This window comes from Panicum virgatum, chromosome 7N, assembly GCF_016808335.1.
Source record: "Panicum virgatum strain AP13 chromosome 7N, P.virgatum_v5, whole genome shotgun sequence".
Lineage (NCBI taxonomy): Eukaryota > Viridiplantae > Streptophyta > Magnoliopsida > Poales > Poaceae > Panicum > Panicum virgatum.
Window position 1 is genome coordinate 46,657,774 of NC_053151.1, and position 68,328 is coordinate 46,726,101.

Sequence of the window (68,328 nt, forward strand, 5' to 3'; positions counted from 1 at the left end):
GCGCGCGGGAGGGTCGGCTGACCGGAGGTGGAAGACGAAGCTCCACGGGTGGGCCGTAGGACCCGGCTGTCGGAGAGGGAAAGAGAAGTGTAGAGTAGAGTAGGGACAGGAAGGACATTTCATCAGCAAATGTGGTAAGTTGTAGGTATTATTTTAAGACTAATAAACTAATGAGTGATATTCGTTATAACGATAAAAATGTAGAAGACCCGTTGGAGGGAAGCAGCGTCACGTAGTGACCTCACTCTGAAGGCGGAAACTATCTTCACCGCCACCACACATCGAAAGCGGATATGATCTGCCCTTCCCTTCCCCAATATATATATATATATATATTTTTTGTTAAGGTTCCACAGGCGCGCACAGACCAACTGCCGCTAGGGTTTTAGCGCACCTCGCCGGCGGCGCAGACCAAACTCCCCTCGCCGATGCCGCGCAAGCACGCGCCGGCGTTCACGCCGGAGGCGGCCTCCGCGTCCGCCGGGGCTGGCCAGCCGCATAACCTCCCGGTGCTCCAGGCGAAGATGAAGCGCGACCCGGAGGGCTACGAGGAGGAGCTCCGGCAGCTCCACCGCCACTTCGAGTCCTCGGTGTTCCTCTTCCGGCAGCAGGCGGCGCTGGCCACCACCTCCTCCTCGGGCGGCGGCGGGGAGGTGGCCAAGGAGCTCGGCGACCTCGCGCTGTTCCTCGCCCACGTCGCGCCGTTCTACCCGGACGACCTCGCCGATTTGCCCGACCAGATTGGGGGTCTGCTCGACACCAACGCGCGCGGGCTGCCGCCGGGGCTCAGGACGCACCTCGTGCAGGCGTTGATATTGCTGGTCAATCGAAAGGTAAAATGTTACAGTGTAGAGTCGTACTAATTTTCCCACACTCGACATCTGGTAGGAGTTCGATGTCCTTGTGGTTAGCTTAGGAAGGATAGCAACAAATTATGCTAATGGGCTTTGCGCTGAGTATAATTCATGTTGATGTTGCGAAATGGCAAGGTCATGTTCCTCTCTGGTCACTCTTATCTTCTGCAAAATAGAAAATTCCATAATTTGATACGATATCTTGTTGCCCTGTTTCTATATCTGAAGGTCTAACATCAATAGATCTCTGGTTCGACTAAAAGGCATGGGCTCGACTACATTTGGATATAGCTTAGGTGACTTTTGCTAGACTTATAACATTATAAGTACCCTCGTTCAACTAAGCAATGGAAAAATATGTATCACAAAAAAGAGTTCTTTTGGATGGGTTATTAAGTATTAACTTGGTGAAATCATTTCACTTTTGCATTGCTTGTTCACAGATTAATTTAACCTTTTTGTCCCATAGAAACCTAACCCCCTTTTATGCCATCCCTCTTTTGTTTGGGAAAAAAAATGTTTAGATTGTTGATCTTGAGGACACAATGGAGTTATTCATGGAGCTTCAGGTGATTGGAGACCGGGCTGTTAAAAAGCTAGCATTTTCGCATATTGTACACAGTATCAGGAGGATGAATCAGAAACATAAGAATGATACCAGGAACCGTAAACTGCAGAACATCCTTTTTAAATTCTTACAGGTTTGCAACATTCTGCGAGTGCATCGATCACTACCATCAGATTTAGCATATTGGAAAACATGTTTGTATTTATCTTTTTAATTATGCCTCCTGTTTCTCAGGCTGAAGAAGAGTCACGGGCAAAGAGGGCATTTACTATCCTGTGTGATCTTCACCGTCGGAGGGTCTGGTTTGATGAACGCACAACAAATGCAATATGCGATGCTTGCTTCCATCCTTCCTCTAGGTACATGCTGGTAGAATATGCTGGTGTTTTGCTATTGGATGCTCCTTGCCTAAATGATCGGCATGACATGCAGGATTATGATAGCTGCTGTTTCGTTCCTTCTTGGATATGAAAATGCTGAACAAGAGGATGACAGTGATGCATCAAGCAGTGAAGATGAAGCAGACCAAAACCCACAAATTCTGCTTAGCAAACAGGATGTTTATAAGGTGTGTTAACTGGCTTTCATTATGCCTAAACTGATAGTATCAGGATATTCTTGATTTCCTTTGCCCTTTTTGATGCATTATTTGTCTTTTGGTGGTATATTAATTCCCAGGCAAATCACAAGGGTACCGCTGCTAGTAAGAAAAAGAAGCAAGCTAAATTACAGCGTGTTATTCGTAGCATGAAAAGGCAACAGAGGAAATCTGTTGAGGAGGCTGGTTCCAGCTACTATTCACCCCTGACGTATTTAAAGGATGCCCAGGTGTGTTAGTGCTTCTGTTCATGCTGTTATCACCTTAGATGGTATCTATGAAATGCACTATTCCATTATGCTGAAAATGTTTTTGGTTTTGTTGGCAGGGTTTTGCTGAGAAGCTTTTCTCTCGGCTGCAGAAATGCAATGAACGCTTTGAGGTCATCCTCATTTTTTTCCCATCGTAACATAGTCAATACTTTATTCCATCTTCTCTTTAATAAAAATAATTAAAGAAAACCCTTTGCCTTGCAGGTAAGGATGATGATGTTAAAAGTTATTGCAAGGACTATTGGGCTGCATCACTTGGTTCTGTTGAACTTCTACCCATACCTGCAAAGATATGTTCAAGTATGTTAATTTAACATGGTATTTTTGTTCGCATCAACCTTTGAAACACCGCCTAGTTTGGTTGTAGTAACACTGGTATTTTTTTAATACCTATGCTGCAGCCTCATCAACGAGATGTGACAACTCTACTTGCTGCAGCAGTTCAGGCTTGCCATGACATGGTTGGATTTATGTCCTGCTTCGAAAGTTCGTTCCTTTTTCATCTATATTGGTCCCACTTATTTCACTTTTTTTTTCTAAATGCAAAACGTACACATGTTTAAATTTTAGGTACCCCCGGATGCTGTTGAACCACTGTTCAAGCAGATAGTAAATCAGTTTGTGCATGACAAATCTCGCCCTGAGGTTTGCATTTCTCTTATTCAGCATATGGATCATATGTGCTCTTCAAGCTAACATGATTTCATGAGAACATACTGACTTTGCTTTGTTTAGGCTATTGCTGTTGGCTTGAATGTTGTGAGAGAGATCTGCATGAGAATGCCTTTGGTGGGTGCCTTAATTTTTTTGGATACTTTAACCTGTACCTTGTCTGCAATGCTACTGGCCATACATCCCTTGAGGCACTGGATTCCCCGAATCCTAGTGTGTTAGTTCTATTTTGTATTTGACGCGTTCCTTGTGCCCAGCATAAACTCAAAACAAGCAGAGGAAACATTGGTATTTTTTTCACTATTTTTTGTTTGGTTTTCTGTATTAATGACTGATAGACTGAAAAGCACGATATTAGTGATTCTAGAAATTCTATTCATGTCAGTAAATGGAAAGGAATAAACATGTGAACACTGTTAGTTTGTGGTTGTCTGCCACTCTTGCCGATTATGTGGTTTAAAGTTTTTTGTTGGTGCTGTTGCTGATATAGAACACACATGCAAGTCTGAGGTTCTTGTGCATTCTAGAATATCTGGTGTGATGTACACTTATTATCTTTCTTGTGCTTATCTTCCTTGGTTCCGTCCTCACATCTGGGAAACCTGCAGATGATGAATGAGGATCTGCTCCAAGACCTTGTTTTGTACAAAAAGTCCCATGAGAAAGCTGTTTCAATTGCTGCTCGTTCGCTGATCACTTTGTTCAGAGAGGTCAGATATTTTCTTGCAAATTTCCAGTGTTTTCCTGTATGTTGCAATTCCTTAGTGCTAAACCTCTGTTCATTGAAGTTCAGATCTGCCCTTCATTGTTAGTCAAGAAAGATCGAGGCCGTCCTGTTGATCCAAAGGCTCGGCCCAAGGCATTTGGTGAAGTCACTGTCGCTAGCGACGTGCCTGGTGCAGAGTTGCTAGATGAAAACATTTCATCGGAAGGGAAAGGCTCAGATGATGAGTCCGATGCTTTTGATTCTGATGATGAGACAGCCTTGCAATCTGCCCCTCCTGGAATAGAAGAAAATATGGAGGGTTCTGATGCAAACAAACCTGATGCCAATGAAGATACAAACAAGGAGGACGAAGCATCTGATGATGGTACAGATGAGGGTCAGGATAACTCAGACAATGATAGTGATGATATTGATGAAGAATTGGATGATGACTCTGATATGGATGCCGATACTGATATGTCTGAGGATAATGATGATGATGAAGAACTTAAGGAGAGCATAAATGGTTCAGAGGATGAAGGTTCAGACCAGGATGAAGACAGTGATGAGGGAGATAAGTCTAACGGCAGCAGCTCTAAGGTGCAGAAGAGGAAGTTGAGTGATTATATTGGTGAGCTGAATGCTGCTGATGCAAGCCTTCGAGCCTTGAAGAGGTTAGCAGGAGCAAAGAAGGCTCACGTTTCATCAGATGAAACTGGTAAAATTTTATCAGATGAAGATTTTAAGCGCATCAAAGAGCTCAAGGTATGTGAATTTCAGATGGCTAACAGTTTTCCAATAGATATGTTTAAACTACAAAGTTGGGAATGCTTATTGAATGAGAAGCTACTTGCATCTAAAAAATAAATCTGCTTGCATTCTGTTCTTACCAGATATAGTTTGATGGATCATGGATGTCTTGTTGAAAATTTTGTTTTCAGGCAAAGAAAGAGGCAAAGCTGGCTTTGGCCCAACATGGACTAATCAAGGGTGGTGGTGACACGAAATCTGCAACCTTTAAGATGCCATCTTCTGATCAGCTCAGTAGGAAGTGTGTTGATCCACTTCAGCTTGAGGTGCTCTCTCCCTTCTCTCACACATGCACATGCGGGGACACGCATTTGCTTGACACATGCACTTTATAATGCAGGCTCACATCAGAAGAAAGATGTCGAAAGAAGAAAGATTAGCGATGGTGAAAGCTGGAAGAGAGGATAGAGGGGCGTATGTAGCCAGGGCAGCTGTGAAACAGAAAAAGGTAAGATTTAGGCTACTGCACGTCTGTTTCTGGTTACAACAAATCTTGCTTACGATCAGATCGCTCATTTGTTCTTCTATGCCCTTGTCTGATTGCATTGCGTGCTGCCTTGCAGACCGGTGGCCTGAGCAATAAGCAGAAGCAACACAAGAAGAGGATGCCTCTGGCAGCAACTAGAGCCAAGGCAGCGCGTTCTCGGCAGGAGAAGCAGCAGCAGCGCAAGCGCTCCGGAAATCAGTTCAGGGGCCGCAAGGCCTGGAAATGAGAGCTGCTTCTTTGCAATTCATGTAGCCTAGTGGCCAAAATTTTGACTCTTGAAATAGCTACTTTACGTCATATAATATTTCCTTGGAATATGTATGTTTATACCAAGGCCCATGACTATGAAAAGGCCGGGAGAAATCTTCAGGGCCACGTGCCGACGTGTCATGTGCTTCTCCACGTGGTCATCCTGGCTTTGCACTGCTGCATCTTACGAAGCATCCAGCTTCTGTTTTATTACTTCTTTGACTAGAAAAACTTGAAGAAATGAAAATTTCATACTATCTTGTTCGGTTATTCAACGGACGTCTTTTTCTTGAACGATTCCGGCTGGGATCGAGGACTGGAAATCAAAAGATTTGTTGTGTTCGCTTGGCTTGTCAGCCAACCAGCTAGCAGTACTGTTCTCTTATATTAAATCAGCACCAGCTATCAGTCAGTCAGTAGTACTGTTCTCTTGTATAACAAATCAACACCAGTCATCAGTCACAGTCAAGCGAACACAGAGATTATCTTCGCACCCCAGGCACGAGAAACGGTTAGCTTGTCAAGCTGGCGCACCCCAGGCACGAGAAACGGTTAGCTTGTCAAGCTGGCGCACCCCAGACACGAGAAACGGTTAGCTTGTCAAGCTGGTCTGACCATTGGAAATCTTTGCCCTGACGGCAGCCGCCAACGCCACCTGTCAGCGTAACTGCCAATCATAGGGTCAATCACGTTTATTAGAAGTTGAGAACAGAGTGGGACTGATTCATCATTGGGTCAGTCACGTTTATCAGACGTTGACAATAGAAGTGGTTGTGCACTTGTACTCGCCTCCAAACTTGTCTGCACTATTTATTAGCAACCAGGCTGCAGACAGTCACGCTGCCCCGAGGAGAGGCGTTTTCACATAGGGATACGGTGTCGACGTCGGCCGGCGAAAAGATGAAGATGAAGACGGCGTGCGTGACAGGAGGGAGCGGGTACATCGCGTCGGCGCTCATCAAGATGCTGCTGGAGAGGGGCTACGCCGTCAAGACCACGGTCAGGAACCCAGGTAGCTCTCTCATCTGATACAGTATTTCTCGGGATAGTCAGTCTACCAGCTGAGCGTAGGCGTCCTCTGCGATTCTGAAATCTGTCCAGATGACATGGCGAAGAACTCCCACCTCAAGCACCTGCAGGCGCTCGGCCCCCTGACGGTCCTCCGCGCCGACCTTGACGTGGAAGGCAGCTTCGACGACGCCGTCGCCGGCTGCGATTACGCCTTCCTCGTCGCCGCTTCGGTGAACCTCGCGTCAGGGGAGGATTTAGAGGTGCGCACAGACAGACTTGAGACCAATCGAATCGCTTCCTTTTTGTCATGTACATTTGGCACGCTGCTGGATCACTGTATTTGTAGGAGTAGCTAGAAAGCTGTTTGTTCTCTTCTGTCACCTGATGAATCGAAGAATTCAGAAAGAGCTGATCGAGCCTTCAGTCCGGGGAACCCTGAACGTGATGAGGTCGTGCGTGAAGGTCGGCACGGTGAGGCGCGTGGTCCTGACCTCGTCGGTGGCCGCGGTCTTCGTCAGGCCAGTGTCGCTGCAGGGCGACGGGCACGTCCTGGACGAGGGCTCCTGGTCCGACGTCGAGTACCTCAGAGCCGAGAAGCCGACGTCGTGGGGGTACCCGGTGTCCAAGGTGCTCCTCGAGAAGGCGGCGTGCAGGTTCGCGGAGGAGCACGGCATCAGCCTCGTCACCGTCTGCCCGGTCACCACCATCGGCGCGGCGCCCTCCTTGAACTTCAACACCAGCGTCCCGAGCAGCCTCTCGCTCCTGTCAGGCGGCGAGGTCTGGCTCGGCGTGCTCAAGTTGACCGAGAGGACCGCCGGCTCGGTGCCGCTGTGCCACGTCGACGACCTCTGCCGCGCGGAGCTGTTCGTCGCCGAGGCTCCGGCGGCGGCGGGAAGGTACATCTGCTGCGGCCTCAACACGACCATCGCCGAGCTCGCGCGTTTCCTGGCGCGCAAGTACCCGCAGTACGACGTGATGCGGAATCTGCAGTAAGGATACTATAATTAATAATCGCTCTGAATCCATGGCGCGCTGTATGTTCTTGCATGATGAATCGTGATGCTACTATATATGCTTGCGTGTTTCAGAACCATCGACGATGAGCTCCTGGAGAAGCCGAGAGCCTGCTTGTCGTCGGCGAAGCTGCTCAGGGGAGGATTCGAGTTCGAGCACAAGACGCTGGACGAGATCTTCGACAACGTCTTCGAGTACGGCAAGGCACTCGGGATTGATCTGCCCTATTAGCGTTAGCTCCGTAAGCTCAGATCATTCGTTCAGTTTGTTACTAGCTGTTTGGGCTCAGCGTTCCGGCTTTACTGGAGCTGAGCGCGTCCTGTAATCAGTGGCGAAGCCAGCCCAGAAAATGACCTAGGGCGGACTTTTACGATAAAATTTTTGCACGACCAGAGCGAGACGCCGAGACTTGCTGCCCAGCTGCAGGCGCCCGCGCCGGCGGCGCACGGGATCTGCTGTCGCCACCGACGGGCGCCGAGATGGGGCTGCTGAATGGACGGGCGTGGAGTGGCGTCGCGCAACGGCATCGACACGCCAGCGTGAGCGCCTGAGCGGGACTGCAGGGGGGGTAGATGGTGAACTGCCGAAATTGGCAGCGGCATCTGGTGGCAAGATGCAGTGCTGGGCTGGGGCGCTAGGTTGAGCCACTTGAGAGGCTGCAGCCCACTCGACCTCGCGTTCGGGGGGCGCCGCCGCACCGCCATGAGCCCCTGCCGGAGTTGAGAACGGGGATATTGTCAGCACGCACGAACCAAAGAAAGCATCTCTTACTATGGGCCGCCGCACCAGGAAGCCTAGTGTCTGTCTTGGCGCGAATGGGTTCGCTAGATGTGCCTGCGCGCACGTATCAGGCCAAGCCCATGTAAACGCAAGAGAGTCGCTAGTTAAATACTGAGTGCGTGCGAGGATGAATGGTATCGAACAACTTGTTTGAACTCTTACTCCTTTCTCAAGTAATCTATTCTGCGGAAGCCAATTTTCTGTTCTCTTATGTTCTTCCTATGTTTTTCAGATTCATCATTCTTTTCTTTTTCTACTACCTCTACTGTTAACAAATATACTCTGGACTTTACTTAGAAGGACCTAGGGCGGCCGCCCTGGCTCGCCCTAGTGGTGGCTCCGCCACTGCCTGTAATCATGCACGCCAGAGACGTGCGCGTTCACGTCGTGGCGAGTGTCCGCGTCGCGCGGCATGACCCGGCGTGGGGGATGGCCCACGCAGAGCACGGTTCATGGCGCGCGCATGCAGGGGGTAGCAGTAGACCACTCCCCGCCTCTCGTTTGTTTTAGAGTCTTTACTACAAATAAAGATAAGAATAAATTACACCCACCATACAACAACTTGTTAGGTGGGTGTAAATTGGTCCAATAATTTATTAAATGTTCAATTTAGTGCAATAACTTGACAGGTGGGTGCAAATCTATCCAACAACTTGTAAAATGCCCAACTTAATGCAATAACTTGGCAATTAGGTGCATTCACAGTCCAAACATTACACGCCAATATAACTAACGAAAGTCTCAATAAAAAGTATATTCATATTAGGACAAATTATTAAGTATTATTTGACCATTGATTTTTGTGAGGCACCTGCGGGGCAATGTATTTGGTTAGGATAAAAATCCTCACTGTTTAGAAATTAATGTTATGTCTTTACTTTAATTACTTTTGTATAGTGATTTAGTTTTAATTAAAACTATTTAATTTGATACTCAATATTAAAAAATTCACTCTCACTGTTTCCGATATGTTTGATTATATGGACTGTTAAACTAAAAAAGCCAATACGTTGATACAAACTATTGATATCTTTTAGGAGATTGGTATATTTTTAAAGCCTCATATATTCGTTAGAAAGGAAAAATGAGTTAAATAAGCAGAAACAAACATGAGCATTGTTGAATATATGAGCAGAAGCGCAGAAGAAACCTAAGGTTTCAGAGTCTCTCTTATCGACTTCAGTATTTGAGTGATGCTAATGGTGTAATTCTAAAATTTGTTTGCATTTGAACTTATAAAAAATTGTACATAGTTGAAAAGCAACAACCGGATCACCATCAATAATTTCCATTTATAAAATTTAAGAATTATTCAAATTCATCTACTTTGCTTAATATGTTGTTGTTGTAATAGTGGTTAAATAATATATTATTTTTAATAAAGTTATAATTAATTTATTCTGAGAATAAAATTATTGGTGTCCATTGTGACACAAAAATCTACGATCAAATAATACGTTCCGACGTGAATATACTCTTTATTGTGACTTGACATTAGCAAATATATTGTCGTATAATGTTTGTACTGTGAATGCACCAATTTACCATGTTATCGCACTAAATTAAGTATTTTCTAAGTTGTTGGATCAATCTGCACCCAACTATCAAGTTAGTGTACTAAATTGAGCACTTTATAAGTTGTTGGACCAATTTACACCCACCTATCAAGTTGTTGTATGATAGGTGCAATTTACTCTAAAGATAAACCAGAAAACATTTGTTACGCGGCACAAAAGTCCACCAGAGTTCACGGCCTTCTTGCATTCAATTTGTGTGTATGTTCTTGAGAGCCGTCTGCTACTTGCTGCATTAGAGCAAATATTATAGTGGACTTTAAAATAAGTATTATGATGAGCGAATAGTCGGCTCATATATATACGTGTGGAGGAGAGAGAAATGAAGATAGAGAAGGGAACGGACGTCTGGCGACGCGCCGGCTGCGGTGGGCGAGATGGTGCAGCGTGTAATCCGATTGGCTGAGCAGGAATCCACGCATTGAATAGCAGTGGGACCCACATCTCTGGCGCGCGCACTGCTGCCCGCAGCTAGCGAGGAGCGGACGAATCTATTAAACCTGTCACGTTCATCAATTTCCGGTCACGTTCATCAATTTCCTGTCAAAAGCTTCAACTTTTCCGGATGGGGCCGGGGTTGGATGCATGATTGGGTGGTCGGGTGACTCGAGCCTACCTGTATGGCTGCGACCGAACGCATGTTTGATCGGACAGAGGGGTGTTGGTCTGGGTGTAACTTATGATGAAAAACATTTTTAATAAATTATTGCCACACCCATTTATAGAATGCATGCTAGCTAATTTCCATATTTTTTGTAACTATTTTAGTACCACAAAAAATTAGATGAGCTTCTAAAGTAGCATAATCAGACAAGTGTAGCGCATCAAGTCTTCACAAGCGAAGCAGATGTTCATTTCAAATTTGATTCAGCATGAAACAGGTAGTTCTCGGCACCTTCCACCGAAATGTCCACTATCCTGGTGCATTGCTTGGTAGGCGCCACCAGCAGTTATTTACGACTACTGGGCTCATCTGTCAGCTGACGAGTTGAGATCGCTGTCAGTTTTTCGCGTTTTTCCATTATAAGAGCAGAAAGATCGCTGTCAGTTTTGCCGCCACTCAAAAAACAGCCAGCGGGTCAGGCTAACCTAACCTAAAGATGAGTAATCCTCAGATGTCAACTAAAACGCACTTGGGTCCTAATTAATTTTTTCCACCTAGGTCCATAAATATTTATTTTCGTATTTGATGGACACGAGGGCAAGTGCGCACGATCTTGTTGAGCGACGCGTGGATCTTATTATAGGACACACTAATTAGCAAAGACGCAGGTTACTTCGTCGCGCTTCCTTTTGGGGATAATACAGCTAGGCAGCCTGCGTCCGCTATGGTGTGCATGGCAGCAGCTTTTTCAGGATATAGTGGGTGTAGTGGACAAACTATGCGAGCACTAGAAAAATCGTGGACAAACTATACGAGCACTCATCGGCCATCGCTGGAAGTGGCCACTGACTGCCGGCATATATACTGTCCTTAGAGCATCTCCAGCTCACTGACTAAATATGGGTCTTTATTTTGTATTTTTGGGCTGGCCTATAAAATTTAAGGATTTGAAATTCTTTTCGGACTCAAGTCAGCCCGACCAAATGATAGCCCCTAAATCAATCTAATTAGTGGGACCTACCTGTTAGCGAAGCTCTCCCCGTCCTACCTCTGCTCGTGCCGCCGCCGTCCTCCCTTTGCGCCGGCGACCTCGCGCCTCGCCGCCGTCCTCCCTCTCGCACCCGACGGAGACCTCCCTCCCGCACCCTCGGCGAGTTCGTGCCGCGCCGGCCGCCTCTCCCCCGCGCCGCCGCGCCCGCATCGCCCCGTGCCGCGCCGGCCGGCCGTCATTTTACTCTTCATCACTAAAGCTGGACGCATTGAGGTAGACTTGTGCACATCCATTCTTGCCTTTCTTTCTTTCTTCGGTGCCTTATTACGGTTTAATTTAACCTTGAGTCAGGGCCTTAAGGCGGTTTAATTTAACTCCACATCACAGTGGCGGTCTCTGTCTCTCTGACCGCAAAGATCTTCTCTCTCGGGCATCAAGATCCTTGAGCAATGAGTAAAAATAGAAAAGAAAACAATTTACTGCAAGGGAAAGGAGCGACGGAGATCAGAAGATGCTGCTAGTAGTTTCATGGGTTTGAACAGCACGATAATTTGAAGCTTCAGATACCTACTCATTGCTCTTGACTAAAATTTAGCTGCGTCGTTGGCCTCTAAACATCGTTTATCCGAAAACCATGTATGCAGCTTTTCTTGTTAAGATCAGAGTTAACAAAACCTCAAATAGTTAATGAAAACCATGTATGCAGCTTTTCTTGTTGTGATAAATTAGAAAATGTTTCCACATGAAGGAAATGTGATAGTTTGAAGTTGTTAGATATGGTGTTTCAACCAATCAGAATAAGACATAAACCAAGCAACTTTTCTTGTTCTTGTCACTCTGCCAAGCTATATCTTTTTTATTCACTTCAATCGCTTTCTTGTTGACTGAAATTTTATATGTATCATTGAACAAACTCCAAGCAACTAGGCCACATGGAACGATTGTTGAAGATAATATAATCAAGTGTACCCAATCTTGTCATTTCTTGTATGCTAACTCAAAGTGTTGCATTTTGTTGGTGCGGCAGATAGTAGCTGCAGTCGAGGCTCACGACGAGTATTTCCGCCAGAAGGCTGATGCAGTGGGTCGTTTGGGTGCATCTGCTATTCAAAAGGTTGTTGCACCCTTTCGGATGCTTGCACACGGTGTGTCAGCTGATTTCTTGGATGATTCAGTCAGAATGGGTGAAAGCACCATAATTAAGTCTTTCAAGCATTTTGTGAAAGCTATTGTTAACATCTTCAGTGAAGAATACCTGAGGGCCCCTAATGCCCAAGACACAGCCAGATTGCTAGCCATTAACAAGGAGTGAGGATTCCCAGGGATGCTTGAATCCATAGACTGCATGCATTGGAGGTGGAAAAAGTGCCCGGTTGCTTGGCAAGGTGTTTACACAGGCCATAAGAATGGGCCAACTTTGATCTTGGAAGCTGTTGCATCACAAGATCTGTGGATTCGGCACGCCTTCTTTGGACTTCCTGGTTCATTCAATGATATCAACGTGCTACGTCGGTCGCCACTATTCGACAGAGTGGTTTCTGGGACAGCTCCACAAGTGGAATATATGGTAAACAGAAACAAGTACACCACGGGGTATTACCTTGCTGACGGGATATACCCCGCATGGGCACCACTTGTGAAAGCTTTTCGCAACCCGCAAGGTAACAAGAAGGTGCATTTCACAACCATGCAAGAATCTTACAGGAAGGACGTAGAACGAGCCTTCGGGGTAGTACAATCACGATTCGCCATGATTCGAGGCCCTGCTAGATGGTGGAGCAAAGATGATCTTTGGTACATAATGATGTGTTGTGTTATCTTACACAACATGATAATAGAGGATGAGCGAGAAGAGGATGAGGACTTTAACTACTACCAGGAGCCGGGCGGCCTCCCAGAGTTGGCACCCGAGGACTACCAAACACATGATCCAGTTCTGGTACAAGAGTTCCTCAAGAACCATAAAGCAATCGAGGATAAATCAGCGCACGAGCAACTACGAAACGATCTTGTGGAGCATCTTTGGGCAATTCATAGCTCCAAATAGTAGAGAATTAAGGATAGCTCTTCTCAAAATAGTATAAGTACTAGAGGTAAAACAGCTAATTGTTCTCACAAATTATTTAAAAGATTACTGTCACTTGCTTTTATGCATTCTATAGTTATTCTCAACTAATTCATGCTGTAACTGAATTCTGTTATCAAACTGACAACATCCAAAAAAATATTTCTGGTTCATTTACAAACAAAAAATATCTGGTTCAGTATCTGGTTCCCTTATCAAAACAGTAACAATGGTTCTTGACAATTTGCAGGAACTTGATTTCACAGAGCTCCAGCAATTTTGTCCAAGATGTCACAGAGAATATGTATAGATGATTTTAGTTGTACTGTTTTGCTTGTACAAAGAAAATATAATTATCAGACCTCCATGGTTGTCTGGCTGAAGTACTGTTTTGCTTGCCTTGTATTTTTACATAATGAAGAAAGGACTCCTCCATTCCAGGTCCATAATGAAGGACATTTTATCTCCAGAATTGGTGTCCATAATCACTTGATGTATTTTTCTTCAGGACCATGTAATTATCAGATTCTTTGTAATAGCATTTTCTTCAAGACCATGTAAGTGCAACAGCTAGGAAACTGTAGGTCTGTTTCAACAAACTAGTGCAACAGCTAGATACTCACAGTCTGAATCCTTTTGCTATTCCAACAAACTAGTGCATGTGGGTATGTGTACTTAGTTTCTTCTCAAGAACAGTGAGCTGGGAGGAGCTTGCCAGTTTCAAAATGCATCTGAATTATAAAATTAGCTATCATGCTATCAAAATGCCTATATGTTACAAATGAATCTGAAATATTACAGTATGTGCCTCTGTGCATAGCTTTGGCAAGTCTCATGAACTGAAATATTACAGTCTGTATGGTGAACATTGAAATCTGATATTTGTGAATGACTATATGTTCCAGAAGTAAGCGCAGCTTACTGCTACAATCTTGGTGCAATTCTAGAATAAAAGTAGAACATTCCACAGTGGCACATATGCACAGTGTACATAAGCACAGTTTACAGCTTATTACAGTCTCAAGAACATTGAACATTAGAAACTTGGTGCTACAATCTTGCTGCTAACAAGCTTACTGCTGCATGGAAAAGGAAATCTAGAGCCAAATGGGTAAGCACAGATGGGTAAGCACAGCATCACAGGTCAACACAACCACAAAATACAGAACATTCCAGAATAGAAGTAGAACAAGATCCAGCATAGATACTACTGTCAAACTGAAAAAAATGGTCTTCACATGAGAGACTCAGCTTCCTCAGTGTCCCCTCCGCTGCCCTGCTCATTTGTGGAACCTCCACCCGATGCCTTGAGTAATGCTTCATTGGCTGTTGCTATTTGTTGCCTCATTGCCTTGACATATGCTCTTTGGCTTTCATCCATGTTGGAGGTGTTGCAGAACATGATCTTTTGTTCTTGATCCCATAGCAACTTCCGCTCTTCGAGGTTCTTCTCAGCTTTCCATCTTTCTTCACGTTTCTGATGTTCTTCTGACTTCATTTGTATAAATATTGCAAGCTGCACGACATATTCATCTTCTCCATCATTCATCTTTTGTTTCTGTTTTGATTGTTTGCGACCTGGAGGTCGCTTGGAAGGTTCACGGTCATCTTCTTGTGCTTCTTGCGATGGGGTCGTAGACTTGCTTTGCCTCTTTCCTTGGGCTTGTTTCATTGCTTCATATACTGATTGAAATTTCTCGGTATGGCAGACCTCCATCCATCGGTGAAAGTAAGGAAAACCTTTGGTCTCATCATAGGATTTTTGCGCTAAATTGATCTACAACAAAGATGAAATCAACAATTAGAGAATGAGAAGCATTTGATGAAGTCATGAATTTACGAACTTACATATTCTGTATGGGGAACGCCACTTGGACGGAGACGTTCTATCTTCTCGATGCATTCTTGAAACCGAATGCATTCCCTTTGGATGTCATTCCACCTTTTTTCAAGGGAGGTAACATTTCTATCAGAGACAAAAGTCTTGTTCTCATGATAGTGTTGTGCTATAAGTCTTGTTCTCATGATAGTGTTGTGCTATCCGATTCCAATATGTGCCTTTTGGTTGATCACTTTCTTTTCTTGGGTCAAATGCTATGGCCATCCAAGACCAACACAACTGGATGTCTTCATTGTGATTGTAGTTTCCTCCCCGCCCTCTGCTACTGCCACTATCTGGGATTGGTGCTTGTGTGAGAACCTCTAGATCGGCTTCAGAGTTTTGTGTCAGCATGTCAACCAATGGCTGAGAACTGTCCATTGTGTCCTATAATGGAAACATAATACATGGAATATGTTACTATTTACTACTGTAGTAAATATAATACAACTGATTCTGTGCATATCTTTGGTAAGTCTCATGAACTGAAATATTACAGTATGTATGGTGAACATTGAAATCTGATATTTGTGAATGACTATATATTCCAGAAGTGATAAAAAGGCATCATGACAACAGATGGAGGCCTTCAGTAGTAGAAGCCTAAAACAGGGCATATGTATATATTATACACCTTAACTTAACAGCCAACTGCTTATCAACATAGTCAACAGAACACAGAGAAAAGGGGGAAAAGTCATGATGATGAGCCCATCTGTGTATATGCACAAGGCTTGGGGTGCAGTGAGCATAAGCCAGCAAAGTTCCATGCCAAATCATGTTAGCACTGGCCCCCTTGCAAGTTTCTTTTCAAAACAAAATTCAGTAATTTACTAAAATTGTAATAGAAAAATAAATGCACACTTTGAAAAATAAATGTCTACAGCAAATTTGATAGGAACAAAGCTTGAAATCATCTAGAGTTATCTTTGGCGAGTTCCATAAATGTCTACAGCAAATCTGAAAGGAACAAGACCCTTTGGAAAATGAAGCACTTGAGCTGTCATCTTGCACTCTGATACGATATTCCAGATTTTAGGTAACATCTGAAGCAAACATAATGATATTTCAAGCTGGGGTTGATCTATTTCATTAATTGCATAGAACTAAACATGAATGATCCAGGGCATTCTAAAACATGAGAACTAAATAATATATCGCCAATCAATGCGTGTCTGGTTAAAGCAAACAATATCAAAGAACCAGGTGGAGTTGCTACTACCTGCATGGTGTTGTCGGCAGTCAGGGTAGGGCTCCAGTCATACAATGGCATCGAGGAGGAGCTGAAGTAGTCGCCGTCGTCCTGGAGTGAAGTCGTTGAGGCGGCTCTTCAGGTGTCCGAGGCGGTGGCGGCGGCTTCCCTTGACGTCTTCTGGACTTGGTGCGAAGGAAGCCGTGCCGGCTCGGAGAAGCTCGGCGTTTGGGCCTTCCTGCTGGCGCCGGTGAAGACAGAGCTGCGATATGGTGCTTCATGGCGCAGGGGAGCAGGCAGGAGGGGGCCAGGTGGAGGCGATTGGAAGAGTTGGCGAGGTAGCAAGGCGCCAGGTGCGTCGGGGACCTGGCGTGGCCGGACGCCGCCGGGATCGACCCCGGCGTCGTGGTTCTGGCGAGGTAGGACGCCGCTGGGATGAGGATCTGCCGGCCGTGTGGGTGCCACGAATGTCGACCGGTGTTTCTTGGATGCCGAGGTAGGCGCGTCCGGCCGGGGAGGGCGCCCGTCGCCGGAGATGCCGCGAGGCAGCGGCGCCCCGTCCAGGCGCGGCGGCGGCCTAGTCCGGCTCGGCCCATCGCTGTCGGTGCCCTAAGCCGGCCCTCCGTCCCCCAGAGGGGCGGATCCGTCCATGGCGGGGAGTCTACTGGCAGCGGGTGAGGATCTCCGGCGACGGCGAGGCGGGGACGGTGGCGGCGGCAGGCGGCGCGGGAGCCGCGACCGCGAGATCCCCGTCGCGAGTGAACCAGAGGAGAGGGGAAAGAGGAAAAAAAAAGTGGAGCCCACGTGTCGGGTGGGAATAGAGGGCCTCTAGTTATAGGGGCTCTAGGCCAAAATTTGGTGGCCTCCACAAAATGGTAGCCCGTTTAGAGGCCCGGATGGAGTTGTTTTTTCCACTTGGGAGATTAAAAGAAGGAATAGAGGCCCATTTAGTCAGTGGGCTGGAGATGCTTTTAGCTCCCGCAACTCCAGCAAGCACCCCAAGATACTCTCAATATCTTTCCTCACCAGCAACATCCACGACTCGACGAGGTGCGCTGCTGAACGGCGGCGATATGTCCGCGGCGGGCGACAAGAAGAAGACGGCGTGCGTGACCGGAGGGAACGGGTACATCGCCTCGGCGCTCATCAAGATGCTGCTGGAGAAGGGATACGCCGTCAAGACGACGGTCAGGAACCCCGGTTCGGTTCTCCCCTCTGTTCTCAGTTCAGTGTTTCATGCCTTGATTCAGTTCCAGCCGGGCAGACAGCGACATCGTTCTACCACCAGGATCCCAACGATTTTACTTCTGATACGATGTTTGAACAACCTGATCTCAGACATAATCAGCAAGCTTTACTGGATTGTGAATAATCCCACACATGTTGAGAATTGGCCTTGAATCCTTGATTGCTTTACTGGATTCTGAATCATCCCAGATGACATGGAGAAGAACTCCCACTTCAAGGGCTTGCGGGAGCTTGGGCCTCTGACGGTCCTTCGAGCCGATCTCGACGAGGAAGGCAGCTTTGACGACGCCGTCGCCGGCTGCGATTACGCCTTCCTCGTCGCCGCTCCGGTGAACATGGCAGCGGAGGATCCAGAGGTGCACAACACAAACGTCGTCATCATGAATCTTCGTTGCGGTGTTCTCCCTCACCTCACTCTAGCCTGCTGTGCTTCCATCTGCTGATTGCAGAAAGAGCAGATCGAGCCGTCGGTCCGAGGAACGCTGAACGTGATGCGGTCGTGCGCGAAGGCCGGCACGCTGAGGCGCGTGATCCTGACCTCGTCGGCGGGGGGAGTCTACATCAGGCCGGAGCTGCAGGGCGGCGGGCATGTCCTGGGCGAGGACTCCTGGTCCGACGTCGAGTACCTCACCGCCAACAAGCCACCAACCTGGGTCCGTCCCCCACCTACTACACCGCCCGTGCTCCATCACCAGTTCATCACATGACACGGCGCGTGTCACCTGTCAGTCAGATGGGACTGCCGCGATTTGCTGACGAAGTGCGGTGGTTGGATGCCGATCAATTGCAGGGTTACTGCGTGTCCAAGGTGCTCCTGGAGAAGGAGGCGTGCAGGTTCGCGGAGGAGCACGGCATCAGCCTCGTCACCGTCTGCCCCGTCCTCACCGTCGGCGCGGCGCCGGCCACCAGGGTCCGCACGAGCGTCATCGACAGCCTCTCTTTGCTGTCCGGCGACGAGGCAGGGCTCGGCGTGCTCAAAGGCATCCAGAAGACCTCCGGCTCGGTGCAGCTGGTCCACGTCGACGACCTCTGCCGCGCCGAGTTGTTCGTCGCCGAGAAGGACGCGGCGGCGGGGAGGTACATCTGCTTCGCTCTCAACACGACCGTCGTCGAGCTCGCGCGCTTCCTGGCACGCAAGTACCCGCAGTACAACGTGAAGACGAACTTGTAAGAAACTCGGGGGGTGCTCACGTCCCGGTGAATGTTTGCCGTAGTGATTTGATTCCGATGATGAGCTCTGATTTCCGACGCTATGCAGCGACGACGACGACGATCACCTCCTGGAGAAGCCGAGAATGAGCCTGTCGTCTGCGAAGCTGGTGAGGGAAGGGTTCGTGTTCAAGCACAACACCATGGATGAGATCTATGATGGCGTCGTCGAGTACGGCAAGGCACTGGGAATTCTGCCATACTGATATGACGATATTCTGCACTCAATAGATTGTAATTCTATAATCTGTATGCTGTATGCAGCGTACTGCTGAAGTCTACGCTTACGCTCTTGGCTAGTGAATGTATATTGTGCATGTTTGCAATGACTTCATGAGCTCTAATTTCCTAAGAAAATACTACATATGAGTTTATTTTTAATTACACAGTACAACTCAGACACTCACAACGCACGCATACTCACTCTTATGAACACACATATACAAATCCTACTTCTATGAGTAAGACGGAGCACGAATTTTGTTAGATTCCCATCCCTTTCATATTTTTAAATCAAACTGTTATGGTTAGTTTTGGGCCGAATCCTTTATCCACTGCACCAGTCCAACTATTTTGTTTTGGCCCATATTTCTTAACCCGTCCTATAATTCGCATGCATTCAACCCAAAACTGTGTTTTGTTAGATTATCATCATTATTTTCCTGTTGGATTCCTCCCATGTTATATTTTTATTATTTTTCCCAAACAAATTATTGTCCCTCTAGTATGACTCAATCAGTTTATGATTTTTTTAAAGAAATCTAAGATCTTTTTAGCTTTTTTATTGTTTCATGGTTTTCATCTGTTTTTATTTCCATGTCATATTAGGTTTGTTCTAAGTCAAATTTGGCAAACTTTGACCAAATTATAGAAATAAATAATAATATTTATAATACCAAATTTATTTCATTAAATCTACAATAAAATATATGTTAATATGTTTTGTTCCATGAGTTTGCAAGGTTGGTGTAGTGCATCCTATTTATTTTTTGATGTGAGTGTGACATTCCAGCCCATGGGCCAAGTTAGGCCGGTCTTGTGAACTGGGCTGAATGCGCGTGTTAGCTCCAAGCGTTTAGTCTCATATTGGTAGTTCGGACTCGCTTAAAAGGCCAGTCTGCCTCTGAGGTTCTGTTAACTCCGGTTGTAATCTTTAGTGTATTTCCAAGAGCATTTCTAAAATCTACTTTGTAAATTATCATTTAGATAGTAATTTAAGTAAAAATCATTTTCTATATCTTTGTATTTTCCAACAGCTTTTCTATATCTTGTGCGTATGTAGTCTAGAGAGTCATTCTCGCTCTCTATCTTTGTCTAGTGAGAAATCTGGAATAAATGATGTATATATTTAGATGATATATAATTAAGAGGCGCTGTTGTAAACTAGGAAAAATATAAAAAATCTCTTGGAGATACTCTTACAATTAGTATGCCATTAGTATCGTTGAATGCCTTCCTAAATTAGCATGCCATCCATATCGTGTGATCTGTACGAACCGGTGATTGCTGTCACTAATAAATGGACCAAAAGCAATGCAACACCCGCTTACCGCATCCTCTCCACAATTAGTTCTCCAAATCGTGGCACTGTCTCAGGCCAGTCGCGAGCACCGTCGAGGTGGTGTGTGAGCCACTGAGCGGCGGTGATGGCAGCGGCGGGTGGCGACAAGAAGATGACGGCGTGCGTGACCGGAGGGAACGGGTACATTGCCTCTGCACTCATCAAGATGTTGCTGGAGAAGGGCTACGCCATCAAGACGACCGTCAGGAACCCAGGTCTGATCTTCTCTGCTCCCTTTCTTAATTTCACTTCAGTAGCTACGAGCTGAACCTGCTGGACACTGTAGATTCTGAACCGCACTGAACGAGGACACAGATGCAAAGTTTATTAGAACTAACTTGACATGGCTGTGCGTGCGCGTTGTGTTCGTCGTGTATATGTGTGTGTGAGGCGTGTGTCGCCAAGCGGGCACGAGCGGCAGTAGAGCTGCGGCCATGGACCATGGTGGCCTGGCGTGTCGTGTCGTGTCATGTTCCAGTGGTTTGGGTCGAGTTCGTGCGCGCAGGAACGCTGCGGTAGTGCGGTAGGCTCGGTCGGTGTCAGTTGGGGAGGTGGCGTGCGTGTCGCTGGCTGTTGGGCGCGTCCGCGTCGCTCGGAGCGGCGTCGTGCGCGAACTGGGAGTCATGGCGAGCATGCCGGGCGTGGAGGCTAGCTCCGGGGTGCGCCTGGGCCTATTAGTAGCCCGTTCCTCTCTGCAACTGGGTGTGCGTTTCATTTGAGTTGAGAACAAGCCAAGATACAGGCGAGCAGATCGCCGCGGCGTTCGTCACCCTACATCCACTGTTCATCTTCTTCCTTGTGCTGTCGTCCAGAGAGAGTGAGAGGGCGAGCGGGTTCTTTGCGTTCCTGGGTGTTCCCAACAAAGTTCTTATTTAAAAGTGCTAAGGATTGTTTTGATTCTGAATCCCAGATGACACGGCGAAGAACTCCCACCTCAAGGACTTGCAGGCGCTCGGGCCCCTGACGGTCCTCCGCGCCGACCTTGACGTAGAAAGCAGCTTCGACGACGCCATCGCCGGCTGCGATTACGTCTTCCTCGTCGCTGCTCCGGTGAACCTCGGCGCGCAGGATCCAGAGGTTCGCAGGCATCACGCACCTAACAGTACCCACTGTTCTGCTGCAAAATTCTTTCTTTTTTCCCCGTACGTACGTGCTGTACCAGTTGACATGCTCAATCCAACTCGGTGCACGGCAGAAAGAGCTGATCGAGCCAGCCGTCCGAGCAACGCTGAACGTGATGAGGTCGTGCGTGAAGGCGGGGACGGTGAGGCGCGTCGTCCTGACCTCGTCGGCGTCCGGGGTCTACATCAGGCCGGAGCTGCAGGGCGACGGGCACGTCCTGGACGAGGACTCGTGGTCCGACGTCGAGCACCTCAGGGCCGAGAAGCCGCCGCTCTGGTGGGCGTACTGCGTGTCCAAGGTGCTCCTGGAGAAGGCGGCGTGCCGGTTCGCGGAGGAGCACGGCATCAGCCTCGTCACCGTCTGCCCCGTCGTCACCGTGGGCGCGGCGCCGGCTCCGATCGTCAGCACCAGCGTCCCGGCCTGCCTCTCGTTCCTGTCCGGTGAGCAAGTTCATATACCTGTTCTTGCTTACGCCGCTCAGCGCCTCAGCTTGTTGGCAAGTTCGTTCCGGTGGTGATCTTGATCGATGCGTGACGGTCTTCAGGCGACGAGGCAGGGCTCGACGCGCTCAAAGGCATCGAGAAGACCTCCGGCGCGGTGCAGCTGGTCCACATCGACGACCTCTGCCACGCCGAGCTGTTCCTCGCCGAGGAGGACGCGGCGGCGGGGAGGTACATCTGCTGCGCCCTCAACACGACCGTCGTCGAGCTCGCGCGCTTCCTGGCGCACAAGTACCCGCAGTACGGCGTGAAAACAAACTTGTAAGAATCTGCCCCAGCAGAGATTATCGATGTTTTTGCATATATTGTGGTTTTGTTCCGAGCTCCGAATTCTGACACTTTGCAGCGCCGAAGATCAGCTCCTGGAGAAGCCGAGAGTGAGCCTGTCGTCTGCGAAGCTGGTTAGGGAAGGGTTCGAGTTCAGTTACAAGACCCTGGACGAGATGTACCGCGGCATGGTCGGCTACGGCAAGGCATTGGGAATTCTGCCCAACTGATGTGATGCCCTGCTTCGCGTGGGGTGCAGGGTGGCCATGGTTACATTACATGTTGGTGGCGCGACGATCCCTACATCCATCACGTGATGAAGGCGTTTTTTCTATTTTTCTATTTTTTTAAAAAACATTTTTTACCGAAATATATTTTTGGTTTCACAATTTACAGTTTTATACCTTTACCGCTCGGCAGGAGGGCGGCAGGGGGCGGCCGCCCCTGCCGGGCGGTAGGGACCTATATATAATTAAAATTTGAGTGCTATCGCATGGAGACCCCTACCACCCGGTGGAGGGGCGGCAGGCAGGCCGACCACCCGGCAGGGGGGCGGCGGGCTCCCCCCAATATAAAAGCAGAGGTCCCCCCACCTGCATTTGCAGCAAACACCATCCATAGAGGGAAAAAGAAGAGACGTGGGGTGAGTGAGAGAGTTGCAACAGCGAAGTCCTGCCGGATTTTGGATCCGAACTGCAGGTAACCAATATTTCTCAACTTTGTCATTCTAATTTTTTTTGTATTTTTAATTCTATGATTAGTGTTTTTTATAATTGTAACCGCTTAGGGTTCGGATTAGTGGTTATAATTGAAGCCGTACCATAATTTTAGAAACTGGTTTAATTAAAATTAAGTCTTTGGATGGTTCGCTAGTTCACATACCCTTATGTATATCTTCCGACGTTCTAGCAGGTGTTCCTTTACATCTTGCGTTGTAATACCTCGAAACAATGTGAAATCTTTAAACTCAACTAATTTTGACAACACCATCTCTATCGTACCATCCGCTAATAGATCCAATTTTTACTGATTACAAGATGTGTCATGATTTCAAGTATTATACTATATTTTTCTTCGGTCCATGAAAATCCTCCAAAATTGGAGGCAGCCATTGTCTTATGCTGCAATATTTAGAAACAAGTTTAATACTATATTTCACTATCCAAAACTTAATTCTATTTTAATTTATAATTAATTTAGAAACAAGTCTGTAATAAACTGAAATTTTAATACTATGACATTAATTAAATAAAATTGCTTTACAATATTAATGGATTCATACGTAACTTACATGCAGATCACAAGTACGGAATCCGACAGGGCTTCGCTGTTGCAACTCACTCCCTCACCCCACGTCTCTCCTTTTTCCCTCTGTGGATGTTGTTTTCTGCAAATGCAGGTGTGTGGTGGGGGGGACCTCAGCTTTTATATTGGGGGGAGCCTGCCGCCCCCCTGCCGGGCGGTCGGCCTGCCTGCCGCCCCTCCACCGGGCGGTAGGAGCCTCCATGCGATAACACTCAAATTTTAATTACATATAGGTCCCTACCGCCCGGCTGGGGGCGGCAGGGGGCCGGCCGCCCGGCGGTAGGCCCCCTGCCGCCCCCTGCCGGGCGGTAGGGGTATAAAACTGTAAATTGTGAAACCAAAAATATATTTCTGTAAAAAAACATTTTTAAAAAATATAAAAATAAAAAAAGGCTCACGTGAAGAGACTTCCCAAGTGGGCCGCTGCAATGAATTGGTCCAGCCCAACAACAAATGAGTGCAGAAATTAATAAATCATGTCATGTATACGAGGATGCCTAGGGTAGCTGCGTGGGGAGGCACGTGACAGTGTAAATGGAGATTCTTTCACTATTGCTATCAGTTTCAAATGTGGCAGATTATATTGTCATATATGCATAGATTTAATAGGATAGTACTAGGAGTACTGAGTGTGGAATGCAACAGCAGGTGTCGCGCGTTAACATCATCGATTAATGTGTGACAGTATAAACCGAGATTCTTTTGCTATTGCTGCCAGTTTCAAAATGTTGTAGACTATATCGTTATATATGCATTTTTTTACTTGTTTCGTTTGTTCTTCCTCTTGAGTTAGCTTCTCTTTTTATGTTTTTTGTTTTCTTTTTTATTCCTTCTTTGATTTTTCTCTTGTATTTGGTTTTTTTCCTCGTTTCATGCTAGCTTTATTCTATGACTTTTTTTTTCTAGCAGGTTATTTTGTACTATGACTTTTTCAAAGATTCCATATGTTTATTCTAGATATAAAGTTTTCTCTCTCTTCTATTTTTATTTTTTTTTTGTTCCTTTCTATAGAATTTTTAACATACAATTATATGTTTTGTGGCTATAACATTAACTGTTCTTATTTTCTTATTTAATTTAGTTTTTCGCTCGTTCACTATCTTATAATTCTTTTTTTCTGTTATGTATTATTTTATTCTTTTTTTAATTCTTTTTATGTATCATCTTACTTTATCTTTAATTTAGTTTTTATTCTTCTCTTACTTCCTATGCATAATTTATCTCTTTATGTTTCCATGCATCATAGTATTAGTTTTATGTCTTCTTTTGCCTGTGTGCATGCACCACATCCCTTTTATAGCAACCTTCATCTTTAGTGTTCCATCATGATCTGCACTTTGATTTGTGGATGCTTCCAAACGGATGCGCACAAAAAAAAAAGAAAGAAAAAGAGAAAACACTACTGATCGCGCACTAGCATACGCACCAGTAAGCCAAACGATGCAAATCTGACAGTGACAGACCGACACTTTTTCCTCCTTTCCATTCAGAAAACTTTTCCTTTCTGATTTATCCTATTTTCGGAACTTTTGTTTGAAGAAATCTTTTTAGAACGTTTTTGAAACCTATCATCATGGACAAAAGATGTTGTGACACCATGGCAGCCAGTGGGATGGATGGATAGGAACAAAGAACGAGAGGGACGAAAGAAAAAATGGAGATAGTTATTTCCTTGGCCCTAAAAAATTATGCTTGTTTTTTTTTGGCCCTTTTCTCTTTCCGGCGTAACCTATTTTTCTCTACACTCAATACTGCAGCAAACAGGCCCACCTGAACCAGTCCAATCAGCCCATGGAGTGGCTTAGGCGCTGGGCCGGCCCAGCTCCATCCCTAGTTATTGGTAACCACTTGCCGGTAACAAAATTGACAAGAAATTATCTTTTGTGTTACTTTTTTTCCTTTTTGAAAAAAAAACAAAACCCTTCCAATTGTAGTGTGGTTGCCAACCTTCAAAATCAGGTTGAGAATTTCAGTCATATGCGTTCAATCAGATTAGTCTTGACAGAGATCTTCACTTTAGCTTGATCCTTTTGGGAATTGGGCACGAATATGTCATTTTCATCGTTAGGCCCAACGCACAAACAACTTAAGCATCATCGTCATTGTTCCATCGTTACCTTTAATGGTGGTACTATTTTTATAATGTTTGATCCGTAACGTTTTCTGTTCATGCACACTGTCTACGAGACAGGAGCCTTATTGTCTTTACGGTTTGTCATCTTCGAATTGTCCAACTTTTCAAGGGCTACTCTTTCCGGTTCCCAACAAAAAAAAAAGAAAAAAAACACTGATATTTTATTTTATCTTTTGACAAGATCACTACTCTTTTCTTATAGTGATGATAGTGAGATCAACCTAACCATGGACGCGCGGCCCCAGCGATCAGTGGCCGTGTGGAAGGCTGCCCTGCCAACAGAGGATGAAGGAAGCAGCACATGACCTACGCCATCTCTTCCTACAGCAGACTGCATCTTCTCCTGAAAGTTCAGGTGAGCGGCGAGCCGGCGAGCTAACCCGTCCTCTTTCCGGCGATCCAGCCCTGCTAGTGAGGACTGAGGGGAGGAAGGTGAGCGGCGATGTCGGCGGGCAGCAGCAAGAAGGTGGCCTGCGTCACCGGAGGCAGCGGGTACATCGGCTCCGCGCTCGTCAAGATGCTGTTGGAGAAGGGAACATATCTAGTGCAAACCAAGGACCTCGTGCAAACCCGTGCAAACCTACTAAACAAAGTTTCAAAAAATTTTGAAAAAAATCATGAATGTGCTTCTCAGATTACATCATCTATATATAAAATTTCATGGTCGAATTCGTCTTACTCTAGAAGTTACAAAAAAGACAAATTTGAGATGCATTTGAACCATTATTGTTGTCAGATAATTTGTCTTTTTTGTAACTTCTAGAGTAAGACGAATTTGACCATGAAATTTTACATATAGATGAGGTAAGTTGAGAAGCACATTCATGATTTTTTTCAGAATTTTTTGAAACTTTGTTTAGTAGGTTTGCACGGGTTTGCACGAGATCCTTGGTTTGCACTAGATATGTTGCCGTTGGAGAAAGGGTATGCCGTGAAGACGACGGTTAGGAACCCCGGTTTGACTCACGGATCCCTCTTTTTCAGATCTGTGCTTTTCTTGTTTCTCGTAGCGAGGGTGAAATCTTCTGAGTAGTTGCAAAAACTGAAAGTAATTAGTACTACTACTTGTGTTCTCAGAAGAGCTTTTGTTTTTGTCATTTTGGAGTAAAACGAATTACGGTTACTCGTGACGGGAAAGAATCAGTGTCAGAATAATGATCGTTTATTCCTCTTGTTATTAAGATCTGAATGCAAGTTGGTATGAATTTATGATCCCGAATCATCCAAGTGCTTGGAAATTTTGACTCTGAAACCCCCAGATGACATGGCGAAGAACTCCCACCTCAAGGACCTGCAGGCGCTTGGTCAGCTGGAGGTCCTCCGCGCGGATTTGGACGAGGAAGGGAGCTTCGATGAGGCCGTCGCCGGCTGCGACTACGTCTTCCTCGTCGCTTGTCCCATGAACCTCAAGTCCGAGAATCCTGAGGTGCGGCCCGGGAGGACACTGTTCTGCTGTAAATTTCTTTTTCTTGCTGCTCAACTAGCAGCTGGAGCAATGCCTTGCAATTGGCAAAATCAACTCGTTGCGTGCCTGGCAGGTAGAGCAGATCGAGCCAGCTGTCCGGGGAACCTTGAACGTGATGAGGTCGTGCGCCAAGGCCGGGACGCTGAAGCGCGTGATCCTGACCTCGTCGGCGGCCGCGATCATTAGGAGGCCGGAGCTGCAAGGCGACGGGCATGTGCTGGACGAGGAGTTCTGGTCTAACGTCGAGTACCTCTCTGCCAACAAGCCTGGTTTCTGGGTACGCGCCGCCGTGCCCTTCCTTCTGAGGAGTGAGGAGGGTTGGCTGTTGGGTCCGTTCCTTGACCGTGTCCGCGTCGTTGGGTCCGTGCGCAGGGATACCCGGTGTCCAAGGTCCTCATGGAGAAGGAGGCGACCAGATTCGCTGAGGAGCACGGCATCAGCCTCGTCACCGTCTGCCCCGTGGTCACCGTCGGCGCCGCGCCGGCGCCGAGCTCCAGCACCAGCGTCCCCAACTGCCTCTCCCTCCTATCCGGTGAGGCCGCGAGCGCGAGCCGACGATGATCCGACCGGCCGGGAGACGAGAAGAATCTCTCGTACCTGTTCATTTTCACGCCACGCGATCGACCTTTTCTGAGCTCCACCTCTGACCATGCATCTCAGGCGACGAGGCGGAGTTCGCCGTGCTGAGAGGCATCGAGAGGGGGTCCGGCACGGTGGCGCTGGTCCACGTCGACGACGTCTGCCGCGCCGAGCTGTTCGTCGCCGAGGAGCCGGCGGCCGCGGGGAGGTACCTCTGCTCCAGCCTCGGCACCACCGTCCTCGAGCTCGCACGCTTCCTGGCACACAAGTACCCGCAGTACCCCGTGAAAACTGAACTGCTGTAAGAATCGGCTTCTGAACTCTGAACTCTGAAGCTTGAGTTGCACTGACGAGTGATGTGTGATCCTGGGCTTCAACTTTATTTGCAGCTCCGACGACCTGCTCGAGAAGCCAAGAGTGCGCCTGTCGTCGGCGAAGCTGGTGAGCGAAGGGTTCGAGTACAAGTACAAGACGCTAGATGGGATGTACGACGGCATGATCGAGTACGGCAAGGCTTTGGGAATTCTCCCCAACTAATGATGTCTCTCCTCTGCTTTGGGGCGATCATAGCTTCAAAACATTTGCTTGCAAAATAAGCCAATGGTTTCTGGCGAAAGAAAGAAAAATATGCTTCTGTGTTTGACAAATGCTTGGTAAATTTTTTTGATAGAGGTGTGTATTTTTGCAGGGAAATCTCTATAAATTATTTTTGCAACCCTTCCATCATGGCCACGTCGTCAGCCCGGCCTTCGGATCGGCTGGGCCGTACGAGTGCTGATCTTTTTGCGAAAAAGTTTTTAAACTTTAGATAGATCAACTTGTAGCCCAATCTTCTCTCTCTTTTTTTTTTGAAAAAGCCCTCTCCGTTTGGTGAAATCAACCCACAGTCTGGTCTCCTCTCTTTGGTATTTTTGGTCTCCTCTCTTTGGTATTTTTTTGAAAAAAGCCTCAACTTTTCTCAAAATCAACTCGCGGTCCAACTTCCCGGTTCATGGAAATTTACAAATAAAATCTTAACTTTTTGTTGAATCAACCCGTCATCTGGATCCTCTCTCAACAAATCTTTAAGAAAAACCCTCGCATTTCAATTAAATCAAACCACGTCCTGTTCTATATACCTTAGAAAAAAAATACAATTTTGGGTATGTACCTGAATGTTATGTTGTCCATATACAAAGCTGAAATTGTTTTTATTTGTTAGGATGGAATGACTACTTTAGAATGACAGATGTGTGTATTTGTTAATAAAAAAAATATCTCATTATCATCATTAATGATTAGAGTCTTGCAAATTGATAAATGGTGCTTCTTCTTTTGTTTTTGAGTAATTTAATATTGAAATTTTTATCTAAGCATCTCATGAGGACTAACATGAAGGATTCGAAAGGCCCTGGTTAATAATAGTAAGATAATATACATGTTATTTTTGCTCTAAGGATCTCGCTACTTTTTGAAACAACGATAAGAGATCTGTTCTAGTATTATTAAAAATGAATTTGGTCTAGTTTATAAGGAAAACTGGCTGAAAAATCATACTACTAGCCATCACACCAAAAACCTTGGTCCTGCAGTGCTGAGCACAAACAAACATGCAAAGGCCAAAACAACTAGGGGAAAAACATCCATACGAAACAACGGCAACAGGTCGCTCTAAAGACTCGAGACAACCACTGCAAGGCCAAGGCATCAGCACCAAAACGAATTACAACTTGCGGGTGACAAACTGACAACACAAAAATAATACATTATGTTACTTACTGTATGACAACACCTCCCTCCACCCAAATAGAATGCAATTCTCGCTCAGGCTCCAATAATATTTATTTTGTAACATAAATATTAATAATATTTTTTTTATATAAATTTGGTCAATTTGTTTCTAAAATACGCAAGAGAATTGTGTATCATTGTATTAAGGTAGAAGAAAATTTAGATTGCACATAGTGTTACCCGGGATGAATGGCACACCACAAGGCGTTTAAGTTTGTTGGATCCGAAGTCGCGGAGTCCAAACAGAAAGGGAGTAGCTCTGATAGTAAAATGAAGATGGAGTGTAAGAATATGTACCATAATCTCCAAAAATCACCCCTTACAGTGAAAAAGAGAGGATATTTATACTTCCCAACCTCAATTACATAGTTCCTTGATGCCCTTGCTCCACCCGAATATTCTACAAATATTCCGATTCCGATGGTCCTTTTACAATTTTGCCTGTACAATTCTTTTCTTTTCTTTATTCTTTCTTTGTTTTCTTTGATTTTTTCATTGTCTTTATTTTTTTTATTTTCTATTCCTTTCCTTCCTATTTGTATTTTTCTTTTCCTTCTAATCATTGCATATATTATTTATTCCTTTGTTCTTTTTCTTTGCTTTGTTTCATTCCAAAATTATGTCCAGATATTCATTCTTCGGATTGTAGTTCATCTATTGTTCATAGTTCACACTATCTGTCTTATTTCTTATATAACTAAATGTTATTAGAATTATATTCAATTGTTTCTAAAGTGAAGCTATTCGTTCATATTTAAAAATAGCTTATGCTTACTGTATATCGATTTGTTTATATTATAGACTCATTAGTAGGTGTGTAAAATAATTTAGTTATGTACTAACTTGTTCAGCTCATGTACATATTCCATTTGCATATAAGAACAATTTATTTGATAGGCGGTTGAGTTTGTTCATACAAAATTATTTATAGGAGCTAATTTGTTCGCAATGATAAATTATTTGTTTGCTTTGTAGATTAAATTGTTTGGCCATATTGATTGATTTGTTCGTGATATTTATTTTTCAATATTTATCTTATACAATCAAATGTTCGTGATATGTTTTGTTCATTTTATATTATTATTTATCAGTTATGCTTGTTTTTAAAGAAAAAATAATTATTTGTTTGTGTCGTTAAAATATCTATTCCTAGTAGCCGAAAGTAATTATTTAGTGTCAAAAAAAGTTTTTCAAAAATATCATGCGAACATAGGCAACTATGACCTTGGTTTGAAGATCTTATCATAAGAAAGATAATGCTGCAATCAAAATTTAATTTGGATGTACGGTTTAAGATTTATAGATTTTTTTTCAGCATAAACTCTCGACGTCATCAATTTATCTCCATCTGCACGTTATTCTGTTTTTCTTCCAGAGGAGTACTATTTGTACCGCAATTTATTAGACTAAACCTTAAAAGCTCATTTAATATGTGCAGGTTGTTTAGGCGATGGTTCAAACCATAGCTAACTGCTCCCTCGCTCAATTTTTTTTAGATAACGGAATTACATTCCGGCCTCTGCGGTAACGCACACAGCCAAAGTCTCTGCGTGACCACACACAGCCAAACTTATTACAGAATCTAAGAACGAAAAAAAACTTTAGTACATGAAGATATGTGTACTAAAGATCAACTAGCATCCATGGCGTTGATGAATTGAGATCCAAGGACATCCCACCTCAGCGCGCCAGATGAGAAGGCAAAGTGGTATGTCGCCTTCCGGACATCTCCCACTGCAGCTGGCAAACCGGCCCACGCTCAATCCAAAAACCAGAATGTGGATCAGATCTGGCGATTGATATGTCGCCGACTGTTTGCGTTACCGGGTCGCCAAGGTGCATCGCGACGTTGAATGGTCGGCATTGGAGAAGCACCTGTCCCCGGCGAAAGAGAGGTCATTGCTCACTATTAAAATGCGTGAGCAACGGCCGCTGTCGTCGTGTTGGCGAAGACGAGAAGTCACCACTAGATCTGCGACACCATCCTCTCCTGTTCGACCTCCTCCATGGTACCGAAGGTAACCTCCGGCTTAATATTCACATTTTTTACGTGCCTTCACCTCCAAGCGACCTTGGCAGGCTTTTGGCAGTACCAAGGTCGTAGGGATGTTCCGTCACGTAAGGGCACCCACAATGGTTGTAGAGAGTAAGTTCTCTGTAACTCATCCAACTCAGCTATAGAGAGTGTTTATAGATTACCCACCCAACAGATTGACTACATTCCATCTCAGTAGGTCCCACGAGTCACAATTTTTTAATCATCATCTTCCTCTGCTCTCTCCCTCGTCTCCCCATCTCCCTCACGCCGGCAGCCACCTCCACCTTCAACTCCGGCCGCTCACATCCCACGCCTTTCATGGCTTCATCTGCTTGCGCATTTGCGCGACGGCAAATTGGTGCTGCGCCACGAGCTTCGGTGCAGCCGGCTCATCCACGCTCCGGCAGCGGCACGCGAGCTTCGGCAACCCGCGCCTCCTTCGCGTGCCCAGGCGGGAGCTCCGGCCCTGCGCTGATGACGCCATGCCCGCCAGCAGCTCCGGGCCCGCACTGCCGATGCCGCGCCCGCCGGCCGCTCCTGCCCCACGCCCGCGCCGCCGTTTCGCCTGAGACCATGGCCGCGCGTTGCCCCTGCTGCCTCGTCCCGCCCTGCCTCTTGCCGCTAAGCTCTGGTTAGCGCTCGCTCCGCTGACCGCGACGAGCATCTCAAGCTCGGCTGTGGTGGAGGCCGCCGGCGATGCTCGTCCGCATCCTCCTGGAGTCCTGGTCCCACCTCCCCATCAACGTCCTCAGGCCCGGTGAGCTCGCGGCCAGGCACTGGCAACGTCTAGCACTCTCTAGCTTCTCCATGGCGGAGCAGATAGGTAGGAAGAGTGAGGAAGAATGCAAAAGGGCAGAGAGACGTGGAGAATTGCTCATGGTGGGACCCGCTGTGTTTGGGAACTGTGCTATCGGCTCTCGCTTGATGTAGCGACGTGGCCTCATTTGGTTCACGCTGCGATTTTCCATTCTACAAGAAAATCTTCTATGCATGAAGTAGAAAATGAAATCAATTTGTAAAATCTTTTCAGAGATGAGTGTAACTTTTCGCGACGAATCTAATGACAGTAATTAATCGATAATTTGCTATAGTGATACTACAGTAACCATCCTCTAATCGCGCGGTCAAAGATCTCATTAGATTCTTCAGGGTCACTAGCGCGGAAGTTCTGAAGTTGGTTTTGTAGACTGACTTTGTTTGACACCATAATTAGCGGTCAAAGTGTTACTATTCACTAGCACGCTACAAACCAAACGGGACCTATGGTTTTGTAAACTGGTTTTGTTTGACACCGTAATTAGCGGTCGAGCAGATACGATTGTATTTCTCTCTTTGTTTTTTTATGTGGAAATGCTTACCTGGACTCGCTATAGAGAGGCCTTAACGGCCCGTTGCTGCTGCCCTAACGAGAAGAGCATCCATAGCCATAGGAATCATTGTCGCAGGAGTGGTCTAGGACAAAAACGTTACTTGTAGTTTAGGTGACGACCAATAATAATTCTTGTTTCGGCGTTCTTGCTTTTTTATGTGGAAATGCTTACCTGGACTCGCTATAGAGAGGCCTTAACGGCCCATTGCTGCTGCCCTAACGAGAGGAGCATCCATAGCCATAGGAATCATTGTCGCAGGAGTGGTCTAGGACAAAAACGTTACTTGTAGTTTAGGTGACGACCAATAATAATTCTTGTTTCGGCGTTCTTGCCGACTTTTCGCCTCTCTGCCTTGAGAGAAATACAATCGTATCCACTCAACCATCATCAGATATCAGTTGCAGCGAATCCTATTGAATCACAAGCTCGTCGTGAGTCCTGATTGACCACACGATACCAGTTGGTGCAAACAAAAACCTTTGGCTTGCATGCGGCTTTTCTCTGGAGCTCTCGAACAGTACGATCCATGAAGTCGCCGACCTGCCTGCACTGTGTGCGCGTATAATAATAATGCTGGAGGAGCTAGTTATTAGTGTTCCTCTAGTGTGGCAACCAACACAGGTGCACCTGACCACAGTTACAACCATGGCGGCGCCAGGGTTCGTGAAGACGGCGTGCGTCACCGGAGGCAACGGGTACATCGCCTCAGCGCTGGTGAAGATGCTGCTGCAGAAGGGATACGCTGTCAAGACGACCGTCAGGGACCCTGGTTCGATCGGTTCCTTTTGATTTTCAATGAGATCGTCGATGCCTTTATTAGTTGCCAGTTGGTGTGTGTGTTCTTCGGTTTATTTGTTTATGAAATCCGTGTGATCGATTTGTTTGTAGGTGACATGGAGAAGAACTCCCACTTGAAGCGCTTGCAGGCGCTCGGGCACTTGGAGGTGCTCCGCGCCGACTTGGGCGTGGAGGGCAGCTTCGACGAGGCGGTCGCCGGCTGCCACTACGCCTTCCTCGTCGCCGCTCCGGTGAACCTCGCGTCGGAGAATCCCGAGGTACGGATAGTATAGGGTTTGCAAGCGCCACCTGCCTTCCTCGTCTCGTCGCGATTTGGTGACGCGCGGCACGCAGGAAGAGCTTATCGGGCCTGCTGTCCGTGGGACCCTGAACGTGCTGAGGTCGTGCGCCAAAGCGGGGACGGTGAAGCGCGTGATCCTGACCTCGTCGGCGGCCACGGTGGTCCCCAGCGGCAGCGGGTCGCCGCGAGGAGACGGCGGCGGACGTGTGCTGGACGAGGAGACCTGGCCCGACGTCGACTACCTCGTAGCCAACAAGCCTCTAACATGGGTACACGCCCTGCTGCACACCTAGGGTACGGTGCACACACATTCAGGATTTCAGGTGCATTACCGTGCTTGCCTTGCAGGGATACTGTGTCTCCAAGGTGCTCTTGGAGAAGGCGGCGTGCAGGTTCGCGGAGGAGCACGGCATCAGCCTCGTCACCGTCTGCCCCGCCGTCACCGTCGGCGCGGCGCCGGCCACGAAGGTCCACATCAGCGTCCCCGCTAGCCTCTCCCTGCTCTCCGGTGAGGTGGAAGCTACAGCGCCAGCCAACTGACTGAAAGCTACTGCAACGAAGAAACTTTCCTAGTTTCGTTCACAAAATACAACGAAGAAACTCACCATCGCCACACAAAAAAAAATGGCAGGTGACGAAGCATCCCTCGGCGCGCTCAGAGGCGCCGAGGCGCTGTTCGGTGCTGTGCCCATGGTCGGCGTCGACGACCTCTGCCGCGCCGAGATATTCGTCGCCGAGGAGGAGGCGTCCTCAGGGAGGTACATCTGCTGCGGCCTGAACACGACCGTCGTCGAGCTCGCCCGTTTCCTGGCGCACAAGTATCCTCAGTACAGCGTCAAAACAAATCTGTAAGAATTCGGCTCCTGTATGAGATCTGAATTGTGACAGTACTTGGTTTTTGCCCTGATCGATGAGTGGCCGGCCGCCGTGCACTTGGCAGCTCCGGGGAGCTTCTTGAGAAGCCGAGAGTGCGCCTGTCGTCAGCGAAGCTGGTCAAGGAAGGGTTCCAGTTCAAGTACAGGACCCTGGATGACATGTACGACGACGTCGTCGAGTACGGCAGGGCCCTGGGAATTTTAGCCAGCTGATGCTCATCCGAAACCAGAAACTACATATGCATGCATTGAAGTAGAAGTGAATCTCTTGCCTGCCGTTATGTTTGTTGTAAAAATTTGTTTCTTAGCGTGTGTTGTACGTACCATTGTTGTAAAAATTGATTGTGTTTTTACCCCAACTTTGTAGTTATATGCTCTCGTTATTTTTAAATTTACGATTTTTAACCTTACTATTCACAAGTCAACATGGATTTGCTCTTAGTCAACGGCTAATAAAGTACTCCGAGAATCACCAAACAAAGCACGGGTCCTTTGGAGATTGTTTCCTCTTCAGCTTGGCGTCCTCCTGGTTTTGCGTCTCTGTTCGCTCACTTCTTTTAACTGAGTCCATGAGCTCGCGCTGTCCACGCTCTTTGTTTAGGGTTCACCCATCGCTATATAGCTAGACGTCAGACAATTTTGTACTAATCAGAAGGGAAGACCCAATCATCATCCGATTACGCCATGATTGCATTGCCGCGCAATCCTTTCAAAAGAGATTGCATTGCCACGCCTTGTTTATTTCTTGTCACAGCTGCCACCTCTATCTAGCCAATGATCTACAAGATAGACCTTCCAAACTATTCGATGGTTTTTCATCCAGCCAGCTGCGTCGTCTCTCAACACACACACCAGAAACAAAACTGAGCAAGAGGACAGTCAAAGTCTCCAGTTGTCCACGACGCTTGGAACAAAAAAAAAGAAAACTAATCCTGCACCAGCTGCCAGAAAGAGATTTTTCAATGTTCATGGTTAATTTAGTGGACGAAAGAACCATTATCCCGTTCATAACCCCTCCTGTACTAGCGGTTAAGGACAGGTAGTACATTCGTTCTTAAATGCCCACGAGATCGTTGAGCTCGTGTTGAACCTACTGATGGGAACTGATCGGCAACCACCGATTGGTGCATCGTTTTCCTAGGCCAATTCTGCATTGTCTTTTGACCCTTGAAAAAAAAACCCTGCGTGTTTTTCATGGAACAGTGGCTCATTTCATCTCTTACATACCGAACGTCGTCGTCGACGTTTCAGTTCTCACTCACCGGCTCACCGTACGTGTCACGTGGCTGCTGGCTGGGACCCATCTTGTGGTGTGGGGCACGTTGCCTTTTGACTAGCCGCAACTGCAATGGTGAGACAGCCGAGAGCGATATCGACTATCGAGCTCGCGGCTACAGCAGCTTGCACGCGCCTTAAAGGCACGTTCGTCAGCCAGTGCAGCAGACATCCACCACCTCAGGAGCCACACCACTCTCTACCTGAGCGCTCGAATCCTATCGAGCCGAGAGAGCCAAGCAGCCCTCGTCGTGCTCGCCTTGCCTTGCCAATAGATAGATAATGGCGGCCGCGGCAGGCGACGAGAGGAAGAAGACGGCGTGCGTGACCGGGGGGAACGGGTACATCGCGTCGTTGCTCATCAAGATGCTGCTGGAGAAGGGATACGTCGTCAAGACGACGGTCAGGCACCCCGGTTAGGTTCCTGATCGATCCGAGCCTAAATAATCCCTCTCCTCCTTGGTTCAGTGTTCTACTTATTTCCTGAAGAAGGGATTCTCAAGTCTGATGAATGGTCGTACCGCGTCCCAGAGGACAAGGAGGCCAACTCCCACCTCGAGGACCTCAAGAAGCTCGGCACACTGGAGGTGTTCCGCGCCGACCTGGCCGAGGAAGGCAGCTACGACGCCGCCGTCGCCGGCTGCGACTACGCCTTCCTCCTCGCCGCCCCGGTCAACTACACGTCCAAGAATCCCGAGGTGCGCGGACGCCGCCGTCGCTCGTGACGCTTTTAATTACGTCATGTCATGGAGAAGAAGAAATTATTCTCAATCAATTATTGTGGCACGCAGAAAGAGCTGATCGAGCTCGGTGTCCAAGGCACGCTCAACGTCCTGCGGTCCTGCGTCAAGGCCGGCACGGTGAAGCGCGTGATCCTGACCTCCTCGACGGCGGCGGTCTCCAGCAAGCCGCTGGAAGGCGACGGGCACGTGCTGGACGAGGAGTCCTTCTCCGACGTCGAGTACCTCTCCGCCAAAAGGACTGGCCTCTGGGTACGCACGCGCGCAGTTGTTCATCGTCACTTCGATCTGAAAACCGCCCTGAATTGAATGTTCCGTACATTTGCTGATCGATGATGGGCAGGCGTACCCGGTGTCCAAGGTGCTCCTGGAGAAGGCGGCGACCAGGTTCGCGGCGGAGCACGGCATCAGCCTGGTGACCCTGTGCCCGTCCGTCACCGTCGGCGAGGCGCCCGACCGGCAGGTGTACACCACCGTCCCCGCCATCCTCTCCCTGCTGTCCGGCGACGAGGCGGAGCTGAAGGTGCTCAAGGGCATCGAGAGGGCCTCAGGCTCGGTGCCGCTCGTGCACGTGCGCGACGTCTGCCGCGCCGAGATCTTCGCCGCCGAGGCGGAGGCCGTCGCCGGCAGGTACATCTGCAACGGCCTCGACACGACCATCCTCGAGATGGCCCGCTTCCTGGCGGCCAAGTACCCGCAGTACAACGTGAACACGGACATGTAAGGGCAAGGCTCGACCGATCGATCGATCGGTCTCTTTGAGTTCCGGCCGCAGTTTATTTTTCTTTAAATTTGGCCTAAACATCCCTGCAGCTCCGGCGACCTCCTGGCGAAGCCGGTAGCGCTGCTGCCGTCGACGAAGCTGGAGAAGGCGGGGTTCGAGTTCAAGTTCAGGACGCTGGAGCACATCTACGACGACATGGTGGAGTACGGCAAGGCCCTTGGGATCCTGCCCAACTCATGAGAGTGTTAGGTGTGCTGCGCCGTCCGTGTGTGCTTGGGTCGGCGATCTAGCAGTACCCACCGCAAAATAAGTCCGTGTCCGTGCTTTTTGTCACGTCAGGACGCAAAATAATTGCGGGTGGCTTGAGTGTATCTCTTCTTTCTATCTTTTTTTTTTTGCCCTTTTTGAGACGAAGTTTGAATGTTAGCTCGTGTGTTCCCTTTGAGATGTGAGATCGATTAAGAACTACTCACTCCGTTCCAAAAAAAAGTCATTTTAAAGTTCAAAATTTGTCCCAAAAAATAAACCATTTTTTGACACGAGGATAACTCCATTTCCTTTACAAAACGGAAATACCATAGTTCACAAATGACCAGAAACGTTCGGAGAACGAAAGAAAAAGGGGAACGGAAATAGTCTGAAGGAGGAAGAGGACTGACATTCAATCATGCGCCTCCCTGCTACCGATCACAAGAACCTAGGATTCCTAGGAAACGTCCTCGCGGCAAAAGAGACCAAACATTCAGCGTGAAAAACAATCATCTTATCCTATTTAGTATTTACAAAGTGCAAATACATGCAAGAATCAATTAGTGTCAAATATAGATAATTAATATGGGCAAACGTGATCATTTTACCTTCTTGTTAATTTGTACTAGAATTTCTAGAATGACTTATTTTTTGGGACGGATGGAGTAGAACTTGAATAAAAATTCAGAGAAAAAAACATTAATTGGTTTTAGAAAGACAAAAAAAAGCATTAATTGTCTGTCGGAGAAAAGATCAATCTTGTTCCAATCACATTACTTGGCATGATGCTACGTGCAAATATCTGTGCTAAGCTTCTGGAAAAGAAAATGCTGGCTACGTATATAGCTGGCATTTTAGCGGCACCCGAATTCAAGCCTTTTATGAAGAACGAGGCGCATAATCATCTGTCCTTCTCGGCGAGTCGCAGGTAGCAGCAGCAGTTTGCCGGCCGGGGGACAGACTGACTAGTCATTCAGAAAGACGTGTCCACGCATGTGACACTGACAGAAAGCAAGCATGCAGCTAAATAAAATACTTGTGAGAAGAATGCAAAAGCGATGCGCGCGATCCACACACATGCGACAGAAAAGGTGCAGTGCAGTGGAATCGATCGGTTCGGCCCCGCACTGACGAGGGACGACGGAGACGGACGTAGGGGTGGGCAAAATATAACCGAAACCGATTAACCGAACCGAACCGAACTGCTTTAACCGTAAAAGTCGGTTAATTCGGTTAATGGTTAATTTTGCGGTTAAATTTTTTGAGATATTCTTTAACCGCATATTATTTCGGTTTTGATGTGTCACTAACCGATTTAACCGAATTAACCGATTTAGCAAGTTGAGTGTAATATGTATTTATCTTATGTCTTAAATATATGTATAATCATGTGAGATATCAAGAATTCTTGGTTTTCATAATTAAGATATCTAAGTGAGGCTACATTAATTGTTTTTCTAGCTTTCTAAGCTTATTTTAGTGGCCAATAGCTTGTAGTTGATGTCATAATTTCATTCTAATTTGCTTGTTATTTATGTATTGTATACATTACGGTTAACCGCAAAACCAAACCGATTTAACCGCAACCGAATTTACGCGGTTAAAAGATTTCTGGCTACAATTTCGGTTAAGAGTTTGTCATAACCGAAATATTTCAAAACCGAATTAACCGAACCGATTTAACCGCACTAACCGAATGCCCAGCCCTAGACGGACGGACACAATGAGCGCGCGTGTGTACTACCTGCACAGCGCACTCAGCTCCCCTCATCCTGTGCGGTGGCAGCGACATGCCCCGATTGGAGCTTGTGGCCCGGAGTGCCGACTGCCGAGAGAAAGCAAGTAGCCGCCGCGGCAGCAAGAGATCTGCTGCCGGCGCGCCGGTCTGCCACTCGTTTTACTCCCTTCGTATCCTAAAAATAAAAATGAAGGTCGTTCTAAGTTTGTCTTAAATTAAATATCTTAAATTTTGATTATAAATAAACTGTTTTAGATTTAATTTACAAATATATAAGCAATGTAATTAGATTCATCTTGAAATATAATTTTGTAAAAATATATTGACTATATTTATAATTTTTTTAAGCAAAATAAAAATGGTCAGAGTTGTTTTTGAAGACCGTGTTGATATACAATATGGAGGGACTACTAAATCGGGCGCTCTCCAACCGTAGAACCAACATCTAGCGTTCTCTCGAATAAACTAAGCACTACCACTTGGGTGTTAGGGCAGCTTAAGTGTGGCTTTTTGAGGGTGCTAAAGGAATTTTTTTAGACTTGCACCCTGACCAAATAGTGGAGAGGAGATGTGCTAGTCAAACTCTAGGTAGAGGTATAGATGGTCGTTAGAGCCGCCCGGCCCGGCCTGATTACTTATTTGTGCCGGACCAGGCTAGCCCACGTGCCGAGGTCTCGGCCCATGCACGTTACGAAGATCTATTATCCGTACTATGTTGTGTGTGTCGTGCCAGCCCGTTAGCCCATGTAGCCATTAATTCCTTCTTTAATCTAGAATTATCTCAAAAATTAAAATTTGAAAAAAAATTATTGAAATCTTAACACATTCTCAAATGCAAACAGTTTCATTCACACATACACATTCAAACATACATATATACATAGACGTGCCTGGTGGGGCTGAGGCTTATTCGTGCTGGGCCGGAACATGTGCAGAGGCGTCAACCCATTCACAGCACGAGGCCCATGTCGGGCCGGTCCGAGCCCGATTAACTTTGTGCCGGACCATGCCCACGTCTAGCTAAAAGGTCGGGTCGTGGGCTCACCCACAGGGCCAGGATGGATGGAAAACTATATAAATAGAGGTCCTGCTTTTGCACTCGTTTCAATATTAAACTACTATTCTTCAACAGTGCCTCAACAAGGAATAATGCATTTATTACATGACTGTTGGAGAGGGGATGTAGCCGTTGCACAAGACTATTTATGTTTCTAGGAATAGCGGCCCCGCATCTCACATTTGACCTAGCTACCACAAACACAAGAAAAATTACAGGAAAAAAACTACCATGGATTGTACGCCTAGCTTCAATCCTTCAAATCCCTCACCTCCACAGTAGTCAAAACACACCAAGGAACCCACCATCACAGTCTGCTACCAACTTTCCACCTCAATTCAACCAAAAATTCCAATCCCCGTATTGCACCCTCCAAATTTCAACCCTTTTACCCTTATATATGGCTTCCCTCCAAAAATTTCAACCCTTTCAATCTAGGCAATCCATATGAAGGCAACTTCAACCTTTCTCCCAATGGAGTGTTTGGAAGAGGAGCGTTGAAGGTGTTCAATCCTCATCACCAATTGAGTCAATGCCTTTTGTTCTTGGAGCAGGCAGTTCCAGTCCAGCATCTCCAGTGTCTGCAGTAGCACAAGTGAATGGATCTTTCATCAATCATGAGTGGAGTGACAATAGTGAAGGCAAAGGAAAGAAAGGAGGGGTATGAATTGGAATAAAGAAGAAAATTTGAAGCTAATCAGTTCATGGCTACATCATTCCAATGATTCAGTTAAGAGGAATTCACAGAAAGGTGAAAATTTCTGGAAGAGATAGTGGCAGAATTCAATAGCAATGTCCTTGAATATCGAAGAAGAAAAATTCCACAATGCAAGACCCACCGGACAAAGACCAACAAGTTTGTGGTTCATTTTAATGGGTGTTAGGTCAGAATGATGAGGGCTCGTGCTAGTGGAGAATCTGATGATCAAGATAGCACATGCAGTTTATAAACAGAAATCAATAACCATTCACATTGGATTATATTACTTGTGGAGAGCGGTGAAGGATCAACAGAAATGGACAAAAAGAGAAGAGAACCAAGAGATAACCTCAAGCAAGAGATTGAAGAACAATGCATCAGGGGCTTACACATCTTCCAATCAACAGAACGAGGAGGCAAGCCCAAGTGAGAACCCTCGACCAAAAGGTCAGAAGCAGGCAAAAGCTAGACTGAAAGGCAAAGAGAAGAAGCATATATCATATTTGACTTTAGAAAGCCTCAAAACTGAGAAGATGAAACTGTATCATGAAGCAACGCAAGTGAAGGCAAAAACGATGGCAAAAGCAACAGAAGGTACAGAAAGAAGGCAAAGGTTGATCTCTTGAACAAGTACCTGGACCTGACAGCAGTGGACACCACAGGGTTCAGCGATGCACAAATCAGACGCCATGAGATAGCACTTGGTTATTTACAAAGGCAACTCAGCGATAAGAATTAGAGAAGTGGTGCCCCCTGCGTAACAATTTAGCATGTATTAGTTGTACTTGTTAGATATTCTAGGATCTCTAGATCAAAAGGAACCACAAGAATGTCATGAGATGCACATACCTTGGTCACTAGGACCTCCCATCACTTGCCTCTGTGTGTATGTTCTTAGTGTGTGTGTGTGTGTGTGTGTGTGTGTGTGTGTGTGTCGGTTTTTGTTCCCCGGTGTTGGCAACGGGAAGGTGATCAATACCTTTGCACGGGTTTCTTACCCCATTATTTATACCCGTTGCACACCGGGGGGAACCGCCATGGTTTGGGTCGGTTGCCGTCCCTGATCAGGACGGCACGGGAACGTTCGTTCCAGTTCTTTGTTTTTCTTTCATTAATTCATCTTATCACTTTACTGTTCATTCATTCAATGAGCTTATTGTTTAAGCTCACAGATCATCATCCCAACATTCTCCCCCTTGATCGTAGGACTTAAACTTATAAGTTTATTTCTTAATAAAATAGCACATCAAGACAAAAGGATTACAATGGCTAATAACATGCACCACTGAACCCAGTGACTATAACATACCACTTTATTTTGAAACAAACTTCTTTAACTTAGGAGCTCCATGAACTTATTACATCAGACTTATACAAACTTACAGACCCACTCTTTGACAGACAGTACACCAAGACACTAAGTTACAATAGTCAATTAAGTACTACTGAACTAAGTGACTATGGTTCCTGAACGATATCAGAGAAAGTCCACATTAGGATTTTGGGGAGACGATGTCACATTGGTCCCAACTAATCCAGGATCAAGGGCTTATCTACCAGACCCATACCGGTAACGTGATCTTTGAATACACTGGGTGGTAGGCCCTTTGTGAGTGGATCCGCCAACATAGACTTAGTGTTTATATATTTAATACTTATTGTCTGATCCTGGATCCCTTCTTTCACTACATGGTACTTAATGTCAATGTGCTTGGCTCCACTCATTGACTTGTTGTTACTCGAATAGATTACTGCTGGTTGATTATCGCAGTATAACGTGAGTGGCTTTGAAATGCTGTCAACCACTCTAAGTCCCGGGATAAAGTTCTTCAGCCTTACTGCCTGCCCGGTAGCCTCATAACATACCACATATTCAGCCTGCATTGTCGACGATGCAGTAACACTTTGTTTGGAGCTTTTCCACGATATAGCTCCTCCTGCGAGTGTGAAGATATAACCTGACGTGGATTTCTTAGTGTCAACACATCCCGCAAAATTAGCGTCTGAGTAACCTATGACTTCAAAGTTATCAGACTTCTTATATGTGAGCATGAGATCTTTAGTGCCTTGCAAATAGCGAAAGGTCTTTTTGGCTAACTTCCAGTGTTCTGGTCCTGGATTTGACTGAAATCTGCCAAGCATCTCGGTCACGAATGTCAAATTAGGGCGAGTGCACACTTGTGCATACATTATGCTTCTGACAGCCGAAGCATATGGTATTGACTTCATCTACGCAGCTTCATACTCATTCTTTGGACATTGGAATTTTCCAAACTTATCGTCCTTAACTATAGGAGCAGGCGAGGCTGAACACTTATGCATATTGTACTTTTTTAGCACCTTTTCTATATATGTCTTCTGAGATAGCCCCAAGATCCCTTTGGATCTATTTCGGTGAATTTCTATGCCCAGAACATAAGTGGCTTCACCGAGATCTTTCATTTCAAACTTAGAGGTAAGGAACCTCTTTGTTTAAAGCAGTAGATTCTTATCACTACTGGCCAAGAGTATATCATCAACATATAATATCAGGAAGATGAATTTACTCCCCTTAAACTTAACATAAATGCAGTTATCCTTTTTATTCTCTTCAAAACCAAATTCTCTGATAATTTGATCAAACTTAAGATACCACTGTCTTGATGGTTGTTTCAGTCCATAAATGGATTTCTTCAAATGACATCCCAAATGTTCCTTTTCTTCCACAACAAAACCCTCAGGTTGAGCCATGTAAACATCCTCATACAAATCACCATTCAGGAATGCCGTTTTAACATCCATTTGATGCAATTCCAAATCATAATGAGCCACAAGTGCCATAACAATTCTGAATGAGTCTTTAGAAGAAACAGGGGAGAAGGTTTCATTGTAATCAATGCCTTCTCTCTGTCTAAAACCTTTTGCCACGAGTCTTGCTTTGAACCTTTCGATGTTACCCTTGGAGTCACGTTTAGTTTTGTAGACCCATTTGCAGCCTACTATTTTAGCTCCTTTAGGGATTTCTACTAAGTCCCATACTTCATTAGCATTCATAGATTCTATTTCATCTTTCATAGCATCAAGCCATTCAGATGAATGTTCATTATTCATGGCCTCCTTAAATGATGTGGGATCATCGTCCAACATTAGCTCATTCATATCTTCACTCATATAAGTGACATAATCACTAGGAATAGCTGATCTTCTCTCTCGTTCTGACCTTCTGAGTGGTTGCTCCTTATTTTGCTCATTCATCACAAATGGAGGTTGTTGAACATGCTCATTAGGCTCATCATTAGGTGCAATACTTGAAGTAGTTGCAGGAGGTTCAACAGGTGTTGTATCAATAGTCCTTTGGACTTGAGGTGCAACATCAGCATGCACAGGGAAGATAGGATTCTGAACTATAGGTGTTGGGACATATTCCCGTTTCTCCTCTAGATTAATTTCCCTGGGAGTCATGCTCCCCCTGATCACTTCATCTTTCAAGAACACTGCGTGTCTTGTTTCAGCAAACTTATTAAACTGATTTGGGCAATAAAACCGATATGCCTTCGACTTATCAGGATAAACAATAAAATGACAACTAATTGTCTTGGGGTCTAACTTTCCCATATTTGGATTGAAAACTCGAGCTTCATCAGGGCAGCCCCACACATATAAATAATTTAGAGTTGGTTTCTTCCCAATCCATAATTCAAAAGGTGTCTTAGGAACTGATTTGCTGGGAACTCTATTAAGAATGTGTGCAGCTGTCTTTAGAGCTTCCATCCACAAATTTACAGGCAAAGTGGAGTGACTCAACATACTTCGTACCATATCCATTAGAGTGCGATTATGCCTTTCCGCCACTCCATTTTGCTGAGGTTCGCCCGGTGCAGAGTACTGGGCTTTTATACCATTTTCCTCCAAAAACCTTGCAAAAGGTCCAGGAGTTTGGCCATAAGGTGTATGCCTTCCATAGTATTCACCACCACGGTCAGACCTTACAATTTTGATCTTCCGATCATGTTGATTCTCAGCTTCTGCTTTGAAAATTTTAAATTTATCTAATGCCTCGGATCTTTCTTTGATTGGATAAATATATCCATAGCGAGAGTAGTCATCGGTGAAGGTGATGAAAGAATCAAAACCATCCACTGATTTTACATTAAAAGGACCACAAATATCAGTGTGGATTATTTCCAAAACTCCCGTACTTCGATTTGCACCTTTCTTGATTTTCTTTGCATATTTTCCTTTGATGCAATCAATGCAATGTTCAACATTTGCATTCAAGAAATTCAAAGGATGGAGGATATTTTCTTTAATGAGACTCTCAATTCTCCCCCTCGAAATATGGCCTAAGCGACAGTGCCATAATTTCGAAGAAGTCTCATTATTATCGTATTTTCATTTGGTACTGACGTTTGCATTTGAGGAGGAATCAACATGATAAGTGGTGTCACAAGGATATTTTATAAAGTTGTTCCCGTCTAATGGCGAGACCAACATTTTTATTACCGCACATAATTATACATCTATGGTCTCCAAAAGTATAACGATAACCATCATCATCCAAACATGAGGCAGAGACTAAGTTTCTTTTCATAGAGGGTACATAAAGAACGTCATTTAGCTGAAGTCTAAAGCCAGTATGAAGAGTAAGAGTGAAGTCTCCAATGGCCTTGATTTCGGCTTCAACTCCATTAGCAACTCTAATTCTTCTTTCCCCTCTTCTTAGGGTCCTCCTCGTAGCGAATTCCTATAAAGAGTTTGCAACATGAATTGTTGCACCTGAGTCAATCCACCAAGAATCGGTGGCATAATCAATATACAGAGATTCATCAACAAAAGTTATAACATCAGTACCTTTCTTATTGAGCCATCTCATAAAGCCAATGTAGTCCTTCTGGCGGTGTCCATTTTTTCCACAAAAATGGCACCCTTCGGGATCTTTTCCTTTATCCTCTGCACTGGAGCCACCTGCTGGCTTATTCTGCTGGCCTTGCTTAGAAGATTGCCCCTTTTCTTTGAATTGACCAGGCTTAGGCTTCAAGTATTTCTTCTTAAATTTCTTATACCTTTTCTTTTCAGAATGCTTGAATTGATTAGCATGATCAATCCTTTCTGCCTTAAGTCTTTCTTCTTCTTGCACACACATGGCAATCAACTCATCAATGCCCCACTTTATTTTCATAGAATTGTAGTTGATCACAAAAGGAGAGAACTCTTGGGGCAGTGATGACATAATGAAATGGACAAGAAAACCATCTGAGATTTCCATCTCCATCGACTTAAGTTTTGAAGCCATGTGACATTTTTTCATTATATGCTCCCTCAAACTTCCAGTGGCGTCATATCTCTCTCCAACCAACCTTTTGATAAGGGTGGTGACATAAGCTTTAGAGGAGCCCTTGAATTGCTCCTCAATCTTAGCAAGATATTCTCTGGCAGTCTGAGTATCTGAGATTGCATCCCTTATGGAGTCAGTGATGGAGCTTCTGATGATCATAAGGCATTTTCGATTTGAAATATCCCATTTTACCTTTGCTTCATCATAGTCCTTCTTAAGAGCTTCATAATTTTCATTTTCCGGTTTAGGCTCAACCGGAGCATCATTAAGGAGGGCAAAATCAATATCCAGCAGAGCTAGAGTGATCTCCAGCTTTGGCCAAATTCAAATCAGCTTTTGCCAGAAATGAATAAGAGCAATAAAATTTTGTGAATAAGTATTTATTAATCAACTTTGGACAGAATAATAAATACAAATCACACTTCATTAAATTTCATAAACTTCATTTATTAATTCAACCAAATCAGCTTTGGCCAGAATTGAGTTGAATTAATAAAATTTTTATGATCAAATAAGTGTCAATCAGCTTTGGCCAGAATGACAGTTATTTGTCACACTTAATCAGAGTAATTATTTGCAGCGGAAATAAATTATAACACATAAAATGGTAACTTCAAGTAATAATCATAATGCAAATATCATAAAATTAAATAAACATAAGAAAATTTCATTACATGATAAATCTAATCATTATTCTTCTAATTATTTAGTAAAACATAATAAAAGATCTTTAAAATTTAAACATGAAATAACATTTATATTCATATTGTTTAAAAGCAAAAAAAATATTTAAAGCCTAAAAACAGTATTATCTTAGCCCAATAACTTATTTGGCCCATTACTATGCGGCCCAATACATTTTTCTTAATTTTCCAGAAAAAATATTAACGAAATTTGGCCCAAATGCTTTAAAACGACTGGGGCCGATTTCGGCCAGGCCCAAAAGAGCCGCGCCGCCCCAGGTCCGGGCCTCAGGCCCAAAAACCTGGGCCTGGGCCGGGAATTCGTTCTCCCCCCCCCCCCGCCCGCCGGCCTGCCACGGCCTGACCACGGCCAACGCGTGCGCGCCGTCGGATCAGATTCGACGGCCGCCGCTGCTCCCGCACCAGCATAAAAGGGGCGCTCAGCCTTGCCCCCCAAACCCTAAATCATTTCCCCCTCCCCCTTCTCTCTCTTCTCTCCCGACGGCGGGTCCGGGCGAGTGAGATGGCGACGGCGTCGGCGAAGCAGCGCGCGCCGGAGGGGGTGGAGGCGCCGCCGAGCTCTGCTCGCCGGAGGTGCGTGCGGCCGTGGCCAGCGCGCAGCTCCATCGAGCACGGCTCGTCGGTGCCCTAAGGCACCCACCGGCCGACTGCAACGGCGAACCACGATGAGGACGGTCACGGCGGCGTCAGATCCGGCTTGCGGCCGGCCAACGCGGCCTTGAGGCGCGCGCGTGGGTCGGCGCCGGCCGGTGCGGGGCTTGCGAGGCCACTCGGGACCAAAGTCCTGGGTGCTGCTCGCCGTTAACGACGGCCATGGCGACGACAGTGGCCATGTAGGCCCTTCAGGTAAGCCCCGACCTTCTCTTTAGATCTTAGGGTTAGGGTGTAACGCCCTAATTTAATTTTCCTAGTTAATAATAAATTTAATTAGTTTATTCGATTTTCTAAGGATTTTTGTGTTTAGACTCGCATTTAATCTAGTTTTTGGTTCACAAGTAATTAAAATTTATTTTAGGACTAACTTGTTTGTGCATTCATGCTGATGCATGGGTTTTAATTGAGTGATTGTGGTTTGAATTCAATTTCGCATTTGAATTCCAACATGTGTGTTTGTTTTAGAATCAAAATAGAAAAGGGAACCCATAGCAATACCCAGCTTTCCAGCCCTTTCCCCAAAACCCCGGCCCAGTTCTCCCTCTTTGCTTGGCCCGTTTCTTTCCCCTGAGCCCAGCCCGCTCTCCCTTTCTCTTTACACGCAAGCAACCCAGCCCAGCTCCCGATCAGCTCGGCCCGTGTTCAGCGCTCGGCCCACCTCCACCCCGCCTTCCTCCACGATGGCCCAGCCCGCGCTGCACCGGCCCACTCCCTCTTCCCCGCTTCAGCCGTTCCGCGCGCACGGCCCACGCCCGCTCGCCCGCGTGCTCCTTTCTCTGGCTAGGTGGCCCCGCGTGTCAGTCCACGTCGTCCCGCAGCTCAGCGCGCGTCGCCCGCGTCTCAGCCTCCTCTCGCTGGCACACCGGACCCACCTGGCAGCCACGTCTCCCTCCTCTGCCTCCCCCGCGCACACGCAACCGGCCGTACCTTCCGCCCGAAATCCCCGCGCCGCACCTACCTTTCCGAGCAGCAGCCGAGATCCCCGGCCTCCCTACTTTAAACGCCCAACCCCCCCCCTCTGCGCACACATCCTTCCCCTCCGCAGTCCCAGCCGAGATCCAGCGCCGCACCGCGCCGCTCGGCCTCGCCGTGCCTCTGCGCCGCCGCATACCCACCGTGGCCACGCCGCTTCACCACCTCCCTGCCTTCGCCGAGCACCGCAGGAGCTCCGCCGGGCTGCCAGGAGTCTCCTCAGGCCTTACTTCTCCAACCCCGACCCCTGCGACAGCCTCCTCCGCGTGCGCAAGGTCAACCTCGCCGCCGGACCTCGACGTCAGCGCCCGCACGGCTTCCCTGCTTGAAATCCAAGGCTCGGTGAGCTTCGCCTATCCTTGTCCTTCGTTTTGAACTAGAAATCGTAGGCGGTAGCACCCCTTTAGGTGGCCGCGCACCCCACGCCGGTGACCAGGGCCGCCTCTCATCACGGCGAGCCACAACTGAGCCTCGATTAGCCACCCAGTGCACTCCAGTGGATTACTCATGTCGTGCTCCTTCTTTTGCACCAAACCTCAGGCCAAAAGACCCTCGGTAGCGCCCAATCCTCCTACTCCGGCAAGCCTCCGCGCAGCGCCGCCGCGCGCCACCGGTTGCGCCGCCGCCCAGCGCGCCCAATCCCCTCGATCCGTTCGATCTAGAATGAACGGCCCTGATTAGAACGGCGACCCCCTTTGATCCTAGACACCAGATCTGGATCTGACGGCCCAGATCTGAACGTACCCCTTCGCCTAGCCATTTTGCTAAAGAGCCCCTGACTTTTGTTAATATCAACCCGCGGTCCAGCTTTAGTCAAAAATAATTCAGCATAGGTCCTGTTTTTAACGTTTTAACCCCCGAGCTTTCTGAAATTAGCGCCCGCAGTCCAGCCCTTGAGTTTTTATGCGCTAGCCCCTGAGTCTAACCTTTATTTACATTTAGGCCCTCGGTTTTTGCAGAAAACCCCCCTGGAACTCCAGTTTTCTTACAATTAGGTCCCTGAAACTGGTTTTTAGCCTAGAATATGCGTTTTAGCTCCATTTTAGGCGTTCTTTATATCCACGCAATCGTTGTAATGCATAGAATAGTTTTAGACTAGTTTAGGGTGCTGTTTTATGTATTGATGTATTGTTCCTTAGTGTTAGCATTTGTTTGCATGTATGTTTATGTTGTGCCTTGTTTTTGGCCATGTGTTCGTGAGTAGACGTTGAGCTACCGGAGGAGCCCCAGTACCAGTACCCGGAGCAGCCGTCTTCTGACCAGTTTGAGCAGCAGCAGGAGCAGTACGAGGAAGGCAAGTATAACATGAACAACCTATCACTTTTAAATACATTTTCATACTGCATTTTAATACTGTATGCCTATAAGGATTTCCTAGCCACCTTATATCCTTTATATATACCTTTGAGTTGCATTTTGGTTAGTTGTGCTAGGTGCCGCGCTATAACACATAATGGTCCTTTTTAATTAATTTGATTAATGGTATATGCAACTTAATTCTGAGAGTGGCCCTCTGTGTGGCTTGAGTGGCTCACTTCTCATTAAAATTGGTTTTGTTAGAAACATGGTTTAGGGGGCCAGCACGATGCTTACTGCCTGGTTGGCCACTCTCCATAAGGACCGGTTCATAGAGCGACAACCTGGGACAACAGCGCTACCACAAGACTGGAATGGGACGGTCTTGGCTTACTAATTAGGTCATTTTAGTTTGGGAGTAACTTACCGACGAGGCATGGGGGGTGGTGAGCTTCAATGGTGGCCAGGCTACGAGGCTGGGTTTGCGTACCCCTCGAGGTGGTTACCATCGTTGCGGAGCCTGATTCCTTAGCGGTTACACCTTACCAACGTGTCCTTTGTAACGGCCTCGTAGTGAGTTTGCTAGTCACTCACCTAAGGAAGTGTGATGAACAACTAGCGTAGCTCACGACTTGTGGGTAAAGATGTGCAACCTCTGCAGAGTGTAAAACTGGTATACTAGCCGTGCTCACGGTCATGAGCGGCCCAGATCCTCCTTTTGATTAGTGGGGTTGTCTCCTTCCGACGAGGGAGGTGCCTCTCGGGGTTACCTTGGTGGTTTTGATATGGTTCTCAGTAATTACATAATTAATACTGATCAATTACTATGTAACTGGGTTAATGGTAATTCATCAACTTGTAGTAAATAGCTTTAATAAAATTTTGCCAAGACTTAAAAGCTAATGCAGTCAGTCAGCCAACCTTAGAGCCTCATAGTTTGTGTTATACTTGTTGAGTACAAGTTGTGTACTCACTCTTGCCTCTTTTCTACTTTTTCCTCTTGGATACGCTACTGCTGCTCAGTTTCTGCCGACGCGAGGGAGTTCGCTCAGCGCTACCAGGACTACGAGGACTTCTAGGCGTTCGTCTCCCAGTCGACGTCCCTGTGGCGCCCTGCTCAGCTTCGGAGAGTTTTATCGTATTTGTACTTCGCTTCCGTTGTATCAGACATTTTGTCATTAATGTAATAAATAACATTCGTATTCACTTTATTATATCTTTTTACGTGATATGTGCTATGATATACTGTTCATTCTGTTGTATATACGTGTGACTTGATCCTGGCACGTATATGATTGCTCGGTTTATGTTCTTTTATAAACCGGGTGTTACATAGGGTTTGAGCAGTGGGGAATTTTTGGGGGTTTTTACTTTAGGTAGGGTTCCAACTGATGCTAAACCTTGCTCTTGATGCCATTGTTAGATATTCTAAGATCTCTAGATCAAAAGGAACCACAAGAATGTCATGAGATGCACATACCTTGGTCACTAGGACCTCCCATCACTTATCTCTGTGTGTATGTTCTTAGTGTGTGTGTGTGTGTGTGTGTGTGTGTGTGTCGGTTTTTGTTCCCCGGTGTTGGCAACGGGAAGGTGATCATTATTGAAATAATTTTGTCATGAACCAGTTTGCCAATCTGTGAACTTAGTACACAAGTAAACTTTTTTACTAGTCAATGTGGCATAAAAAAACCCATATGTGAACTAGCCGTTGTAAAACTAGCGGTTGTACATAGGTGGCCCCTCCACTCGTCGCCCACTCCCCTCGCAGCTAGTGGCTAGCTGCGCTGCTCCAGCCCAGCGCCAATTAGGTTCAGCCAAACAGGCTGCTGATTACGGGTTACCTGAGCAACCGCAGCCTCTCATCTCCGCAGCTCGTATTCTGGGTGCTAGTCCTCACTCTCGCTCACTGCCGATTATGTGAGAACCGCCCAATTTAATACGATTTTAAACGAACCGTCAGTCATTATCTTTCAGATGAGAGTTAACACGTGCTTGCCAGAGAGCGTGCCACGTGTTACCCCACATCTAGAGACACGAATAACCGACACGTCATTCGCCTAAAATAATATTAAATCCGGTAGTCCCGGTATGTGCTCTAACATACGCCCAGAATTAGTATATACACATACCATTTACAATCGAATACATCACCAAAGAACCACAAAGAACAATTTTACATTACTAGAGTTCGAAACTTAATATTACAAGTTCAACATAGGAAGGTTCAAACTAATCTCCATTACAAGCCTTGAGCTCACGAAAGCCACATTATTTAGAAACTTAAAGATTATTATATTTACATGCTCTCACGGAGTTCGATTACGATAAAACCTACTATGATGATGATGTCTTGCTCAAGGACACCATCCCAGCCTCAACGACCTACTCCTCCCCCGTAGCTGGAACGGCGGGGTAGAAGTGGCCGAACACCACTTCCGGTTCACCTGCAACTAGGGTTAGAAGCACCCTGAGTACAAAGGTACACGCAAGACTTACGCGATTAAATAAACAAGGATCATGCAAAAGCTCAAGTTAAAGCTTTAAAGTTAAGTAATTATTACATAAGCATGAGCTCACTAAACTAACACCTAGCAAAATTAATTAAAGTTGCCCGAACCCCCATTAAATTTTAGTAGAACATATTAAGAATAACATAGTTATTCCCGAGTTACTGAAACACACTCCAACATGTCCGCATTTCTACGAGGAGTTCATGGGATAAAGAGCGTGCTCATAACCGAGAGCGCGGCAATTCGAATTGATTCAAACCTTGCAAGGGTTGCAAGGGTGTACTACTTTACCCACACGACGCGAGGACCATGCAACTCACCCAACCGATCACGTCGGGTAAGGGGGTACTCACGTCAACCGTTCCCAACAAGTCTCAACCGTTGAGGGTACGCCCAGCTTGCGCGTGGAGACTTAGTTCCACCGGGGACATCTCTAAATTTTCGTACACATAGTTCCACCCGGGGACACACTAAGCCTCCCTGCATAGCCCTTGGCCACGTATCTGGGACCGGGCCCCAATGATCAAGTCAAAGAAGCTAATTGGCTCATCCGTACCATTATATTGGATATGTGGTAGCACGGAAAGGTGCTCAAAACCAACATTATCCACTCGGTCCTTAATCAATCCAAGCGGACTATGCCCATGTGACTTCATTCTCTAGGCCCTACTATTCCGCTTGAATCTCGATACTACCAAACTCTTACCACCAAGCCGAACCAATGCAACAAGGATAAACAATAAGTGTGACACTACAAGACATTCCTTCCTAGCAAGCGATATAAGAATTCTAAGCAGGGCTAAGCATCTAGTCAGATTAAGTTATTAACTGTCTAACTGGTGCCAAGGATATGAATAAACGAATCAAGGAAGGATAATGCATGAAAATAGGTACAAGAATGCAATACATACATACTATATAACCCAATACTACCCGAGTGAGATAACTAAACTCAATTAGATTAAATAGATGCAAGGACATATGCTTAGCTGCTTGCCTTGGTTAACTTCGGGCTCGACCACGAACTGGACTCCGGGTTCAGGCTCGACGGACTCGGCAGGCTCAACGGGTTCGTTCTCCGACAGTTCGGTCACTATAATGCATGAATGAAATGCATGCATTAGTGCGATGCTATGCTTATGCATAAAATAAACTGCATGAAATGATATGCGCGAAAAGATGTACAGGAAATAACATTTTGGATATGCAACTCTGACAAAACCGGAGGTTCCGGTTTGACAAAACCGGAGGTTCCGGTTTCAGCCGGTCACTGGCGGACTGTCCTCTCCAGATAGCCGGACCGTCCGCGACTCGACTTCGACGCGGCGATCATGGCGCAGCGGCGGCACGGCTGTGTTCCGGCGGCAGAGCAGGGCCGGAGCGGGCCAAAGGAGGCGCGCACGGGGTGTTCCACAGCAAGGCGAAGCTCACCCCGGTGGCAGACGGCGAGGAACGGCGACGAGGCGGCGGCGCGACGGAGAGGAGCGGCGGCGGGCGGAGTAGCTCGCCGGGGGCTCTGCACGGCGAATGAAGAGGCCGGGTAAGGAGGGGAATCGAGCGAGGAGAAGGAGAAGATGCTCCCCACGTGAGCAATCGAGCCACGGCTCACCGGAGACGACGAATCGACGGCGAGGGCGGAGCTCGGACGGCGACGGCAATGGGGGACGGGGAAGGAGCTAGGGTTTGAGGGGAAGGGGCCAGTCGGGCCTTAAGGCGAGGAGAGGAGTGAGGGGGCGGCACGGCAGCCGAGGATGGCCGGCGCGTGTCGCGAGGATGGCCGGCGGCGGTGGCGACGTGCGGCGCGCCGCGATTCGTGCTCTGCCCACGAAGCAGAGTAAAACCGGAAGTTCCGGTTTTTGAACCCGGAGGTTCCGATTTTTGAAGTCTTCATCCCGGGATGTTACAGATATGGCGGCCACCGGCGGCGTGAGGACGGCGTGCGTCACCGGAGGGAACGGGTACATCGCCTCAGCGCTCGTGAAGATGCTGCTGCAGAGGGGATACGCCGTCAAGACGACCGTCAGAAACCCCGGTTTGCGTTGCTTCCCTGCAGCTTTGTTTCTTCTCTGTTTTTTTTTTACTTTAGTTAGTTGCGTATGGATTGTTTGGAAGAAATTGATGCGTACGGATTGTTTGTGAGTAACTTGAGGGCAAATAATCGCCTGCTCCCGATGCATTTGGTTTGATCACTGAAACTCTGAAGTACTAATGGACTGCTGTAACGAGTAATCTATACTACACTATATGCAGACGACAGGCAGAAGAACTCCCACCTCATGGAGCTGCAGGCGCTCGGCCCCCTGCAGATCCTCAGCGCCGACTTGGACGACGAGGGCAGCTTCGACGACGCCGTCGCCGGCTGCGACTATGCCTTCCTCGTCGCCGCTCCGGTGAACCTCACGTCGGAGGATCCCGAGGTGAACACCTGTCGCGGCTAAACCAGCATTTCTCTGTTCAACTTTGCCGCCAATCACTGACCGACCCTGGCTCTCGCCTCTCGCGTCGCGTTCTCGGCGTGCATACGGCAGAGAGACCAGATCGAGCCGTCCGTGCGCGGGACCCTGAACGTGATGAGGTCGTGCGCCAAGGCGGGGACGGTGCGGCGCGTGGTCCTGACCTCGGCGGCCTCCTCCGTGTGCATCCGGCCGCTGGAGGGCGACGGCCACGAGCTGGACGAGGAGTCCTGGTCCGACCTGGACTGGGTCGCCGCCGAGAAGCCACCAAGCTGGGTGCGCGCTTCGAAGCCTGTCAGATCATCAGTGCGGAACATGGTTGATTCATGAGATTGATAAGCCCAGCAAATGTTGGCTTGCAGGGGTACGTCGTCTCCAAGGTGCTCTCGGAGAAGGTGGCGCTCCGGTTCGCGCAGGAGCACGGCCTGAGCCTGGCCATCGCGTGCCCCGTCCTCACCGTCGGCGCGTCGCCGGCGCCCAAGGTGTACACGAGCGTCCCCGCCAGCCTCTCCATGCTATCCGGTGAGACCACCCGGCGAGAAGATGACGATGCTGCTGCTGCAGCAGCAGCGAAAACTAAAATTCTTCATCAACGGCTTCTCAGTTGATATGTGTGATGAACAATCAAACTCTAGGCGACGAGGCGGCGCTGGCGATGCTGAAAGGCATCGAGAAGTCGTTTGGAGGGGTGCCCGTCGTGGACCTGGACGACCTGTGCCGTGCCGAGGTGTTCCTGGCCGAGGCGGAGGCGGCGGCGTCCGGGAGGTACATCTGCAGCAGCTTCGTCACCACCGTCGTCGAGATCGCGCGGTTCCTGGCGGACAAGTACCCGCAGTACACCGTGAACATAGGCCAGGAGTAAGAGCAAGGCTGCTTTTATTTTTTGATCGCACGCAGGCACGGTTGTGCTGCCCTGGGCCCCTGGCCCATGCCCCAGTGATAACACGCCGCTTGCTATGACTGAACTTGCAGCTCCGGCGGCGAGCTCCTGGAGAAGCCGAGAGTGAAGCTGTCGTCAGCGAAGCTGGTGAAGCAGGGGTTCGAGTTCAGGTACAAGACGCTGGACGCGGTGTACCAGGACGTGGTGGAGTACGGCAAGGCCCTTGGGATCCTTCCCTACTAGACGTTGCCGTGGGGGAATAAAACGACCTTGCTGTGTGCATGCTTTCTGACGAGGAGGATGCAGCCCACTTCAAAATCTCTCTAGCCCTCCCCCTCTGGTGTGACGCCCGGACCCGAGCGGCTTCGGGGCGCGGCACCGCCATCCCCTACCTCGCCGCACGCCACGGCCTCCGCTGTCCGCTCACCGCCGCCATCCGGTCGCGCACCAAATCGCCGCCCCAATCGGCGACCGAGGGGCAAGGCAATGACGAAGCTCTGCAAGGTGCTAGGAGTAGTAGTATGGCGGCATGGCGCCAAGCGGAGCCGTCATGCCGCCACGACCGACCGATCGGTCCACGCCAGGCCGTGCCGCAGCAGCAGCGCGATCCGATCCGATCTGATCCGGCCGGCCGTTTGCTGCAGGCTGCAGCGCAGTGCCGAAACTGTTTCCGTGACAGACGAGGAGGGGTTTTTTTTTTTCAACTAGTGCGGCGGCGGCGCATCCCATCACCGGATCACCGGAGTGAGCTTTGGAGCGCGGGCCGAGGGATCATCACCGGATCCGGCGGGTCGACGGAGACACTGGCTTTTCTGTCGACGTCCCACCGCGTGTTCCGCGAGATGATTTGCCAACTATTCACGTTTCGTCTCTCTCAACACATGCGCTGGTCCAAGATGATGCGCAGGCACACAGCAAATCGCTGGTGGCTTAGCCATCGCCCACAAGAGATGGAGCCGTACGTTGCGACGACGGGGCCAAAAGGGTAGGGATCCCCACAGGCCACAGCAGCATATCCCCAGGCACGATTCCGCCTAACGGCACGGGGCGACAGTGCTCGCTGCTTTGCCTCCAAACAGTAGAATCGGAAACAGAGATATCTTAGCTACCTACCTGATAACCGCAAAACTCATGCATGCTAGCTGCTGCATCGCCGATTTTATTTCTCCTTTTTTTCATTCATATTTTTCTTTGTGAGGAGGCAAACATGTCATGGGAAAATGACGCGGCTGCCAACGTGGTGAAAATCAACCTGTTAAACTGCACGATGTTATGATAATTTAAAGTTCACTTCTGCTTGCTTTTAGAGCTAGCTAAAGGGTTCAAGTCAGACAGATAGTTCAAGGACATTCGTCTGCACCAAATTATGCGTTAGTAGTATCTAAAGAGGACCAGAGGCGGTGAACACGAGCTGCCACACACACTGTACCACAGTGCTTCTACTGACCAGGCTGTTGCTGTTCACTGTTCATGGTTAACTCCGTCGCGTGGCCTCCGCCTCCAATCGTGAGAGTGACGATGCACACCGAATTGTGGGCGCGCAGATGCAGCACAACCATATTTCCAACTTCGCTGGCCTCGAACATCCTTCTCGATCCTCCTCCAGATCCAATCGTCGTTGCGGCTCCTTTCGGAATCGACAGCGCTCTCAGGTAACTGGGAGCCGGATCAGTTCGATCTCGACACGTTCCGAAGCATTGGAAGCAAGCCGTCTCGTCGAGAGTCGCTGCAAACGGCACGAAACAGGCGCGAGCGAGCGTCCAGATACGACGCACCGGGGCGATGAAGGGCTTCCTTTTTTTTTTTTTTACCCCCAGGAGGGTGAATTGGTCATCGCGCGCATCCATCACAACAACTGTGGATTAACCCAGGAAGCCGGCGAGGACGGGCGCCGTGAAACAAACACGGCGGGAACAGACGCGCGCGCTCGTACCAATACCATGCTTGGCTCCGCCTCCGCCGGCGGCCTCGGCTAGCTACAAATAACCGCCCCGCGGCTCGCCCGGCGCCCGGAACGCACGCGCACGCAGCAGCGACGTCGCGCGGCCAGCCAGCAGCAGCCATGTCCACGGAGCCCCTCCTCCCCGGCGCGAAGGCGGCGGGCCGGCGGCGCGTGGGCATCGACGAGGCGCTGTCGGCGCACGCGGGGGAGTTCGGGCGGTGGCAGCTGCGGCACTTCGTGCTGGTGTCGGCGGCGTGGGCGCTGGAGGCGCTGCACACCATGGTGATGATCTTCGCGGACCGGGAGCCCGCCATGGCCTGCGCCGCGGCGGGCGGCGCCGGCGGTGGCGACCCGTGCGCGGGCGCCGCGGCCGGATGGGAGTGGGCCGGCGGCGCCGCGTCGTCCACCGTCGCCGAGTGGGGGCTCGTCTGCGGCGAGCGCTACAAGGTCGGGCTCGTCCAGGCCGTCTTCTTCGCCGGCTGCATGATCGGTCAGTTAATTTCCCACCTCGCATCTCCAATCACGTCGGAGAGTAGTTTAATTTTGGGCAATTAGGCGTGCAATTAAGGATTATTCCGGCAGGTCGTGCCCTGGCAATCATTCTCGGATCGAGCGGGCGCCGCGGTTCCAGCGGGATTAACTATTCAAGTCCCATCGTATTCGGGGACGCTAGAATAGGAGTAGAATTAGCCGGTAGGCGAGCCGCGAGCAGCAGCAGCGACGTGAGCGGGATGGTATTGCACTGGATCGCGGATCACTACTGATTGATTGATACTAGTATATTGTTGTCGCCAGTATAATCTGTGTCTGTGTGGTAGGCGGCGGCATCACGGGGGCTACGCAACAAGAGAACACGATCCAAAGCGCTGGAGCACAAGTCAAAGAGCGGCTGCACTTTAGTTTTAGTTCGCGGCTAAAAGGGCCGGATATCGAGCCATCTCGAGCTAACTCATTATAAAACGAGCTGGTTTGTTATAAAACGAATTGCCTCATTATAAAACGAGTCGAGCTCGAGCCGAGCTACTAACGAGCGAGTCGAGTGAGCTAGCGAGTTACGAGTTTTTTTTTCCCAACCTTACCTAGGAGTACTTTTTTTTTCTTCTCCTATGGCTCTTGTCCATGTCTCCATGAACCTCCAAAAGTAAAATCCAAAGCATGCCTGGATCCACCAGTGGCATGCGCATGTCCCGTCCAGCGACGTGGTTTTATATACCCTTTACCATCGTCACCGCGGCTGCTGCCAGATATACCGAGGAATCTTTCCGCCTGATCCTAGCATCCCGCTGCATCCACTACCTGTGGCTGTGGACCAATGTTAGGATCCGGACAGTGGACGGATGCACACTCAGTCACTCAGATCGGATCGATCAGATCAGATCAGATCAGGGTTTTAATTTCCGATCGGTCTCTGGTAACCGCCGGGCTTCGGTACCGGTATACCGGTCCGGTTTGGCCGGTTACCGGTCGGAATCGGTGGAATTCAAATCCTTGGCCTCTTGCCGCTTATTAACTGAGCAACTTGTCGCTCTGACGATGATGGTGATGATACTTTAGTCATATATGTATATATATAGTATATATATACAACTATCGATATCTCCTGTAGTACCCTGCACACCTACAGTTCCACACGCGGGGGAGCTGGGGTACGCATTACTTCTTTTTTCTTCAAAACAGTACTAACACGTATCAGAATAAAAATCATTACAACCACATACTGCGATCAATTGTTAGGAGGGGGGGCATGAGCGCTCCTTGCGCTCCGGCCGCAGCCGCCCCTCCGTCGTCTCCCAGCTACCCTCGTCTCGCCTCCGACCTCCCACCTCTCCTCCCAACGCCTGAATCCATCTCTCCCTGCTTTGCTCCGATTGGGGCTACTGTTCCTCTCCACCCCTGTTCTCGGCGCCGTGGCCGGAGTCGGCCCCTTCCGTCCAAGCCACCTCCTCCACTGGTGTTGCCGTCAGCTGTGGCGGGTGGGACTTGCATCTCTCGTGATGCTCTGGGCTCCTGCTCCTCCCCCAGGGCATGTCGACTCCCAGCAACTCAACGCCGCTACCCGTTGAACACAGGTATGCCCTTCTACGACTTGGCTCTGTTGCATTTTCATCACCTCGTCGTCCCCGCCCCTAGGGGTCAACCGGCGCCGAGGGGGGCTACCTTCTGGATTCGACCGGAGAAAGGCTCTTGCACTCCTTCCTTGCTCCAAGTCTAGAACGCGCTGAGTTTTCGTTTCTCCAGAGCTCCCCACCGGTTCGAGGATCAGTCTTGTGGTCTTGGAGTTTTCTCTGCCAGTGCGGCCACCAAGAACCTTGTGTCCTTCCTTGTCACGCGGGGGAGGTGCAAGGTCGGGGATGTCTCGTTGCTCCTCTTCCCATCTCTAGCCTCCGCCATGGCCGCCGGTGACCTTGCTGGAGTTGAACGGGAAGATGTCGTCACCCCTGGAATTCGAAATGCGGATTCCCTGGAATGGGCCGGGCACCCCACCTCCCTGGCCCATGGCGGCCCACCTTGCGAAACCCTCCCCACATCCTCCCGCCAAGCCAAGGAAGGCGACATTCACTTCTTCCCCCACCTCCTGTCAGAAGCGCCGCTGCCCCAACGGCTTGTCAGTGAGTGCGCCATTGCTGCTCCGAGAGATCTCCCTGATATCTAGGGAAATAGATCGCCTACTGCCACTCCTCCTCTCCGGATATTCAGTGGTGAACTGGTGCATTCATCACCCCGCAGCGCTCTGTCAACTCACTCTCTGTCCGGTGGCGTTGCTTCCAGCGCGCCGAACGGAGGTCACCTCGCCCACCCCACCATCTCCGCGCCGCTCGCCGTCGACTCGCATCAGGCGTCTAATCCGAGTGCGGCGCGACCATACCTCCTCGCTTTGCTCTCCTCCGCCCCCTCTCCTATAAAAAACGCGGATGGCAACAAACATCGTCGTGCTCGCTCAGTGCCTCCCTCCCACAACCAGTGTTTCCGGTGCCTCTCGACCGATCACCACGTCGAGGCGTGCAGAGACCCAGTCAGGTGCCGGCAGTGCCTCCGCTACGGCCACCGCAGCACAGCGTGCTCCATGGCGGGGCCGTCAGTCCTCTGGGCGGGAGTCGCTCGGCGTGCGTTGCGCTCCTCCAGCGAGGACTCCTCGTTGCCGCCCTGTCCACGAGCGCCTGCACCGTTCGGACCACGGTCCGGAGACTCCGCGTCCTGGCGCTCCCCGACGGTGGACCGGCGATACACGGGCTCCGGGCCTTCCCCTCTTTCCCCCACCACCCACTCCCCCGCTCTCTCCCCTCATGCTCACGGGGAGCAGCGCCGCGCTCCTGCAGTCCGGTTTGTCCATGACACCCCTCCTACTACAGCCTCCACCGTTCGCCGCCCCCACGCCCGATGTGCTTGGCGTGCCGCCACACCTTTCATCCCCACTCGCTCTCCCACCCATGCTAGCGATGCTGCCGCCAACGGACATGACTTCGTTGAGGTCCACATGCCCCCAGTGGACATGGAGCCCTGCCGGCGCCTCGCTTACGCCTTCGTCGAGCCTGAGTGTGCTGACCCAGGGTTCTTCATCCGCACTGCCCTGGAGCAACGTGGCGGCGACCCTCCCGTCCGGCCGGCGCCATCTTCCTATGGGACCATGATGGTGGTGTTCAGGCACCCCCTTTTTCGGGAGGAGACGCTGCGACGCGGCCCTTTCTTCCACGAGGGCCATCTTCTGCGGCTAATCCATCACGAGGAGGCGGATTTCAGGTTCGTCTGTCGCTACCGTCGCCTGGCAGTCCTCGCGGCGACGAACTACCTGCCGGAGCACTGGACTCGGGAGCGCATCACCCGCACGTTCCAAGTGTACGGGCACGTCTGCTGCGTCGACAAGGAGTGTATCCGGACCGTTGGGGACCATAGACCCGACAACAACTACGGCGCGGACATTGCTGATTACTCAGCTGTCCGGGTGCTGGTCCTCCTCGACAATGAACTTCTGGTCCGCCCTGGCCTGGTGATGCGCAACTTGGGCGGCGGCCTGGCCGGCATCGCCAAGGTTCGCGTGGTGAAGGTCTGGGGGCACCTTGACGGCGCCCCGCTCCCCACCGAGCAGGACTTCTTCGACTAGGGGGACGATGACAGCTTCGACAACCTCCCCCCTCCCCCCCCCGGCGCGCGGCATCGGCGCGTTTTGACCCGCTCGGACGCTCGGAGCAACCGCGTGGCCGCCAGGGGGTCTGTCGAGCGAGCCCGGGGCGCACAACTTCACATGACCATGGTACTTGCCGTTCGCTCGGCCCCTTGCTTTTCCATTCTGTCCCGTTGTGGACTTTTGTGGAAGGCGCGGTGTCCGCTCTGGCACGTGCCCTCTCCTTGACTGGCGTTCCACAGCTGACGATCCGAGAGCTCCCTACCCCGTCGCGCCCGGCTTCTCCACCACCTCCGTCAATTTCTCTCGAGCTAGTGGACGTGCTTTGTCGCTCTCCCTCGCGTGCTCCCTCTTTGGAGGACTTGCTGCTCGAGGAGGAACACGAAGTCAGTGTTCGCCGCCATCGTGCTCGCCGCAAACGGGCGCACGACTCCATTGCCAAAGTCCGTCGCCGCAGCAGCCGCCTTGCCGCAAAGGAGGACCCCTTCTACATCGACGCCACTTCCAAGGCCACGCGTGTCAAGGCCGCTCAGCTCGACCTGACACGTGCCTCTGCTCAGATGAAGGAGGCTCTCACCAACTTTGGCATGCTCCTGCGCCCCGCTCCTGCCAAGATCTCGACGAACAAGCTGCGTTGCCTCGGTCGTGTGTGCGGTCTCCCTGACCTGTTGGACGCCGAGGAGGAGGTGGTGACCGCGGGCTGATGTGCCCGGCTTCATGTCAGTGTTGTGTTTATCCTTCTAGAGGATGTAGTTTAGCCTATCCTGATCCTGTTGTTCAGGATAGTGCTCGGTCTGTTGTCTGGTTGTTGTTTGGTGCCGTTGTCTGGTACTTGTCTTGTGTGCGTGTTCGGCCTGATGCCTTGCTCGGCCAGCGCAGTGGTTGGGGTCCCGGTTTAGAGGCGGCCGGTGTAACTTGTACGTGCTCATGTGTTGTTCCGTGCTTAATCAATTGTTCTATTCCGTACCTTGCTGTTGTCCCTTGTCCCTCCGTCTCTTGGTGCCTTTTGTGTTGTCCATGAACAGAACGTTGTACTTTGTTTCATGGAATGTCCGCGGCCTGGGCCATCAGAGTCGGTGTGACGACGTCCTCTCTGAGCTACTCTCTGTCCGTCCGTCCTTTGTGACCTTGCAGGAAACCAAGCTCTCCTCTTCTTGCTCTGTTAAAAGAAGCTCTTTCCTTCCCTCTCGCCTCTCTAATTGTGTCTCTCGTGATTCCGTGGGCACTGCTGGAGGCATGTTAACCGCCTGGGATGCATCCATCTGCAGTTTGGGTGCGGTGTCATCACGCCCCTTCTCTTTGACGGCCTCCTTCACATTGTCAGTCGATGCAATGTGCTTCTTTCTAACTAATGTCTATGCACCTTCTGCCCAGGAAGACAGGCCTGCTTTCTTTAGTGAGATTCAATCCGTGGCCTCGACTGTTCAGGGTCCTTGGATGCTCCTTGGCAATTTCAACCTCACTCGGCGTCCAGATGACAAGAACAATGACTGTTTTAACGCATCCGAGGCAAATCGCTTCAACGATCTTATCAACAGTCTTGGGCTCATTGAAATTCCCCTTGTCGATCGGGCCTACACTTGGAGCAACCGTCGAGATGTCCCCACTCTGGTGCGTCTGGATCGTTGCTTTGTGAACACTGACTGGGATGCGGTGTTTCCGAACACCACGCTGCGCTCGCTCACTCGTTTTGCTTCTGACCATGTCCCCCTCCTTGTCTCGGCGTCGACCCATGTTCCACGGAGTGCTTGCTTCCGTTTTGAGAACTCCTGGATGCATCACCGCCTCTTTCCTTAGGTCGTGCTTGCGGCTTGGGAGCGCCCAGCCTTTGGGAACACCGGGAAGGTGTTCACCCAGCGACTAAAGCACTGCAGGAATGCCTGTAAAACTTGGTCTCGTCGTCTCTCACCGATTGACGTCCGGGAACAGGACACCAAGGTGTTGATCAACGCCCTTGATCTGTTGGAGGAGCAGCGTCCTTTGCTCCCCAATGAGAACGCTCTCCGATGCCTTGCCGTCCGGGGGCTGCGTGATGTGCACTCGGAGAAGCTTGCCTTCTGGAGACAGCGCTTCCACACTCGCCTCGCCCTGGAATGGGATGAAAATTCCAAATTTTTCCATGCTGCTGCGAGTGGGCGCCGAAGGCACAACTCCATTGCTTGCCTTGAACACGATGGGGTGATCACCACTGCCCACAGCGCAAAAAGTGACATCCTTCATAATTTCTATTCTGCTCTCCTTGGTAGTACGACGCATACCGCCTGGAATTTCGATCTCGGTGCTCTCTACCCTACTCTGACGGTCGCCTCTGCATCCATCTCTGAGCCCTTCTCCATGGAGGAAATCACCCGTGCGCTGTTTGCCATGGATGTTCATGCCAGCCCAGGGCCTGATGGCTTTGGCCCTTCCTTTTACAGGCATTTCTGGTCGGCCTTACGGGACGACGTCCTGCAACTCTTCCATGAATTTCATGATGGTAGTCTTGAGCTTGATGGCCTTAACCGTGCTCTGCTCGTCCTCCTACCCAAGAAGGAGGGCGTTCGATCTGCTGATGGTTTTCGGCCAATTTCATTGCAGAACTGCCCGATGAAACTCTTCTCAAAAATGATGGTGAACCGGCTCAAACCGCTTATCCCCCTGCTTGTCGACCCGGATCAGACTGGTTTTGTACACGGGCGCAGTATCGCTGAAAACTTTGTCTACGCCGTGGACCTTCTCAGCTGTTGTCACAAAAGGAATGTTGCTACGGCGGTCCTCAAGCTTGATTTCAGAAAAGCATTTGACTCAGTTTCCTGGGCGAGCCTTGACGCCATTCTGCAGGCCCGTGGTTTTGATGCTCGTTGGCGACAATGGACTGCTCGTATCCTAAACAGTGGGCGAACGGCGGTGCTGCTCAATGGTGTTCTCGGGAGGTGGATCACCTGTCGACGTGGTCTGAGGCAGGGTGATCCAATGTCACCATACCTCTTCATCATTGTCGCGGATGTTCTTCAGAAGCTCATCCAACGTGCTTCTTCTGACGGTGTCCTCTGCCACCCTGTGGATCACTCCCTCCCTTGCCCTGTGCTGCAGTACGCAGATGATACGTTGATCCTCGCCAAAGGAGATGTTCCTTCCATGCTCGCCTTGAAGCAAATTCTTGACAACTTCTCCACTGCAACCGGCCTGTGTATCAACTTCCAGAAATCCACTTTTGTTCCCATGAACGTGAACGATGCAACTGCTGCTCAGATGGCCACGGTTCTTGGCTGTACGCTGTCCTCCTTCCCCCAAACCTACTTGGGGCTTCCCCTCTCACCACACAAGCTGCGTCCTTCGGATTTTCAACCCCTGATCTCGTCCTTTGATCGGTATCTAGCTGGATGGAAGGCACGCCTCTTAAGCACTGGTGGTTGCATCGTCCTAGTGAATGCTGTGCTTGGCAGCCTTCCCATCTATTTCATGTCGTCCACTCTCCTCCCAAAAACTGTCAGAAATCAGCTGGAAGCCAGGCGCCGTGCCTTCTTTTGGACTGGTGAAGATAAATGTACGGGTGCCAAATGTTTGGTGTCTTGGGAGCGGGTGTGCCAAAGCCGCGATGCTAGGGGCCTTGGGATAAAAAACATGGAGGACATGAATCACTGTCTACTGATGAGATTTGTCCACAAGCTACATGAGGCTGAGCCCTTGCCTTGGAAACGTTGGTTTCTCTCCCATGCCGGTTCTGATTTTATCAGTAATCCCGACTCATACCTGTCTAAACTTGTCCTGGCCGAACTTCCCCGCTATAGGTCCGTGACCAAAGTTCTGATCGGGGACGGGGTTCGGGTCTCCTTCTGGCATGATAAATGGTTGCTTGACACTCCTTTGGCCGAGCGATACCCTGCCTTGTTTTCACACTGTGTTCGCGACATTGCCACTGTCCGAACCATTCCGTGTGATGGCCTCCATCACCACTTGCGCCCTCGGCTAACTCATGTTGCCAGGAGGGAACTAGTGGACCTGGAAAACTCCCTCTCTCTCACGTCGACCTGCAGGATGTGCCTGATTCTCGATTGCTGGCTCTCGTGGCACATGAACCTTTCACTACTCGTGGTGCTTATCATGTTCTCCACGCAACCTCTCAGTCCTCTGACGTCCCCAGGCTGTGGAGCGTTCGTCTCCCTACGAAGATCAAATTCTTTGGTTGGCTACTGCACCACAGTCGTCTTAACACGCGGGCGCGACTCTTCCACAGAAACATCAAGCCCAGGGAGGAATCATATTGTGAACTCTGCACTAGCACTTTAGAGACAGACACACACCTCTTCCTGAACTGCCCCAAGGCCCTTGTTGTCTGGTGCCGCTTGCAATTTGTCTTGACCGACACCACCCTCAAACGTCCCTGGGACTTTGGCGCTCCCACCACTCTCCCGACTGTCCTGCGACTTGATATAATGATGCTGCTCCTTTGGAATGTTTGGAAGGCTCGAAATGACTTGATCTTCGAACACCAAGATCACTCTCCTTCGGAAGTGCTACGCCGTGTTGTCAAGGACATCGATGATTGGTCCTGCAGATACAGAAGACACACCGCTGAGATCAGTGCTTGGCGCGATTGGATTGCACACTCTTGACTCCTCTCCATTCTCTCTCAAACCTCCTGTAATCTCCAACCTCGGTATGCCGAGGATCACTTGTAACCGAACTAACAAGTTTCAATGAAATGGGTAGGTGGGGATCTTCCCCGATACAGTTAAAAAAAAAGAATAAAAATCATTCGGGGATGGATATGCGTTCAGATAAAAGGCAGATGCGGAGATGGTCACGAATCCTCCATGCTTCTCGTCTGTCCGGTTCGGCCACTGATTGGTCCGCGAGGCGGCGTAGCGAGACGTGACACGTGCGCACACGTGTGGAGCAGATTGCCTAGCGTAGCTCGGCTACGTGGCCGTCCCGGCCGTGCCAAGCGCCACCTCGGCCGTGACAGGGGAGGTCACCAATCAAATCGCTTTGCTTGTCTTCTTCCGCCTCCCGGCGATTGGCACAGCACATCTCTCCTTCCTCACCAATTGACGAAAAAAGGATCTCAAAGCACGTATAATAATAGGTTTGTAGCCAAACTAGTCAGTAATTTTGATGATGTTGAAAAGAGAAGGGAGAAAGAGAAGAGAGTTTGGCTCCTAGTTAGAGCATGGCTAATAATAAAGCCAAGTATTTGGCTATAAGCCAAGCAACAAGAGCCAAGCTATACAATAATTAGGCTTTTATTTGTCTTCAAATATTTTTATTATTATTATATGGTTTCATTCTCTTTCCTATCCTATTGGCTTACGGGCCTGGATTGGCTGTCGGGCTACTTTTGGAGCTAGAGTAGGACCAAGCATACATGTCGTTATCTTCTCTGCTGCTGACTCTATCTGATGCTACTGCTTCTGCAAGGCGCCGGCGTGTTCGGGCACCTCTCGGACTCGTTCCTGGGCCGGAAGGGCTCGCTGCAGGTGGTCTGCGTCCTCAACGCCGCCTTCGGCCTCATCACCGCGCTGGCGCCCAACTACTGGGCCTACGCCGCGCTGCGCCTCCTCACGGGCTTCAGCACCGGCAGCGTCGGCGTCCTCGCCTTCATCCTCGCCACCGAGCCCATCGGCCCCTCCCGCCGCGGCGCCGCGGGCATGTCCACCTTCTACTTCTTCTCCGGCGGCATCGCCGCGCTCGCCGGCGTCGCCGCGCTCTTCCCGCGCTCCTGGCGGACGCTCTACGTCGTCACCTCGCTCCCGTCGCTCGCCTTCGCCGCCGCCGTCGTGCCCTTCGTCTCCGAGTCCCCGCGCTGGTACCTCGTGCGGCGCCGCGCCGACGACGCCATGCGCGTCGTCCGCGCCATCGCGGCCGCCAACGGCAGGACCGTCCCAGACGACGTCGCGCTCAAGCTCGACGACGAGGACGACGAAGAGAAGAGCGTCGACGGCTCGGCGTCCTCGGGCTCCATCGTCGACGTGTTCCGGTCGCGGACCACGCGGGTCCGCCTCGTGCTCTCGGTGCTCATCAACCTCCTCTCGTCGGTGGTGTACTACGGGCTCAGCCTCAACGTGGTCAACCTCAAGACCAACCTCTACGTCAGCGTCGTCGCCAACTCGCTCGCCGAGATGCCCGCCTACCTGCTCACCGCGCTGCTCCTCGACCGTTTCGGGCGGA

General features: G+C 48.8%; 6 protein-coding genes and 1 pseudogene across 6 annotated transcripts in view; all 7 read left to right on the forward strand.

Moving 5' to 3' along the window:
- The first annotated feature begins 343 nt into the window (after window positions 1-343).
- On the forward strand, window positions 344-5,491 carry LOC120682133 (protein SDA1 homolog). The gene is made up of 15 exons (XM_039963886.1): window positions 344-833; window positions 1,379-1,555; window positions 1,657-1,781; window positions 1,855-1,990; window positions 2,101-2,250; window positions 2,349-2,402; window positions 2,497-2,592; window positions 2,694-2,753; window positions 2,863-2,937; window positions 3,028-3,081; window positions 3,573-3,674; window positions 3,758-4,435; window positions 4,612-4,746; window positions 4,821-4,928; window positions 5,044-5,491. Exons 1-15 carry the CDS (start codon window positions 429-431, stop codon window positions 5,191-5,193), a joined length of 2,505 nt encoding a protein of 834 aa, XP_039819820.1. The 5' UTR covers window positions 344-428; the 3' UTR covers window positions 5,194-5,491.
- A 549-nt stretch (window positions 5,492-6,040) lies between these two features.
- LOC120681438 (anthocyanidin reductase ((2S)-flavan-3-ol-forming)-like) lies at window positions 6,041-8,622 on the forward strand. Its single transcript, XM_039962933.1, has 5 exons — window positions 6,041-6,228; window positions 6,318-6,487; window positions 6,630-7,216; window positions 7,316-7,559; window positions 8,370-8,622. Exons 1-4 carry the CDS (start codon window positions 6,117-6,119, stop codon window positions 7,470-7,472), a joined length of 1,026 nt encoding a protein of 341 aa, XP_039818867.1. The 5' UTR covers window positions 6,041-6,116; the 3' UTR covers window positions 7,473-7,559; window positions 8,370-8,622.
- Window positions 8,623-17,323: 8,701 nt separating this feature from the next.
- Window positions 17,324-24,298, forward strand: LOC120681439 (annotated as a pseudogene).
- A 1,701-nt stretch (window positions 24,299-25,999) lies between these two features.
- LOC120681344 lies at window positions 26,000-35,260 on the forward strand. Its single transcript, XM_039962845.1, has 13 exons — window positions 26,000-26,194; window positions 26,585-26,628; window positions 26,932-27,098; window positions 27,211-27,414; window positions 27,510-27,669; window positions 27,798-28,017; window positions 28,106-28,251; window positions 33,331-33,663; window positions 33,783-33,949; window positions 34,026-34,241; window positions 34,321-34,480; window positions 34,604-34,820; window positions 34,913-35,260. Exons 1-13 carry the CDS (start codon window positions 26,115-26,117, stop codon window positions 35,058-35,060), a joined length of 2,262 nt encoding a protein of 753 aa, XP_039818779.1. The 5' UTR covers window positions 26,000-26,114; the 3' UTR covers window positions 35,061-35,260.
- A 995-nt stretch (window positions 35,261-36,255) lies between these two features.
- LOC120682923 (anthocyanidin reductase ((2S)-flavan-3-ol-forming)-like) lies at window positions 36,256-38,054 on the forward strand. The gene is made up of 5 exons (XM_039964936.1): window positions 36,256-36,537; window positions 36,654-36,820; window positions 36,914-37,114; window positions 37,206-37,582; window positions 37,676-38,054. Exons 1-5 carry the CDS (start codon window positions 36,405-36,407, stop codon window positions 37,824-37,826), a joined length of 1,029 nt encoding a protein of 342 aa, XP_039820870.1. The 5' UTR covers window positions 36,256-36,404; the 3' UTR covers window positions 37,827-38,054.
- A 13,988-nt stretch (window positions 38,055-52,042) lies between these two features.
- Window positions 52,043-56,386, forward strand: LOC120682924 (anthocyanidin reductase ((2S)-flavan-3-ol-forming)-like). Its single transcript, XM_039964937.1, has 7 exons — window positions 52,043-52,185; window positions 54,690-54,815; window positions 55,034-55,200; window positions 55,312-55,512; window positions 55,599-55,758; window positions 55,872-56,094; window positions 56,209-56,386. Exons 2-7 carry the CDS (start codon window positions 54,692-54,694, stop codon window positions 56,357-56,359), a joined length of 1,026 nt encoding a protein of 341 aa, XP_039820871.1. The 5' UTR covers window positions 52,043-52,185; window positions 54,690-54,691; the 3' UTR covers window positions 56,360-56,386.
- A 1,581-nt stretch (window positions 56,387-57,967) lies between these two features.
- The window catches only part of LOC120683495 (organic cation/carnitine transporter 4-like), an 11,079-nt gene continuing 718 nt past the window's right edge, over window positions 57,968-68,328 (forward strand). The window contains exons 1-2 of the mRNA XM_039965571.1: window positions 57,968-58,548; window positions 67,579-68,328. The exon at window positions 67,579-68,328 is cut by the window's right edge and continues 82 nt beyond it. Coding sequence (XP_039821505.1) covers window positions 58,179-58,548; window positions 67,579-68,328 — 1,120 coding nt within the window. The 5' untranslated portion in view covers window positions 57,968-58,178. The remainder of the gene's footprint in view (window positions 58,549-67,578) is intronic.

What these genes read in the sequence shown, in the direction of transcription:
- LOC120681344 (XM_039962845.1), top strand. Translation starts at nt 26,115, where the DNA reads ATGTCGGCGGGCAGCAGCAAGAAGGTGGCCTGCGTCACCGGAGGCAGC. An exon ending in CTGCCTCTCCCTCCTATCCG is followed by an intron (nt 27,670 to 27,797) that starts GTGAGGCCGCGA and finishes CATGCATCTCAG; the next exon opens with GCGACGAGGCGGAGTTCGCC. An exon ending in TACAGCGTCAAAACAAATCT is followed by an intron (nt 34,821 to 34,912) that starts GTAAGAATTCGG and finishes TGCACTTGGCAG; the next exon opens with CTCCGGGGAGCTTCTTGAGA.
- LOC120682923 (XM_039964936.1), top strand. Translation starts at nt 36,405, where the DNA reads ATGGCGGCCGCGGCAGGCGACGAGAGGAAGAAGACGGCGTGCGTGACC. An exon ending in ACACGTCCAAGAATCCCGAG is followed by an intron (nt 36,821 to 36,913) that starts GTGCGCGGACGC and finishes TGTGGCACGCAG; the next exon opens with AAAGAGCTGATCGAGCTCGG. An exon ending in TACAACGTGAACACGGACAT is followed by an intron (nt 37,583 to 37,675) that starts GTAAGGGCAAGG and finishes ACATCCCTGCAG; the next exon opens with CTCCGGCGACCTCCTGGCGA.
- LOC120682133 (XM_039963886.1), top strand. Translation starts at nt 429, where the DNA reads ATGCCGCGCAAGCACGCGCCGGCGTTCACGCCGGAGGCGGCCTCCGCG. An exon ending in TCCTTTTTAAATTCTTACAG is followed by an intron (nt 1,556 to 1,656) that starts GTTTGCAACATT and finishes CCTGTTTCTCAG; the next exon opens with GCTGAAGAAGAGTCACGGGC. An exon ending in GCAAACAGGATGTTTATAAG is followed by an intron (nt 1,991 to 2,100) that starts GTGTGTTAACTG and finishes ATTAATTCCCAG; the next exon opens with GCAAATCACAAGGGTACCGC.
- LOC120681438 (XM_039962933.1), top strand. Translation starts at nt 6,117, where the DNA reads ATGAAGATGAAGACGGCGTGCGTGACAGGAGGGAGCGGGTACATCGCG. An exon ending in CGTCAGGGGAGGATTTAGAG is followed by an intron (nt 6,488 to 6,629) that starts GTGCGCACAGAC and finishes CGAAGAATTCAG; the next exon opens with AAAGAGCTGATCGAGCCTTC. An exon ending in GACGTGATGCGGAATCTGCA is followed by an intron (nt 7,217 to 7,315) that starts GTAAGGATACTA and finishes TGCGTGTTTCAG; the next exon opens with AACCATCGACGATGAGCTCC.
- LOC120682924 (XM_039964937.1), top strand. Translation starts at nt 54,692, where the DNA reads ATGGCGGCCACCGGCGGCGTGAGGACGGCGTGCGTCACCGGAGGGAAC. An exon ending in TCACGTCGGAGGATCCCGAG is followed by an intron (nt 55,201 to 55,311) that starts GTGAACACCTGT and finishes TGCATACGGCAG; the next exon opens with AGAGACCAGATCGAGCCGTC. An exon ending in CCGAGAAGCCACCAAGCTGG is followed by an intron (nt 55,513 to 55,598) that starts GTGCGCGCTTCG and finishes GTTGGCTTGCAG; the next exon opens with GGGTACGTCGTCTCCAAGGT.